The 71,314-nt window shown below is 48.4% G+C and overlaps 1 protein-coding gene and 1 long non-coding RNA gene across 2 annotated transcripts; both read left to right on the top strand.

Annotated features, from left to right (window-relative positions):
* The first annotated feature begins 1,142 nt into the window (after window positions 1–1,142).
* Window positions 1,143–11,077, top strand: LOC142847078 (uncharacterized). The gene is made up of 3 exons (XR_012910125.1): window positions 1,143–1,605; window positions 1,696–3,009; window positions 10,757–11,077. It is a non-coding gene; the product is annotated as an uncharacterized LOC142847078 (long non-coding RNA).
* Window positions 11,078–21,825: 10,748 nt separating this feature from the next.
* On the top strand, window positions 21,826–49,170 carry Tmprss13 (transmembrane serine protease 13). The gene is made up of 13 exons (XM_075967806.1): window positions 21,826–21,846; window positions 30,944–31,325; window positions 32,366–32,470; window positions 34,925–35,047; window positions 35,934–36,063; window positions 38,209–38,301; window positions 39,208–39,251; window positions 40,494–40,656; window positions 41,461–41,633; window positions 45,707–45,805; window positions 48,060–48,202; window positions 48,356–48,508; window positions 49,144–49,170. Exons 1-13 carry the CDS (start codon window positions 21,826–21,828, stop codon window positions 49,168–49,170), a joined length of 1,656 nt encoding a protein of 551 aa, XP_075823921.1.
* Window positions 49,171–71,314: the final 22,144 nt, after the last annotated feature.

The raw sequence follows: 71,314 nt of genomic DNA, 5'->3' as shown, positions 1-71,314 counted from the left end.
ACCTCTGCACTTCTGTTTCTAAGCAGTGTTCTCTACTCTGCTCCCTGGGTGGCAATCTCAGTTCTTCCTTTAATTCCCACCCAAAACCAAGAGAGGAACCAAATGAAAAAGGAAAAACTCCCTTGCGTAAAGTAATTTTTGTGTGTGATCCGTTCACCGAATATAAAGGGCTAAGGAGAAGCTGCCACGTGACTGCTGGGAATCAAACCTGGGTCTTCTGCAAGAGAAATGCCTGTTCTCACCCGCTAAGCCATCTCTCCCACCTCCTCTTTAATGTCTCCCTCTGAATCCTTCTTATCACTAAGGTCTGACTTGGACCACCAACTAGTTTCTTCTGCCTTTGACCAGCCACTTTATTTTCCTTTCTGGCTTTATTATTACAGAAATCATCTATTAATTAACTTGCCAGTTGTCCCCTGCCTCCCTCCACCAGACTTCTCCTGAGAGTAAGACTCTTAGCAGTCTGCGCAGCCCAGGGATCCCAAACCCTGAACAACCCTGAGCCACCAGAACACTGGTCATCCTGTCATAAGGCCAGGGCTACAAATATCATGTTCACCTAAGTGCCCCATCTCTGGGCAGTTCAATAGATCTCCATTCCTTTGCTTCAGGTTATTTGACAATGACAGCCCCCCCACCACCACCTTAGCCCTTCCCTTCTGATGGTAAAGTGAGCGACATGTGCAGCCTTGAGCTGGAGGCACTTGAGGGAGTGAGGACTCAAGAATTTGGTATAGTGTGGCACTCAGTGCAGAGGAAGGGAAGCTCGAAAAGGACACAGATCCACAGGCCACACTGGAGACGTAGACCCCGGCTCATAAGCCCCGGCCCAGCATCTCAGGGACTTGAAGCCCGGCACTGGTTTCCTCTGCACCTAACCTGCAAGGCGCAGGCTAACTTTAGAAAGGATGCCTTAGAGAAGTCCAAGAAATCCCGGAAGCTGGCAGGATGATTTGTTTCTTCAAGGAGATGCTCAGGGCAAGGGTCACAATGAAGATACCATAGAGGAAGGGGACTGCAAAGAGGGGTGTCTTACTGTACTGGGAGCTGGATCCTTGTGGTTACAGTGGGGTGGACGGTGGGGGCGCGTGTAGGTAAATGAGGTAAGCAGGACGTGGGAGGCACGGACAGCTTTTCCGAATGATGTCACTAGGTGGCACCCTAAGACAGATGCTGCAAAGTGGGACATCAGAAAGAGCAGGCGGATTCTTAAAGCCGCTTCCCCGGAAATGACTCAGCAGGGATGACTTCAGTAGTTGGGTGTTCTTTGGCGTGAGAATCAGGCAGGACCACATCACCTCCGTACAGCCGGCGCGGGGTGCAGATGAGATCGTCTCTTGGTTCATTCACGTGTTGTCATCCTCAGAGTCCGGTCCAGTTTCTGGCGTACCTGGGCAAGTACAGTGAGGGTGCCTGAGACTGACGCCTGCCCATGAAACATGAAGGAAACGGTGACACAGTGGAGAACACCGTGACCCAGCCCAGTCCCACCCACAGTTCTAGCTCATTTTCTCCCTCCTCTGAAACGAGGCACCCCTTACCAACTTCGCCGTGTGCCTGGCATTTATTACAACTGCACTACAGTTTGAGGAGCTTCTTTGGAAAGTACTTATCTTATCTCCCCAGCTGTGGAATGTAACACATGTTGGTCATGTCTGAGTAGTGACTTTTATCTTATCCCCTCTTCCCCCGCAGCACTTGGCATATTCCCTGGACCGATGGTGTGTTTGGTAACGATCTGATGGTGACGATGATGAGGGTGAGGATGATGGTGGCGATGGCGGTGAGGATGACGAAAAATCCACAGGCCTTCTGCAATGAGTTTGTGTATCCTGCCTGGCGAGTCCTACACATCACAGATGTTAACAATGACGACTGACGCAGTTGGATACGAGGCTAATCAGTAGTTCTACTTCCAGAAGGAGCCATGTCTTGGGCAGTAAGTGGCCCAAAGAGGCCTTGAAGCAGGGCTTTTACTACCCTCGTCACTATGCCTGTGCTTCTGTCTGGAGGATTTTATCAGAGCGGTTTGGACCTTGCTAGACAAAGACTCAATCCTCACCTCTTGCTGGACTGAAATCGGAAGGATGCAAGGCTTACAAATTAGTAATGATACTCCCTGATTCTTTCATACCAGGAAGCAGTCCTGGTATGAAAGTCATTTGTGGGACACCTCTGCATGTCGCTTACTTTACTATTAGCCGACAATGAGACCATAAACAGCTAAAGAGAACCTGGCCTCTGTCCTTGTTTAAAATCTTTGCATCAGCAATCAGATTATCACACACACCAGACAAGGTGGTATATAACTATAATCCCATTGCTCAGAAGGTGGGGGCAGGAAGATCACTAGTTCATGGTCATCCTTGGCTATATAATTAGGGGCAGTCTGAGCTACAGTGCTCTGTCTCACACTGAGACATTGAGGTACAAAGTTATGGCTGTGGTAAGTACTCCATGGGAGAGGTATATGAAAGTATGTTGTAGGAAGAAGATTTAGACAAGAAGGAAGCCCTGTGCACTCCACAGAAGCAGGAAACTATGGAAACAGATGTCTGAACCAAACCATATATGGCCTCAATGGAGCACCCCCACTCCCATCCCCACCCTGCCTCTATGCTGTTTACTGTATACGCCTCCTGCAGAGGAGATTCACCAACCACCTTGTTGCTGATCCTTAAAGATGTCCTGCCCAGAAGGAAGTTAGCAGAAGGGTTCTACACACTAAAAACTTAATAGCTAGACACCCACTGGCCGTCCACAACTCACTGGTCACCTGGTCTGTCACCTTAACTGGGAAAGACACTGGGCAGTGTATATGAGACCAGCCATTTGTTCCGGTTCCTGGGACCTTCCCAGTTTCAGCATCGAAAGCCCCATCTTCTCGGACTGTTCTGCCTTAAACCTGAAACTTCTCACTGGCTGGGACCTCCTCAGTTCTGGGCAAGCGAGGACAGTCAGTCACCTGAGTGTCTGCCCAACATTGCTCCTGACTTCCACCTCTCTCAGGTGAACACGGGTTCTCAGAACTAACAGCACCCTCGTCCAGGTGGCACCTGCCTGGTGGGGAAAGGGCCAAATAACAGTGAGTTCCTTTGATCTTTGTGAGACAGGTCTCACTTTGTAACTCAAGCTGGTTTGAAACTTACTATTTAGCACAGGTTAGGCTCAAACTTGAGATCCTCCAGACTCAACCTTCCAAGTTCTAGGATAGTGGTCAGGTACCACCATACCTGGCCACTGGCGAATTGATGAATGTTGACAGATGATATTTTCTGAGGCCAGGACTAAGAACCATTGTGCTAAATAATCTAAGTGCTTTGTGCCGCCTTCACGTACAGACTCCTAGTTCATTGACTGCCAGTTCTGGGGCTAGTCTGGGTTGGACTTCCTGTGAGTGACGCAACATAGCATTCTCTCTCTCTCTCTCTCTCTCTCTCTCTCTCTCTCTCTCTCTCTCTCTCCCCCTCCCTCCCTCCTCCTCTCTTCTCTTCTCTTTTGTTCTTTCTACCTAGGAATGCAGGTATGCCTGACTCTGACCCATGCATCAGTGCTTTTGGCCCAGTTCAGTCAGTGATGTCTCTCCTTCTGTCCCACCTCTGACCAGGGCAGCCCCCTGACAGCCCCTCTGACACCTCACAAGAAAAACTAGAAGAGGTCTCTGGGGTGGTGTCTGTGACAGAGGATAGCTTAGAGAGGTGGCTCAGCAGTTAAGAGCACCTGCTCCTCTTCCAGAGGACTGAGTCCCAGCACTTATCAGGGGCCAGTGAATGTGCAAATAGCACAACTGCTTTACCTAACAGTTTAATGGGTGGATGAGTTGCCTGTAACTTCAGCTTCAGGGGATTCTGTACTACCTTCTGGCCTCTGCAAGCACCTGACCACACTCATATATATATGCAAACATATATACATATATATGTGTGTAGTAGTGTGTATGTATGCATGTATGTATACACATACACTTTTTTTTTAAGTTCTTCCAAGACAGAGCCCAGTGTTGTGTTTGGAGTTCCTCCTTACTCTCTTCAGTGAGACATTTCTCAGTTGACCTCCTGGGTGTCAGTCCTGGGATAATATGTGTGGTTGCTCGAAGACCCTCCTTTCATTCTTGTCTAGGGGTTGGCGGTTTGGGGGTTTGCCGTGTTCCACACCAGACATCTACTGCCTACTATATCCTACTGTATAGGATATTATTTCTAAACCATCTCAGTGCTGCTGAGGAGTTGACTCTAATGTAGAAGAATGCCCCAGATTCTTCTAGGGCTCCCGCCACCAAGAGCTCCAAGCCTGCTTCAGTCAGCCCCTGCTTGGCAGCATAGGTAAGGCACTTTAGTGGAACAAAGTCTTTCTGACAGAGGATAACTCAGCAGTTAGATGCTGACAGCGAAAACCAAACGATCCTCACCTCATGCCGCGTATAAGCAGTAACCTGAAATAGTTGTGTGTTTAGTACTGACTGTGAGCTTGCCTGGATCTAGAATGGCCTGGGGGACAAGCTTTGGGGCAAGCTGGTAGAAGACTGCCCAGGTTATTAGTTCAGCTTCTCGTTTCTGGGAGGATTCTCTAGAGGCTAATTGAGGTGGCAGACTCCCCCACAGGAGGTAGCATCATTCCATGGGTCCTTAGCTGAGGAAAAGGAGGAAAGTGACCTGGGCAGTTACCATTTTTGTCTTGACAGGAGATGTGTTGGACTCGCTGCCCAGGGCTCCTGTGCCGTGATGGACTTCACCCTTGAACTGTGGCTCTGTTCTTGACTATGCAGGCGCAGAAAAAGCGACTAAACATTCCCCGGGGTTTGTTGTTGCTCTTGTTTGTTTGCTTTTGAGACAGGGTTTTTTTTGTGTGTGTGTGTGTGTAGCCATGATTATCCTGGAACTCTCTATGTAGAGGGTTGGCCTTGAACTCAAAATCTGCCTTGGCCTCTCAAGAGCGGGGATTAGAGGTGCACTCCACCGCCGCTGGTGTAAAAGGTGAAATTATAAAATTCTAGGGGACAGCAGCAGGAAACACTCTTCCATTAAGCAATGACTTTTAGATAACTCATGCGGAATACAACTTTTAAAAAGGAATAAGTGACTGGGCAGTGGTGGCACATGCCTTTATTTTTAGCACTCTGGAGGCAGAAGCCTCTGAGGAGATCTCTGAGTTCAAGACCAGCTTGGTCTACAGTGTGAGTTCCAGGACAGCCAGGGATACACAGAAAAACCTTGATCAAAAGAGAGAGAAAGAGAGAGAGAAATATGTAAAGAAAAATTTTCTTTTAAAAGGCATTTCTAAAGAAAAGAAAAAGTCACAGGCTGAAAGAAAACATTAGCAAAATATATTTCCAGATATTGAGATTGTGCTAAAGATATCACTACATGTAAAGTTATTATTTGATAATAGATAAAAACAGGTGAGAAGGCAAAATTCTTAATGAGACTTCACCAAAGAGTTGAGGTCATGCTCAGTGAAAGGGATCCCTGCACAACAGGGGCTCCCTCCCAGACCCCAGATTAGACACAGCCTCCATCCAAACACCTGTTTTCACAGATTCTTTATTAAGCAGGGAAGAAAGCTAAAATGGCTTCTTTCTGACCCTTGCAGAAAAACAACAGCAAATGACCTTGCAGGTGTAATTTTAAGAGAAAAAGGGAGGTCTGTGTTAAAATGGTCTAGGATGTGGTGGCCAAGGAGATAGGGGGTGAGGGAGAAAGGAAAGAGGACAAGGGAAAGGGGGCAGGAGTATTTGTCCTGGAGACAGACATGACACATAGGAAAATGGAGGTTTATAAAGGTAAAGGGAGAAACCCGGTGTTAGGATGAGGTGTTTAATTTTAATTGGCAAGTTAATTGGGTGAATCAAAGGGGGCTTCTCATTGCTGAACCTCAATATTTCAATAGCCGGATCTTGATAGACAGCCTCAGGAGGAGAAAGTAGCCAAGTAAGGAAAGAGACCTTCTTGGTGGCTAGCTTTAAGAATGCAACCTATCACAAACAATGCTGCTATGAACATTGTAGAGCATATACTTTTGTTGTATGATAAGGCCTTTCTTGGGTATATTCCCAAGAGTGGTATTGCTGGGTCCAGGGGTAAGTTGATCCCGAATTTCCTGAGAAACCGCCATACTGCCTTCCAAAGTGGTTGCACAAGTTTGCATTCCCACCAGCAATGGATGAGTGTACCCCTTTCTCCACAACCTCTCCAACAAAGGCTATCATTGGTATTTTTGATTTTAGCCATTCTGACAGGTGTAAGATGGTATCTTAAAGTTGTCTTGATTTGCATTTCCCTGATCGCTAAGGAAGTTGAGCATGACCTTAAGTGTCTTTTGGCCATTTGAAGTTCTTCTGTTGAGAATTCTCTGTTCAGCTCAATGCCCCATTTTATAATTGGGTTGATTAGCCTTTTACGGTCTAGTTTCTTGAGTTCTTTATATATTTTGGAGATCAGACCTTTGTCAGTTGCGGGGTTGGTGAAGATCTTCTCCCAGAATGGAAGAATGGATGAAGAAAGTATGGAATTTATACATATTAGAGTACTACTCAGCAATAAAAAACAAGGACTTCATGAATTTTGCATACAAATGGATGGAAATAGAAAACACTATCCTGAGTGAGGTAAGCCAGACCCAAAAAGAGGAACATGGGATGTACTCACTCATATTTGGTTTCTAGCCATAAACCAAGGACATTGAGCTTATAATTAGTGATCCTAGAGAAGCTAAATAAGGAGAACCCAAAGAAAAACATATAGGCATCCTCCTGAATATTAACCTTCAGCAAGCGATGAAAGGAGACAGAGACAGAGACCCAAATTGGAGCACAGGACTGAAATCTCAAGGTCCAAATCAGGAGCAGAAGGAGAGAGAGCACGAGCATGGAACTCAGGACCGCGAGGGGTGCACCCACACACTGAGACAATGGGGATGTTCTATCGGGAACTCACCAAGGCCAGCTGGCCTGGGTCTGGAAAAGCCTGGGATAAAACCAGACTCTCTGAACATAGCGGACAATGAGGACTACTGAGAACTCAAGAACAATGGCAATGGGTTTCTGATCCTACTGCACGCACTGGCTTTGTGGGAGCCTAGGCAGTTTGGATGCTCACCTTACTAAACCTGGATGGAGGTGGGGGTTCCTTGGACTTCCCACAGGACAGGGAACCCTGATTGCTTTTCGGGCTGGGGGGAGACTTAATTGGGGGAGGGGGAGGGAAATGGGAGGCGGTGGCGGGGAAGAGACAGAAATCTTTAATAAATAAATAAATTAAAAAAAAAACAAGAAAAAAAAACAAAAAAAAAACAAAAAAAAAAAAAAAAACAAAAGAAAAAAAAAAAAAAGAATGCAACCTAACAGTTTAGTAAGATAGAGGAATCCGGGAAGGCCTGCCAGATCCATGCTCGCCACACTCAAGCTGGTCAGAGTCCCTTCACTTAGCAAATACAGAAATCAGAAAGCTGCAGCTAGAAACCATACCAAAGGCAATGCACGCCCAGTGCGGGCAGGAAAGAGAATGACACAGTAGCAGGCTTTTGTGAGAGCGTCCAGCCACTAGGGCTCTCCTCATGTTGATGTCTAAGTAAATAGCACAACCGCTTTACAAAAACAGTTCAGTGGGTCAGTGAGATGACTTGCCGCCAGGCCTGACAATCGGACCTGGATCCCCAGAACCCTGATGGTGGATGGAGAGCATCAACTCCCTCAAGTTGTCCCCTGACTTCCACAAGTGCCACAGCATGTGTGTGCCCCTACACATACATGCCAAATAAACACATAAATGCAATAAAAATGAAAGCCATGGCTTAGTATTTCTTATAAAGTTGAACAAAACACCATATGGCCGAATAATTCCACTTCCAGGTATTTGTATAAGAGAAATGAAAAAAATCATTTATGCAACAAGGTATGTGTTTCCAGAAGCCTGATAGCCCCGCATAGGACATAACAGAATCTCAACCACCTGGTAAAGGGCAAACAAACTGTGACATTGACACATAGTAGTGCGCCACCAGCTGTGAAAAGGCAGCTGCTCCGTGCCAGCAGCAGGAGTGCAGGGACAATTTATGCTGGAGAGGATGTGGGGTGAAGGGAACACTTCTCCGTTGCTGGTGGGAGTGAGAACTGGTATAGCCGTTTTGGAAATCAGTATGGCGATATCTCAGAAAATTAGGAAACAACCTATTGAAAATGAATTTCTTTTAAGAATACGGATCTCTCCTCCACGCCCTGTTTTCTTATCTGTGAGGGGGAAGGGCCCTCGTGTTTGGATGGCTAAAGTTACTGAGAACTAGTTTTTATTGTTGCTGTTTGTTTATTTGTTTGTTCCAGACTTAAGCAGAATCTCAGCACCTAGCTCAGGTCTGGCACTCGAGACTTCGAAATTATTTGTGAGAAAGAAAAATGAAAGTAGGTTTCAGTGGGAGGAGAAGAAGATGAGACATGGCACTGAGTGAAAAGCTAAAGTTCATTGTACTTCAGCGAGAAACTGCTAACAAAGAAACCAAACAACCGATCCTGCTTCCCTCTTCGCTGGATTAGAGTTCCCCAGAGGCAGAAGAGAGGCCGCTGCCGCCACACATGGAAGCATGGTTCTGAGTATTTAAGATTAAGGAAAATGAACTATGGTAGAGAGATTTAGGCATATCACTGTCTTTCAAAGGACCTAGGGAAGCTACCTCTGGAGCCATATTCCTATTTCTTGTTTACTGTTGCATCCAATAAAGACTGTATCCTTTAAAAAAATCACTGGATTTAAAAACAAAACCTTATTTATGGACAATTTTGTCCAAAAGGTAAGCAGAGTTACCATACAACTCAGCAAGTCCACTCCTAGGTGTATACACCTAAAAGAGCTGGACACATATAACCACATAAGCGCTTGCCCGCAGGTGTTCCTGACAGCCTCACTCATAACTGCCCCACAGGAATGAAAGCAGTCAAAGGACCAGCGGATGATGCATGGATAAATTAAATACAGCGTATCCACAAAGTGGAATATTATTCCACAATAACAATGGGGGATGACTCAGTGGTTAAGACGCCTGGGGTGCACATGTGAGAGCCTGAGTTGGGAGCCCCAACACACATAAAAAGCTGGACAAAGTAGTTTGTGACTGTGAGCCCAGTCTTGGCAGGGGAGGAGGCAGGAAGGTGCCTGAGACTCGCTGGTCAGTCTCAGCCAAATCGAGGAGTTCCAGGTTCAGGGAGAGACCCTGTCTCAAAAAATTAAAGTGGAGAACAATTGAGGAAAGATCCCTAATACTGACCTCCACATTCACACACGTGCATGCATACTCCTGCACGTGTGCACCCCCCAACATACTCACACATAAACAGATTAACAGGAATGGGCTTTGAGCACTCTATGACAAACAAAACATCCAAACATGGGAGGCCACATGATCTATAGATTTATTCATAAGAAATGTGTAGGTTAGTCATAGCTACAAATACAGAAAGCAGATTCGACATCACTTAATGGCTGTGGGAGGGACATGGGGCCAAGTGGGGACTGACCACCAATGAGAAACACATTTATTTGGGGGGGGGGGGATGGTGAAGATGAAATTAAGTATGATAATTGTTTATAGTTGCACAACTCTGTGGATATAAAAACCATTTGACTGTACACTCTCCACGACTGACTTATACTATACCTGAATTGAGTTGTTAGAACCATTTTATGGGATGAGTAGACAAAGCTCTTCCTCTGCTCCCCAGTTTGGGGGGAGGTTGGTTTTTTGAGACAAGTTTTCAATACTGTGATGCAGGCTGCTCTCAAACTCCTGATGATCCTCCTGACTCTGCGTCCCTAATGTTTGGATTATTGGTTGCCGCTACACTGGTTGGGCTACACTGGTTAAGTTTCTGATTGTCCCCTGGCCCTTAGGTGGATAAGTCAGGCAGGATGAGCTCGAGGGGCTGGTCACTAGGCCTGGAGATGGAGAGCTGATGGAGCACAGCTCCTGCAGTCTGTGCACACCCAGCCTTCTCTCTCCTGCATCTGGCTGGTGAATGAGGCAAGACACCTTGTGTGAAGGGACCCATGGAGGGTCACATACGGGAGAGCCCTTGAGAACTTTGCCCCCAGTGCTCCAAAGCCAAAGTGACACACTCTTTCCATCAGCCGGGCTCACCCCACCCCTTTTAATTACATCACTAGACCCCCTCTGTGTGTGTCATGTGGTGATGACTGGACCACATGGCATCAGGCCAGTCCTAGAGCAGACTGGGAGAACTGGCTCATCCAGGCCCTGGGGTGAGTGGAAAGTCAGGGCACCCAGCACTGAGAGCCGGGGGAGGGTGGCAAGACAGGAGGGTTCTCGGCCGTTCTTCAGTACTTACCTCCAAACTGGAGCCTGCAGCTGGTAGGGACAGGCAGTTCCAGGCAGGCTGAGAACATCTGGTTGACTTAAGCTTGTGTTAGCCTGGAGATTTTGAACTCTATGTCAAGATCTGTGGTTTGGTGCTGGCCCCAGGATTCTTCTTGGGCAGCCCCCAGCCCCAGGCATGGGCTGAGACAGGGAAGAAAGACAAAGCGCAGGATGTGCTGGAAAATTCAAGCTGCCCATGCCCTCTGTATAGGGAGACGGGGTTAGAAGCCCAAGGGAACCATGGAACGTTCAGAAAAGATGGCTTAGGATTCTTCCCCCACATCCTGTTTGTGCGTTTGTTACCAACCACCGTGCACTTACTTTGAAGGACAGTTCGACCCAACTAGAGTCCTCTCCTTTCGTGCAGAACCTAACAGAGTCCATTCTCCTCTGTCAGGTTCCACGGGATACTGAAGTTCAGAGGAGTCAACCCATTATCTGCCGCACGTCACAGACCTCCCACTCAGTAGAGCCTGCATTCAAATCCTGGTCTGCCTGATTCAGACTTCAAGATCTCATCCAACCCCTGCTGCATCCAGAGTTTCGTGATCCTGAGGAACCAGGCTCTGGCTTGTGTTGGGAATGCTGGAGTGATGCATGGGCCGGCTGAAGAAGGGAGAGGTGTGACTCAGCCACTGAGGTTGTTTTGTGGGAGGACCCAGCAATTTTTCTTTGTGATGGGAGCTTGCTGGAAGCAATTTAGATATGAAGCAACTTCTGTTTGGTGCATAGTAGAGATTCAATAAAGACTTGCTGATTGACTAACTGGTTGCTTAGATTTTTGTTAGGTGGTGTAAGGGGAAGTAAAAAATTTGCTAACAGCCATTCATCGAATATTGATTAAGTGCACATTATGATCAATGTCGATAGGAAAGTCAGGCATCTTTGGATTATTAATTATATTTTTAAAGGTTGGTAATGAATTCATATAAACTAGTATATTCTGAATGGGGTGAAATACATCTATGAATCCAGCTTGATACAGTGTATAACTGTTTAGATTTTTTCAGAATGTTGTATCCAAAACCATTAAAAAATATTGTGAGCAAGAAGAGCTATCTAAGACCAAATATGAGGATGTGCTCATAATCTCAGCAGAGGGGAGGCTGAGGCAGGAAGATCATGAATTCAAGCCCTACCTGGGCTACATAGTGAGTTCATTTTTTTCTTTTTGGTTTGGTTGTTGTTTCTTTAATCTGACTGAGCAGGGTTGTGCAAAACTTCCTGAACTCTTTGGAGAAAGAAGGACCAGTAGCTTCCTCATTTGAGGTTGTTGTAAATGGAGAGGCACAGAGTACTCACTATTAATAGTTTCAAAAGTCTGGGTAGAATGCTGCATGCTTGTGATTCTAACACTCAGGAGGGTCAGGCAAGATGATCTTAGATTCAAGGCCAACCTGAGCTGCTCGGTAAGAGCCTAGCTCATAAAGACCATCAATTGTGCTAGCCAAACAGTTTTGTTCAAATCCCTTTCTAGTATCTACCAACTATAAAATTTGGAGCAACCACCTTACGCTTTGTGAAGCTCAGTTACTTTTTCAATCTGTAAAATGGGTAAAACATAGTTATATATATATATATGTGTGTGTGTGTGTGTGTGTGTATCTTGCATATATATATGTTGCAGTTAATAATATATTATATAATATATATAATATATTATATTGCAGTTAAGAGGGCCCAAGGGCCCAATAGTATTAACTATTGTGTTTTGGTAGCAAAGTCCCAACGTGGTGATGGCAAGGAGAGAGGTGATTGAAGCATCTCATTCACAAGGATGTCCATGAGACTATGTAGAGAAGGCTACCTCTGCATCATTTGAGTATGCCACTTCCCCTGGAACAGGAAGTCGCACAGCTAGACGTGATATCTGATACATTAAAACGAAGTGAGATTCAGGGCTTGGGCAAGCGCTCTTCGATTTGCTATCAGAAACTGAAGCGTGCCCATGAGCTGGCTTGGCAGGTCAAGGTGCTTGCGTCCAAACCTGACGACCCGAGTTTGAGCCGTGAAACCCACATGAGGGATGGAAAGAGGGAACCAGTTCCTGCTAACTGCCCTCTGACCTCCGTGCACATGCTGTGGTAGTGAATAAATGAACAAATAAATGTAATAAATACTTCAATGGAAGGAAGCCTGTCTCAACAACACAATCCAAGCTCTGCCCGTGGCTCATGGCTCCCCATCTCTTATGTTGACTGGAACTGCTGTCTGAGTTAGGACATATGGTACAACTAGTGGCTGCTCCTAGCTCTCCCCACAACCATGGACTCTCCATGTTTTGAGGCAGGGTTTTTGCTTTATGCAATGTCTCTCAGATTTGATACTTCCCTGACTAGGGGATTACCAGAAGCTACTAAAAATATCACAGCCCCTCTCTATGGGTAGACCTAGGCTGAATCTACACACTCTCAAAGGCTGACCTGTGGTCAGATGTGTTGAAAGAAGGAGCCTCTTAGAACTCAAAAGCACCGGGTGAAGCCATGATAGGAAGAGTTGTTTGTCAAGAATTAAAACCAGCAGTGACAACGTCCCATGTCCTGCCAGCACTTCAGAGCTCTCCTAGGGTCAGTCCAGACATCTTGTGACCTCTAAGCAGGCAGAACAGGCTCTCCTAGGGTCATGACATCTTGTGACCTCTGAGCAGGCAGAACAGACTTACCACTTCAGGGTCACTGTGGAGAGGATTAAAGCTGAGTTATTGACACAGACGGCACTTCTAGGAAGTGACCATCACACCAGGACTGAACCAAGGTCATGATGTACTTTCCTACAAAGTTCTATAGGTTGGAACCAGAGAAGGGTTTAGGGGAAGTGTTTGTATCTTGATAAGTTTTGTGTTGTTATTGTTATTAATAGGATTCTGAGATTGTCTGAAATGTTCCACTAACGTGAAGAGCTTGATACCCACACAAACCACAGATAGGTTCAGTCAAGCTGGTGGCTCTGGGATTGAAACAAGGTGTTGAGTTCCTCTCGTAGGGGAGAGAATGACTCCTGTCCTGTCCACCTTGGGGGAATATTCGAAGGGTCAGATGAGATCAGGAAAGAGAAAACACCTGCAAAAGTGACATTCAGAATCTTAGCATCAAGCTGGAGAGCCATGTCCCTTGTTAGGGACAGTGCCCCACCTGTGCCTGCCTACGGGCCCGACCTGGCATATACTATCAACTTCTCCTCCCAGCTGGAGTTGGATTAAGGCAAGCCAATGGAAGCTGATCTCACAGGCTCCTTCAGAATCCCAGAGTAAGAATGGAAACTCATGTTAGCAATCAGCCCCAGGCTTCATTAACTGTGTTGTGTGTGCCGAAGTCCTTTGAGAGTGGAAAAGCAGAAAGCTTCGAGCTCACTCCCAAATAACCTGAGAGAGGACTGGAATGTCTGCTCAGGTATCAGGACTGTCTTGTTAACTGGGTTTAAAGTCTGGCTAATTTAACCTATTTTTAATAATTCATACTCAAAAAGCAAATAATTTTTTAAAATGCATAACATTTTCCTTATACTGAACCAACAAAGGAAATGTCTGGTGACAGTGGACAAAGCACAATATGGTTCATCCGGGGACACGCCGGAGGTCACCTTCAATGACTTCACGCTTACCACCTGCTCTGATGACAACCCGTCTGGAGCAGCTGACAAAGAAACTCAGAATGGTGTCGACATGAAGTGTTCCTTCTCAGGGGCTCTGAGCTGTAAAGAGTGAAGATAAAGCTTTGAATGCGCTTGTGCAGATTTAACATGGGAAAATGTATTATCCAGATTTATTATTGACATTAAGGAAAAATCTGAAAGCACAATGACCTATTGTATTGCTTTGTCACGGTAAGGGCCCAGGTGAAGAGGCGCAAACACCGGTTGGAGATTCAGTCTTTTACAAGCTGTTGGCGTTGGAAATTATTTCTTAGAATTCTCATTTCCTTGTTGCAAAATGGGTTGGGTAATGTTAAACACGTGCAATAATGTTCTGAAGACACGATAACATGTGGCCAGTGCCTTGCAGATGTGAGCCATGGAGAAAGCACAGGCACAACACAGTCTCTCCCCCTGGTTTCTGTTGCACAAAGTCGCTTTTCCTCTTCCCTCTGATTCCTGATCACCTTTCTGTCCCGAGTTCTGACCAATCCCTGGCTACATTTGCTGTCAGAACGTGACTTAGTTTCTCCCTTTCAGATTCTCTGCCTCATAGCTCTTTAGTGAGGACCTCTGAGCCACCCAATTGCTTCTGCATGTGTGTGTCAGGGGTTCACATGCAAGCGCTTGCACACACGTGTGGTGACCTGAGGTCATTGCTGAGCGTCTTTCTCGGTTGCTCTTCCCCTTATTTTTTGAGGCAGAGTCTCTCACTGAACTTGGAGGTCACTGATACAGCTAGACATGTCCCAGAGATCCTTCATCTCCACCTTGCCTGGCTTTTTACAGGAGATCTGAGCTCAAGCCCTCAAACTTGTATGGCAGGCCCCTTGCCCACGGAACCATCTCCCCAGCTGCTCACCCAATTCCTTTTTTTAGTCTCCTTTACTATCTCTCTATAGAGACATGTGTTTTCTTTGAGGGTGGGGTTGGAGATGAGAAAGCTGATGTCCAGGGACCACCATCACATTGCTTGAGGTAACTAGAGACACACCAAGATCCCATTTTTAAAGCCTAGACCAAGGTTTTCTCCACCAAATCTTTCAGTAAAAGATACTGTTTGGGCTTAAGATTTAAACAACACAGCTTAATATTTCCTGCTCAGCACACTGTGGTGTGTGTATGTGTGTTTATGTGTGTGTATGTGTGTGAACATATGCATTATAATGGCTACTATTTACTGTTGAACACTGTGGTGTGTGTATGTGTGTTTATGTGTGTGTATGTGTGTGAACATATGTATTATAATGGCTACTATTTACTGTTGAACACTGTGGTGTGTGTATGTGTGTTTATGTGTGTGTATGTGTGTGAACATATGCATTATAATGGCTACTATTTACTGTTGAACACTGTGGTGTGTGTATGTGTGTTTATGTGTGTGTATGTGTGTGAACATATGTATTATAATGGCTACTATTTACTGTTGAACACTGTATGCCTTTGCTTGTGTCAAATTGTGTAATGCAAGTGATTTAGCTGACTGGACACCTACACCCTCTTTGTGAAGAATTATTATCCTTATGTTATAGGTGAGGAAACCGAGGTTCTGAAATGCAAAGTACCTTGTCCAAGGACACAAAGGTATCTAAAATCTGAAATGGTACCTAAAATCTGAAACGTTCTGAGCGCTGACATACTACCTCACCTGGAATTCTGCACCTGACCTCACCCAGTATGTCGCAGTCAAAACACAGGCACATTGGAAGCCTTGTATAAAATTCTCCTCGGGCCATGTGGACAAAATTTATATGCCTGGGTTAGGCAGAAACCTGTCCCCAGTAGCTCGCTAGACATGTGAGACCCTTCCAGAATCCAGAACTCAAAACCCAAACGGTTGGTGATCTCCCATACTGGGTAAGAGACTCAGTGAAGGGGCAGCAGGGTGTGGCACAGCCGTGGTTCCGTACCGCCTGGCCTCATTCATTGTTCTGAGCGTTTCCTTCCCAGCCTATGATGTTCCCTCTGGCAGCTGGAGGGCTTCAGCCCACCTTCCTGTCTCTCATAGCCTCTGGACTCTCACTTCTTCCTCCAGAAATCTCTCCCAGTGAATCAGTTAGATGTTAAAAATGCTCGCATCTGAATGGGGGGTTCAGGCAGTCACAACACAAACTGCTCAGTTCTCTTCTATACTGGGTGACTGTTACACCCAGCTGTAGGCTGTTGGCCACAGCTGGCTAAGGCCACACCTGGCTGTTAGCCACTCTGGTCTGTCCACAGCTGCTTTGTTTCTGTGGGTAGCAGTTCTTCGAGAATCTGAGGAACAACTGGTGAATGTTATCTACCGTCAGGGGTCCTGGGGAAGTATGGCCCTGGAAGACTACTTTGGAAGACCAGGATGACTGTGGAGAAATCCACAGAAGGCCTTGACACCCCTGTCAAAGGAAGGGTCTTGACACCACCTCTTTTCGGGAACAGATAAAGGAACTGGCTGTGTTCAGCTGGGAAAGGTGACCCACTCTGTGGGCCACCAAACTGTGGCCCTCAAGCTTGAGAATGGATGTTATGGGGAAGTGGGATCTGACTTCTGCTGTGTGTTCCCATAGAGGTGACTAGGAACCAGGGACACTCTAGTGAATCATACGGGCAGCTGAGTCAGGCTCTTCTCCGGAAAGACGTGACACCTTCCCAGTCAGGTCTCTGTCCAGATGTGACCATAGTATTTTCCATTCCCTGGAACCACTGAACTGAGTCCCCGAGCATCAGGGCTAGGGTCCTAAAAGGTGTCCCCCGGTTTGTGCCCTCTGACTGCAGAAATCTGGTAGTACTTGGGCAACAAGGGCCAAGACAAGGAGAGGGGGCTTTGTTTTTGTTGTCCTGGCTAAGACCTGGAAGGTCAAGAGCAGCTCTTGCCCCCTGGGATGAGGGCTCCAGGCTCTCTGAGCCACAGATGTGCTGGGAAAGGGGGTCACTGGGTGGTCCTTTGGTCACATTTGCTTTCTGGTTTCTTCTTGTGTGTGTGTCTTTCCTTACTCCCTCCTCAGTCCTGCTCTCCAGTGAGAGGCCCAGTTTCTACTGACAATGGAAACCACAAGGGTAGTCCACCATAGAGCCCCTGTGAACCTCTGAAGGGTTAAGAAAGCAGCAGGGGACTGGGACTACGTTGATGTTTGTGGGTTGTCACTTAGGAGTCCCCACACTTCCTGACCACCTTGTACAGTAACCCCCATGAGGTTCCGCTAGAGCACCTGCTGAGGGCCACACTGTGGTCCTGCCAGCTTATGCTTCCACCATCTGTCTTAGGGCAGATTTATGGGAGAGTCTAGGAAAGGGAGAGTTAACCCCGAGGCAGGAGATAGATTGATGATTGCCTGAAACTGTGGAGAAGAAATTTTTGAGGTGATGGGGATATTCTAGATCTTGGTTGTCACGGGTGTCTATCTTTTCTTTCGGTTAGAAGTTGACTATATACTTCCTCTGGTTTTGTAGTTGCTGGTTTATTTTTGAGATAGAGTCTTTCTTAGTCCGTATCCTAGGCTAGCCTGGGACACTACGTTCTCACTTTGTTGAGTTGTCTGTTCTCCAACCCAAAATCTTCCTGCTTCTACCTCCTTCGTCCTGGAATTACAGTTATGTGTCCCACGACACCTGGCTTATGCGTCTTCTTTACGAAACCAACCTTGGCCCTGGAGATAAAGCTCAGTTGATAGGGTGTTTGCCTACTGGGCATGCAGCCCTGGCTTCAGTCCCTAGAACCACACAAAACTGGGAGTGTAATTCCTTACCTAGGAGGTAGAGGCAGGAGAATCAGAAGTTCAAGGTCATTCTTGGCTCCATAACTAGTTCAAAGTCAGTCTGGGCTACATGAGACCTTGTATAAAACAAGAAAAAGAAAGTCTTAGAACATATTAGCAGCAATAGCTGCCCCTGGCAATGGTCAGACGGACACTAGGTGCTGATTCTGAGGTAGGTAGGCTCATGGAGACACAAGGTGAAACAACACTTCCAGGAAGATTCAGTGGGCATTCACAGTAAGGATAGCAGCTCCCTAGAGCTGGGCTCTGCTCTGTACAGAGAGGGCACTTCCTTCTTAGGATTTAGGTCCCTGGGTATTGGTTGCCTTAAGATGCTTCTCTTTCACTGAAGACCCATAGGCTGTCAGCTTGCAAAGATAGAAGGATCAGTTACCAGGGAAACCGAGGCCCTGAGAACCTGTAAGGGAGAAAAATAGAAGGTGAAATCTGGGCAGAATTCTGATCCTGTTTTCACCTAAATTTTTGACATTCTGTTCAGAGATAGACTTGTGTTAATGTTGATGGTTTTTAAACACTAAACTATGATAGATCTTGGTTACTGGGAACCCTTTTATATTGTACAGCCTGGGTGATTATCTCTCTTGCTTACGCTCATCCAGCCCTGAGGGCAGAAAAAGAAGAAAGAACCAGTCTTTTGTTTCTAAATGCAGGCAGCAGCTATATCATCAAGCTGCTTCAGTCCTGGGGCGGGGGTGAAAGGGTTGGCCTCATAGCTTCCGGAGTTAGTGGGTTAGAAGACACTTGCCCTCCACTGGGGCTGGTCATAGAGCAAATGGGTGGGAGATGTCCTGGGCCTCAGGGGTAACTCCCAGTGACCCACTCCCATAGGTGTCTCCTCCCTGTCCTGCTTGGCTCAGGCCTGGAAGTAATCCCATTGTGTTGTAGAGAACAAAAGTGGGGTGCAAAGAGGAAAGGGTACTCAGGGGTCCCAAAGAAGTTCTGAGGAGTAGACTCCAGAGTGAGGCTCATCAAGAAGAGCTTTGCCCAAAGTGGGACCAGGAGGGAGTCAAGGTTAAGATCAGAGAGTGACAAAGAGTGCCGTGTCCCCTCCCACAGCACCGGATGGAACCCTGAAACTCCCAGAGTTGGGAGCACAGTTTCCAAACAGCCCTGAGTTTTCCTCCATTCCCCATGCCAGAAGCCTTGAGTTCTTTGCCTGGCTGTCATGGTTTTTATGTAAAACTTCCCTCTAACCCCAAAGGAAATGAGCCAGAGATAGGAAATGTTTAAGATGGGCTGGGTATGGCTCAGGTCCCCATCATAGCCCCCACCATTGTCTAGGATCCGCCTCCCACACCAGGGAATGAAAGTGCTGTGTGAGCCCCCAGTAGAGAGAGGTCAGGCCTGCCCAGCATCCCCCCGAAAGCAGTTAGGGAGCTTAAGGTGGGAGAGGTAAAGGCCAGGCAGAGATAGACAGGATTGGACAGCCAGGTAGGAGGGTGCAGAGCCTGGAAGAAGGGCTCTAGGAAAGAGATCCCGACCAGGGTCATGGGTGGAAGTCAAAGCCTCGGCTGCAGCTTCAAGGCCGGCTCTGCAGAAGGAAGGGCCTGAGTTTTATCCAGGCAGCCCAGTCTTCCTCTAAAAAGAGAAAACTCCCAGTGAAGTCTTACTGCCTGGGTGTGCCGAGCCCAGAGAGGCACCGTGTTCTCCCCGGCAGCGGCCTGCTCCTCCCGTACCTGTCCCAGCCAGACCCCAGGAGCCGGAGGATCAGGATTCTGTGCTTCCTAAATCCACTCTGATGAGGACTCTGTATGGGCCACATAGCTTGATTAGCAAAGACTTTGGGGCAGGAAACCAAGAAAAAGCTGACTCTGCTACAAAGCTGTGTTCTTGGGTCCTATGCGTCATCATCACTGATTTCCAGACGGCACATCCGCAAGCAGACTTCCAAACTGCCTTTGACTTCAGTTGCTGCCCCTGAGTCGCTCAGAACCGCCATTGTCTGAGCGCTTTCCAGAGGCTGGGAAGACCCAGATCGAAAAAGGCAAGGACCTTCCTGACAGACTCAGTGGAGACCTCTAGGCCAGGCCTCTGGATGCCAAGAGGCTGAAGCATACACAGCCTTGTGGTTCAGTGGTGCCCAGAAGGGGTCTCCTTAGGCGAGGGGAGAAGGAGGATCCGGGACACAACATCAGCCTGTGCCCAGACCTGGATGACCAGAGAGTGGACAGTAAGAGAGAGTGGACCAAGGCTAAGTTCTGCTCTCTTGGAGTGCAGCCAGCGAAGCAGCACACACAAATCAGAGGCTCCTTGGCTCTCTTCCTGGACCTTCCAGGATTTTTCCCATGAGCCTCTGTGTCTTAAGTTCCCTGACCATCCTAAACTGGAGCAGTTTCCACATCCACTCATGTAAATGAGGGCAAGAGCCAGCCTCAGACTTCACCCTAGCTGCCATCCCCGATCTCTGGTCCTAACTGTCAGGGCAACTCCAGTCTCCTTCATCCTTTCCCGCCTTGCTTTCCTCTGACTTCCCTGCCTGATGACCGATGGCTCCATTGATTTGCTGAATTTCGTCAACGCCCCCCCCCCGCCCCGCCCCCATGTCATTGCTGGTACTACAGGTCCAGGGGTCTAGCCCTTGTGGACTCCCAGGACTTTGTGTAAACCAAGAATTCATAAAGGAGGCAAAAATAAAAACGTAAGAGTCGTATTCAGTTTCAGAGTCATTGCATGGGGGAACACAGACCCAATTGGGGAATCCATGGTGCTCCTCAGAACTCAGGGAAGCCTGGGACTATGCCGCAGAAGGAGCATGCCTAGCAGAATTAAGTGGGACTGCGGCAAATTTCGTGGTTAGACACTGGAGCAGACTAGAGTGGCCACAATTTTAATTTTTATTCTCGAGGGACCAGGTTGAGGCAAATTGATCAATCTAATATTTCTCACCCCTTGCCAGGTATTGTTAGATTTCGGAAATCAGTTTCTCTATCAGATTCAATTCCTGCTCTGGTATCTCTGACGTAATTTGCTGACACAAAAATCCCCAAAACGTAGGAAAGGATTTTGGTTTAGTTTTGACCATTCCGCGACCACGCACTTGTTGGAGCCGGGCCAGGCATGTCACGGACACTCTGTAAACACTTGTCGAGTGAATGGTGATGGATAGGGAAGCTTGTCACGGGTGCTGGCATCTCCCAGTTGCGCTGCATCTGCCTGTGGCTGTTCGCTCCCTGTGAGTTCTGCCGATGCCCTAGTCATTCTGGTCACCAGGCTTTCATCTGTGGAGTGAGGTGGAAGAAATTGTCAGAACAGTGCTGAGCTCTCTAAATGCTCGGAACCTAGAACATCCTTCCCAAAGTCCACCTGACGCCTCTTCCCCCACAATTCTTAGCACAGCTACTCTAGGTTAAGGACACACGTCTCTTCCTGTTTCTTTTGCCTCTGACGATCAGAACGGAGTGCAGGGTAGGAGGCTGTGAGTCACCTCAATATTCCCTGGACCGGTTTCCATTCACATACCTACATGTTTTATACTAACTGACTTCGGTATAGTTCATAATGGTTTATTGCTGTCAATGGATGTAATTTGTTATGTGTGTAATTCAAAACCACACGATTTCATTTTTTTTTGTTAAGTGTTTTCATAAAAATAAACAGGATTCAGAAAAACCTAGAAGTCCATCTCAGGTGCCCAGATTTGGGATTTGGACATGAGAGCACTTGGGAATGAACACACTACGGGGACAGGGCTGTCCCTGGTGTGCTCGGGTGCACATATTTTGAGTGCTTCAGAGAGCTTCCTACAATCCCAGAATCTATCTGATGCCTTCTGGGAGGGACAGTGAAGGGGACCCCACACACAGAGGCTCCACATAAACTCCCGTGGTGGAAGTTTCAAGAGCCCAGGTATTAGCTGAGTAACAGGGATGGCCTGGGATGGGGCTGAAGGACAGGTCTGGCAAGTTCCAGGCTGTTTATACCTGAGATTACCTCACACATCCGACCAGTTTCCCCGCCCCATCTGCTGGGGGCCGGCCCTCAGCCCTCAGTCTCCTTTTCCCCACATGCTGGAGGACCTGGGGGTCAACATGGATCTTCCCCTTGACATCAGCTGAGCCTGGAAGACGCATCCTCTTAGACCATGGACAGAGGCAGCCACCGGGTGAGTACGCCAACATCTCCCAGGCTCTTCCAGACTTGAACAGGGACAGGCTGGAGACAGGCGGGGCACTGCCAAGGCCTGCCCTGGGTTTAGGGACAATAGAATGCCTCTTCTAACTGGACGCTGCCTGGGACCCGGAGATCTCAACCTCCTTTTATCTTCATCCCTAGAAGGAGCCCTAGGAGGAGAAAACCATAAAAAAGGGGGTCTGGTCACTAGGCACCCCAGGACTGTGTGGCTGAGGCCTGGACAGGACTTGGTCTGTGCCTGGCAAGGACATCGCTGCTGTTACATGGTCAACTTGGCTGGTTGAGAATCTGATTTAATCTAAGTTATTTTTTTGCTAGTTTGAGAACCAAGAACCTCCTAAACCTTCCCAGAAAAAAATATGACTTTTCTATCTACATTTAAGATTTTCAAGGAGGTTTTTATCTACTCTTGGTCACTTACTAGGGGACTTAATGCACATGGAAAGTTCTTACTTATGTCTCACCATAGTATCCTCTGCTACAACTCATGCTTCTTTCTTCTGCTGCTTTTTAGGGGTGATAGAGAGCAGTGGGGGTGTCCTGTGTGAAAAGCAAGTCATGTGTGTACATCAGGTATCCCTGAAGCTTTGTTCGATGTGCCACTTTCTCCTTAACTTTCCCTTGGCTCCTGTTTTCTGTTCCTGTCCACCCTTTTGCACTTCATTGATATTGTGAGATCTGAGACTCTGGGAAGGATTAACAAGCCCTGGGTTTGAGGACGTTCAACCCATCCTCTGTTCCAGGCTGCGGTCAGCTTGTGGTCCATTCTGATCCTGGGTATGTGTCTGCTGAGGGTTCTGTCTTTTTCTCCTCCTTTCCCAGACCCCTCTAGATTCTTCCTTTCCTCGGCTGCCTCCCTTGGTCTTTCTCCCCTCTGGTCCTTTTGGCTCATGTCTTTAAGCTCAGCAGAAAGGGGCCATACAGGGAAGAATGATGTATTGTAGGAGGCATGGGACCCCTCGGCCACAGTCATAGATTGCCCTCCTTGGAAATTTACTAGTCCCCAGATTCAAAGAAGGGGCCTGAGTTGTCTAAAAGGTGGTGAGTTTGAGCTGGGCACAAGCAGAGAGCTTACCCCTCCTCCTGAGCTGGGTTTCAGAGGTGATGTCCAGCTGAGGAACTTACCTCAGGAGCAAGGAGCAAGGAGCCTATAGTTGTCCCCTATCTTGTTTCATAGGATTTTTTAAGTTAAATAAGAGCAGATGGAGCAGCTAGGTGTGGTGGTGCATGTCTTTAATCCCAGCAATAGGGAGGCAGAAACAGGTGGGTCTTTGTGAGTTCAGGCCAGTCTGGTCTACATACTGAGTTCCAGTGGTGGTCAGTGGGCTTCAGTTGCTGGTGCTCCTGCAGCATGTGCTGACCTTCAGGAGGCTCATAGGAAGGGGTGGAGAAGGCAATGCTGCTGCTCCGTATTCTAATGGAAAGCAGAGCTGGATGAATTGGGTGGTACCCGTCTGCTATCCCCACTATGCTGGAGGTTGAGGCAGAAGGATAAAGAATTAGTCCCAGGCCTTCCTGGGCTACATAGCAAGACTGAGGTTGCAAAATAACCCAAGAAAGAACCACTCATTATGGTGGGCAGAAGTGACAGAACACATTCACTTCAGCTTCCTGTCCCTTGGTGTCTTCACCTGTAAAATGGAGCACCTGTCTCAAGGACTCCCAGAAGTCTTCTGTATAGTCAGGCTCCTTTTGAATGACATCTGGTCTACCACAGCTGCAGACACAGTCATGACATGTAGCTTTTTCATCTCCATCTCCATCTGGAGTCTAGTGTTGGCCCCTCTAAACTGGGACAGACTCTTCTCTCCATACCCCAGTCTCCTCTCCTGATGAAGAGAAAGGCTGAACTAATGGTCCCGAAGATCTCTTTCTGCTTCCACTGGAAGTTGCTGGAATGATGCAGTGGGATTGCAAGCATGTCCTACTGGGTGTACGTGCTATTCTTGTGCGTTTGCCAAGTGGGTCATGTTTTTCAATGCTTGGAGGAGCTGAGTGCCTTCTAAGGAAGACTTCCTGCAGTGCTGCTGGCTATATATGAGGCCCAGATTGAGCCAAGACATATACCCTTCCCAGGAGGCTGGCCATGTTCCCAAGATGGAGGACCAGTACTCTCAGGACCCCTTGACATCCCACTGCTGCAACCTGGAGGCACTGCCAACAGCTTGCCTTTGTCCTGTAGGGCCACATCCCTCTCTGGAACACCTGTTTTGTGCTGTCACTGGTGCTGATCAGCATGCACCTGGCACACCCCACCGAGTCTCATTCTGTCTTGTCCCCTGTGACTTGGTGTGACTATGTGGGAGTGAACACTGGGCTCCAGGTTCAGCATTGGGCGGGAAGGCTGGCTGATGTAACAGTGGCCACTTAGCTTAAGTGTCTTGTTTTGGCAACACAGCTTCCTCCTGTCTAGCAACAATGGGGGTGGACCGTACCCTGGCAGGTGGACAGGTGGGAAAACACAACAGGACATCAGCTTGTCCTCCAAGCGAAGGTCTTGGCACTCATGGGTGGAGGCTTCTCTGCTGGAGACAGACCAAAGTACCCACTAGGCCCTAGTTCCGTACATCACTACCTTTGTGTGTAGACAGGAGAGGCTTAGCAAGGAAACAGAGGCAGACAATACCATTTGCTTGGCAACATTTTGAGCACTCAGTGTTTTGTTTTTATTTTTAATCTTTATGTATTTATATGATGTATGGGTGTCATATACATTCTTTCTCTCTGTGTGTCTCTATCTCTCTGTACCTCTTTCTCTCCAGGGCTTGTGTGGCAGTCAGAGGACATCCTTGAGAGTTGGCCCTTTCTTGAGATGGACTCTCTGGTTTTCACTGTTGCATACATACTTCAGGCTAGCTGGCCCATTGCCTTAGAGGAATCCTGTCTCTGCCTTCCATCTCACCACAGGAGCACTGGGATTGCAGATGTGCACTGCCATGTTCGACTTTACATGGGTTCTGGGGATTTGAACTCAGATCTTCACACCTTCATGACAAGTACTGTACCCCTGAGCCATCTCCCTGGGTTCACACACCATGTTCTTTAAAGTCATTGGTAAATGAACAGATGGATGAATGAATGAAATGAATGAATGAATGCACGGATGAATGAGTGAATGAATGAATGAATGAATGAACGAATGAATGATCCATCAAGTGAAGAGTGAGGTATGATCTCATGGTTCCTCCTTTCGGTCTCTTTCATGTGCCAAGAGGCATTCTAATCTGAAAGACCGGGGTGCTCGCCCAAGGCAGTCATTTTCACGTTCTTGCAGCAGTTGCCCCTTCTATTCAAATGAAATACTGGGTAGAGGTCACTGCAGGAAAAAATGTGAATTTCTGTCTGGCTTGGGGAAGGGCTCAAGCCCTACCATGAGGGCCCATGACCGAGCTCCATGGTAACTCTATGAGACCTTAATGTTATGGAAGTCTCTGGGAAACAGCTGCCAATCCCTTCATTTTAGGCATTAAGGAGCCAAGAGCCTGCAGGGACGCGCTGCCTAGGCTTGAAGCAAGCTCTTGTACTTCACACAGGGTTTGCTGGTCAGGCTGACGGGGTCCCTGAGCTCATATTGCATGCATATGCCTGGGAAAGCTGGTCCTGTGTTTGGGAAGAGGCAATGGAGGACATCCTGCCTTCTGAGGGGGCTTGTGTCTGTGGGGTTCTCTAGAGGAGGAGTGTGGGGGAGAGCCATGCCCCAAGGGGCACCGTGAAGCCTGACTTTGCGCTGGACCAGTCTGGTCTACGGTCCTCACTCCAGTAGTCAGGACCTTCTAGGCCTTATCAAAGGCAGTTCCTGGACTAGACAGGGGAAGCGTACCTATCATTCCCGCTCTTGAAAGGCAGAGGATTGGGAGTTCCAGGCCATCCTGGGCTATATTGAAAACACAACAACAGAAAAAAAAAATAAGTTTCCAGTAAGGACTAGGACTCCAGAGTGCTGGGCTCTGACCATGGTCTAGCTCATGCGCCTCTTCCTTTGACAGCCCCTAAAACTCAGGGTCACTGGTAAAGAGGGGTGCCCCAGAGCCCAAGTCTGGGCCTGCTCACTGGAGGTGCAGGAAGAAGGCAATGGCGCGTACAGCATTAGATAGCAGCAACCCAAGGAAGGGACCAGATGACCTGTGGCCCTACCAGTGCCTTCACATGGCCTCTTGGGGTCGTCAGAGCCTCTCTGGACCTTGGCCACCATCTTAGAAAGAGAGCTGCAATTAGTGGGGTTTCAGGGTCCTTCCATCCCTTGACGGCTCTATGAGGGAGTGGCCCTGGAAGGGAGCCCCCACAGGCCTGTCTGAGGCGAGGCTGATGGTCTGTCTCTGCTGAGGCCACTGCACATTTTCTGGGTCCAGCAGAAAAGCCTGTGTGGGGCTCTTCTCATGGGGCGAGTGGGGCTGAGGAGCCAGGGAGCTCAGCCTGCAGCAATCGCTAGCTATCTGATTAACCTACAGGAAACTCAGGGGAGGTCAATCAAGACACACTCAGCTGTTAACTAGCCCCACCACCTAAGAGAACAAAAGAATGCCCCATTCACCTGGGGGTGAGGAATCCATCCTGGGAGCTGAGGTAGAAGGGAGACAGGACTAGAAATGGGGGCTTGGAGGGGGTGCTTTAGCTCCTGTTCTGCTATATGGGACTTGGGAAAAAATATACATATGTGAGTGCATGTGTGTGTGTATGCGTGTGTGTGTATGCATGTGTGTGTATGCGTGAGCGTACACACATGCATGCTCACCTACATGCATGCGCTCATGTGTGTGGTGCGTGCATGTGAGTGCACAGGTGTATGAGCGTGTGGCAGTCAGAGCAGGGTGACTACTGGCTTCCTTTACTGACATCCTCCTTATTGCCTTGAGACAAGGTCTCTCCTTCAACTGGAAGTGTACTGACTCTGTTAGTCTGTGGCTGGTGAGCTCCAAAGGTCGGAGTCTCCGTGTCCCCACAGCCACACACAGCCATGTCCAGCTTTCTGCCTTCCTTCATGGTATATGTCCTTCCTGCCCTCTTGGTCTCCAGTGACGCACCAGGACCTCTAGACAGCCCAACAAACTGTGAACAGGTTCCCCGAAGCTCCTCAGGCAAAGCCAGGAGCATCAGAGGTGACAGCGTGCAGCATGTTTGACGCCTGATTGTTATGAAAAAGGATGACCTTTGAGACCGTGGGGTGGGGTCAGAAGGAATTAATGGTAGTGGTAGGAAATGTCCCGAGTTACCCAGGTGCTAACTCGGTCATCAACACCTGTCCATGCAGCTTGAACGGCCTCTGGTCTGTAGGAGGCTGTGCACAGGGCAGGGCCCTGCAAGGACTCCATCACAAGTTCTTTTCCGGGAAGCTGTGCTCACTGGCAAAGGCTGGGATTGGGAGGCCTGAGTTCTGGTCCCCTGGTTCTACCTTAGTACCTAAGGACCTTGGGCAAGAAGCAGCCTCCCTTTCTGGGGCCCCATCTGTTGTCAGGGCGAAGTCAAGCCTCCATAGGGGAGGGTGACATCTCTGCCATTGCTTTCCGAGGATGGAGGGGGAGGAAATGAGTTAATGCTGTAGTAGGTTAGACATCAGGAAGCACTTCCAGAAGGGTGGAGTGGCAGGACAAGAAATGGGTACAGAGGGAGGCTGTGGGCTCTGGAATTCTTCTCATGGCTCTGAGGATGAGGGTGCTTCCTAATGACCTGTGAAGTCTGGGTCAAAGTTCAGCGACTCCCGTCTTCTTGTCTTAGGGCTGTCCTTCCATTTTGACACCCTCCTGGGACTCACAGTCCTCCAAGTGTCATTCTCATCCAGATTTTGGGGTTCTAAGTCTGTGCTCCTGCATAGGTCTGAGAGGCCCTACACTACCCAGTCCCCCCACCCCAGCCCTGATAACACAGGGCTGAGTCTGTCAAGGCTGGAGCTGAGTGCCCTCTGACCCAGGGCTCCCTACCCGCTTTCCAGCAGTACCTCCTCTAGCTTCTATCAAAGTCTCACCTTCCTGTTCCATCACCAGTTTCTTCTCCGTTCTCACTCTCGCTTACTCCAACTTCACAAATCTCCCCTCCCCTAATTTCCCTGTATTCCTTGCCCCGGACCTTCTTAACCCCCTCCCCTCAAGCCCTTTGTGGTGAGGTGCCAAGATCACAGGGTCAAGCTCAGTTGGAGACAGCTAGGGTCCTTGTCTGGGGACTCAGAATAATGGGCGTTCCTTTAACTGGGAAGCTGGGGCTATTTCCCGAGTCCCAGCTCCCCTGGATAGAGTGTGGATGACTGATCCGTAGCTGTGGCTAGGCAGGCAGAGTGCAAACCTAGGATGTGCAAAGCCCTGGATTTGATCTTCACCTTTGCCCAAACTGGGTGTGATGGCACATACCTGTAGGTAGATCAGAAGTTCAAGATCATCTCTGGCTACACCAGGAATTCAAGACTAGCCTGAGCTACATGAGACCCCCCCCCCATCTCAACAAACAGACAAGCAACTGGGTAAACAAACAAAACCAGAGAAGGAGAGCAGAGATGGCCATTCTGACCAGTTTGCTTACCAGCCCCTTGGGAGAAGCAGACTGGACAGTATGCGTGAAACTCTACAGATGGTGAGCCCAGGAGACACGAGGGAGACTGCTCTGATCATCTGTGACATCGTTGGTTACAAGTTGGTCTGTTGAGAACACAAGCCCTCTTCCTTACTCGACCTAGAAATTTGAAAATTGATCACCTTTTCATTATTAATTTTTTACATGTGTGTTGTGTGTGGTACACTCACAAGAAGGCCAGAAGATAACTTGCAACAGTCATTTCTCTCCTGCCATGCGAGTGACAGGAATCGAACTCTGGTTTCAGGACTGGCAGCAAGCGCTATTACCAGCCCTCAGTTCCAATATCTGTAAAGTGGAGCCAACACTGCCAACTACAAAAAGCGAGTAGGAGCTTGACATGGGACCAAGTAAGGTACTCATGGGCTGTTACCTTCATTATAGCTTGACCCTCGTGTATAGCCCAGGCTTGTTCACATAGATTCCCGGTTGTATGGGGAAGGAGATGAGATTAACCCTGTTTATGCAAGTCAAACAAGCTCTGGCTGGCTCTTGTCCTAGCAGGGAATGGGTGCAGCCCTGCTCAAGCAGATGAATCTCGAGCCAAGCATTCTCAAACATTAGGCAGACCCAACTGTCAACAGCCAGAGTCATCCCAGCCCTTACTATGGACAAGTGCTTTGCATGTCACATCTATGACTATTGGGATACGAAGCCAGGTGATTACCCCCACCTTGTAGATAAGGAAGCTGGCGTGGAAAGGCGTGAAGTCGCTTGCTCATATCACGAGGCTGAATTCGGGCATAGTCATGTAACCCTAGTGGCTGCAGTCCTGGGTCACAAGACTCCAATCAGGCCTGGAGGGCAGGGGGAATGGGGACAGGGAGGCAACCATAGTTCACAACAAAAAGTACCACAAGGTCAAGATCCTACCAAGAAATCCCTGGGCTCCGCCTCAGCCCCCAGTGGAACTCCTGCCTTATAAGGCCCCAGACACCAATTCTTTGGTCAGGCTTCAAATGCTCAGAGGGCCCGGTGTCAGTGTTCAGAAAATGGCACCAACAGTTTTTCATGCATGAAGACGGAAGTAAGGAGCCCCCGGTGGGATCCTGACTCTGTGGTTTTGGTAATCCAACTTTAGAAAATTATCTTCTAGATGAAGCCACTCTCAGGATGAGTTGAGAACCCCACAAGGATACAGACGTGAAAGTTCATTGTAGATTCTAAAGTGTGCTTTGTTATATCTAACCATAGGAAGTTCCCCAGTGGTGGGTGGGGAAGAGTGGAGCGGGTTTGCAAGGACGGGCACCAGTGGAGGTGCTGTCACACAGGCCCCTGCCAGGAGCCAAGGTTCAGGCCACCACTGCTGGGAAGTTGGCTCAGGACATCACATCACTGAGGCCTGTCCCTCTAAATAAAGGACCACAGTCTGGCTTTTTCCCAACACTCTTTTCTCCCCTCACTCACCTGATCTCCATGGCCACTGAATCTCGGTTCTCTTGACCCTCTGCATGGAGAGACAAGGGGGAGAAGAAACCGTTATTTACCAGGTGACTTCTGCATCCTGGACCCCGGCGAGGACTCCCCCGATTAGTGCCAGACTATTTCCCAGATGAACAGAAAGCTTTAAGTGACTCGGGCTCGTTCCAGTCCTTCTGCTTTGCAAGGACGGGCCCAGGATTGGGCCCCAGGGCTGCCTGACTCTGTCGTCAAGTGCATTCTCAGCCGAGGGCGTTTCTCAGGGGCAGAGTAGTTGCCTAGTATACCCAAAGCCGAGTTTGGGCAAGGAGTGTAGCTCAGCAATGGAGCATTTGTCTGCCATACACAGTGTCCTGGGTTCACCTCTCGGCACCCGTAGAAACAAGTATGTCTTCTCTAGTTCTGCCTTTTTTGTTCCCATCCTCCTTGTAGGGGCCAAAAAAGTCAGCTTATTTTGGAAATCTATTATCTAGACAGCAACGGTAAGAGGGTGACCTTGGTGTTGGAACAGCTGGGGCAGCAGAAGCAGGAGCCTGAATGTCCCTAAACACAGTCAGATACATCCCGTGCTGCCAGCTGGGATAAGGGCACTCAGCACTCATGTGTAACTACCCCTGTCCATGGATGGACCCCAGCAGCTCTCTACGGGAGACTCTCTGGGTCCTGCCTTGAGTGTGGTCAAAATCTTCCTTGAACACAGCACACGGGCCCCAGTAAAGTGAAGATGTGGCCAATCCAATCACCTCTGAATCCTGGAGGAGAGGACTTGAAAATTATATTTGCGGTGTCTACTCAGTAGTGACAATGATCCCAGCTTGTGTCAGATGTTCTCAAGAGGAGAACTCTGGACTGCTCTGCTCAGGACTTGTGTTGAGTATGTTCAAGCACAGGCCTTTCTCTGACCCCTGCCACTTGCCCCAGAGTGTTCACCTCCCATTCAGTAGGGCCCATATCTGGAATGGACTGGCTGGGAGCAGACACAGGGATGTCCTTCATTCTATTTGCAGGATGTTTCTCCAGCAAGGACACCTCCTCAGGCTTCTCCAGCAAGGACACCTCCTCAGGCTTCTCCAGCAAGGACACCTCCTCAGGCTTCTCCAGCAAGGACACCACCTCAGGCTTCTCCAGCAAGGACACCTCCTCAGGCTTCTCCAGCAAGGACACCTCCTCAGGCTTCTCCAGCAAGGACACCTCCTCAGGCTTCTCCAGCAAGGACACCACCTCAGGCTTCTCCAGCAAGGACATCTCCAGTCTGGGCATCTCCATCCCGGGCTTCTCCTCCTCAGGCTTCTCCAGCAAGGTCGTCTCCAGTTGGGGTATCACCTACCAGGTCATCGTCGGCCAGGTCAGCCTCCACGACATCCTCCCCAACGAGAGTGTACCTTGTTAGAGCAACACCATTGGGGGCTGTCCCCATCCGGGCATCTCCTGCCAGGTCAGCAGCAGCCACCAGGGCCACCGGGGAGAGCCCAGGTAAGGGGGACATCGCAGGGAGGGCAGAGAACCAGGGCAGTGTCTTTGGGCAGAGGGATGCTCTCAGAAATCACTCTGCTCCTCATGACCCTGGGATAATGACACGGGAGGCAGCCAGAGTGGGACATGGGGTAGACAGGGACCATAACATGAGAGCCTTAGACAGTGGAAAATTAGACAAAAGGAGGGGGATCCCAAAGCCAGGAGCTAGGAAGCTGTAACATTGAAGACTGCTCTGCCTATCGGAGAGCTCTGATCCCAAGAGCAAGGTCTCCTGGCTCGAGGAGGGGCTGATCTGCGTGTGTGCCGGGGAAGCTAGGGTCTGCAGTAGTGTAAGGTCATGATCAGTGTCTGTTTCTATGTGGAAGAAGAATGAGAGGAACTCTGACACTCTCCAAGCTTCTAAACTTGTGTGGTGCGTGTATGTTTGTGTGTATGTTTGTGTATGGCAGGGAGGCGGTGAGGGGGGATGGAGGTTCAGCAGTTCAGTTGCTGGAAGGTCAAAGAGCCCGGTGGGCCTCCAGCCTTGGCTCTTCCCCTCAGGAGACTGCTCTCTGCCTGACCTCCTTGCCTTACACCCATTTACGCAAGCCTGGCTGCTATTTGACTGTGAAGAAACACTCAAGGTTTAGGGCCCATCCTCGCTTGTCCCTGTCCAGGGTAGGAGAGGCACTTTGGTGGGATGGATTCTGAAAAGAGACACTGCATTGGAACCTCTGACCAAATCGTCACTAGCTTAGCGACTTTGGGTAACTAATTGCATTTCAATGAGCGCCAGTTTCCCCATCTAAAGAAATGGACCTAATAAGACTCAGCTTATGGGATGCCGTGAAGATCAAATAGCAGGACACACGCACAGTGCCTCGCCAAGGGGAGGGGCTGCATAAGAGAGATGGAGATGGGTAGGTAGGGGTGAAGATACTTTGCAAGGCGCAAGGGTCCTAGCAAGATCCACAGGGGCCAATTTTGCTTCCTTCTCTGTCTTCCACCATGCTGGACTCCTCCCCAGCAGTTTTCCTTTCCTGCCACCCTGTTCTTAGGTCCCAGCTCGTCCAAGTTCTCCTGGCAGGAGACCCAGAGACAGCTGCCGCTCATCGGGTGTATCATCCTTCTCATCAGCCTGGTGATCTCACTCATTCTTCTCTGTGAGTTGAACAGAGGGGGCAGGGTGGGTTTGGGTCATCTCAGAATGAAATGGGCTCATGGAGCCATTCCGCAGGGACTAACTGAGGGACTCATATCTGCATAAGGACCTTGGATTATGGGTTCTTTGAGACGACTGGGCTAAGAGTGTGGAGTACCATGGGATTCTGGGTTAGGGCCCATCATTGCAGCTGAATTCTGAGGATTCACCGGAACAATTGCACGAACTCTATTGGGCTGCGTTTCAGTAACATTAAATGGGATCCAGTTCATCATTAATCATTCAATTCAGCCCATACTTCATAAGATTCCACTTTACCTGGACCAGGAGAACTATATAAGGGAAGTGTACAACTTTTGGCGTAAAATCTCACTATGAAAACATATAGCTGTCTATGAAAACCAACATGCCATTAAAATAACGGAAAAGCCTCCGAAGGTCAAGGGGTCAAGGTGTGCTGTCTGGGATCCAGGCACTTCATGTTGTCCTTTGGAAAAAGGTACTCAGAACATGCCCTAAGCTCCTTGATCAGCAATCAATTAGAAGCCAGCCCAAAAGGGGGAGCCTAGGAGGGAGCAAGGATGAGCGCATCTCATGCTATTCTGTCCCAGGAAGGGTCATCCACTCCTGAGGAACAGAGCTAAAAGTAAATCAGGCTAAGTGACCTCAGTGTGACTGTCAGGAACAAGAGAGAGTGGCGCCGGGTAGGGTGCATGCAATTCCTAGTGAGGACCTAGAAAGTGTGAGAGCAGAGGTGCCTCTCTTGAAGGTCAGAGGTGTGTGTGCGTATGGGGGCAAGTGGTCGAGGTCTGCATTGGGTGGAGGGGAGGAATGCATCCACCCAACGAGGAGATGCATATCGGGAGCCTGGAGCCCATCTGTTTAGTTACACGAGGCAGGAAAGCTTTAACCATAGACTGAGGATTCTGTGGAAGAGGCAGCATGAGATGGTACACAGAGAGACGGATGGGTGCATGGATACTTCCAGTGGCGCGGCTGTTAGGGGAAGAGGGTAGCATGCTGTTAGAGCATAGCTTTGCAACCACACATTCCTGCTCCAGTATCCCGCCTGTGTTCCTCATGAGCCGTATGATGTCAGCAAGTTAGTTGCCATTTCGAGTCTGTTTCCCACCTGCTGACCCTGTGGTGTGGTCATATAATGGCTTCCAGGTCGCCTTGAGCTGGTACCTTGTATCTGCTCCTCTCGCTTTGCCAGTAGAGTGCATTGCTTCTGAGAACAATGGGAATGACCCATGGAGGGACATGAGGCACTCAAGGGCAAGCTCACCGAGTAGCCTTAACACTCTAATCTGGTTCTACAGCATTTCCCCAAGTCCCCACCGCTCCTTCATGGAGCCAGAGAGGTAGTATGATCTATAGTCAAGCCCGGCCTCCTGGTTCTTCTCCCATCATCACTCCTTTCAAAACACTTCCCAGGGGTCCTAGGCTGTGCAATTTCCCAAGCCCTGAGAGGGACGCCCAAGACTCCTTAGAGCTTCAGCATCTGGGGTGTGGGAGGAGGAGAGAAAGCCGCTGAGAGGAGAGCATACAGCCCTGAGGGAATAGGACGCTGTGGGTCTGCACTGGGAAGAGACTGCCTCAGCAGGGGGCCTTCTCCTGAGTGACCACAACCATGGTGGAGCTGGGGGGACAACATGGGGTCAGAGCTGAGGAGATGCAGAGACTGGGATTTGACATTAGATGACAGGCCTGGGGGGTGGGGAGCTGCATAGAGAGCTCTCTTGGGCAGTAGAGTGATAAATCAGGCTTAGAGGCAGAGGAATACTTGGAACTGGTTCCCAAGAAGTTGTGAGAAGCTTCCTTGCACATTTGGAAAGGAACCAAATGTTGCTTGTGGAATAAGAAAACACAGAAAGGCATAAAGAGAGGCAGGGAAGCAAGGGCCAAATACAAGAGACACACACGTTTAGGGGTGAGGGAGGAGGATGCAAACTTAGAAACTGCCGTCTGGTAAGAAGACAGGCCAGGTAGCGGTGTGCTCTCTCTCTCTCTCTTCCTTCCTCCCCCTTCTCTCTGTATGTTTGTGTGTATGTAGCACAGAGAAGAGGAGTTGCCAGAGGGGTTCCAGTAGGGAACTCTGGGATACTGAAGGAGAAAGTTCCTCTGACTACTGTCCTTTCTAACACATAGGGCAAGGAAGCTTCCAAAGTACGATTCATGGCCATCTCTGGTTATTTCTCTTGGTCTCTTCCTTTCCTTCTCTGGGTAGCTGGCTGTTCAAGTCTGTCTGGGGCTGCTCTGATTGTGGGAGCTTTCTAGAACACTCCTGAGCAGCCTTTCTCTCCATACAGATGGGGGACGAGAGCCCCAGAGTCCAAGAGGGATTGCAGGTCGGTGTCTGAGAATCCCCAGGGCCTTGGGCTGCTGAGCGTGCTGCCCCTCAGTTGCTGGTAATGACCAGCTGTCTGCTTTGTCGATTGTTCTGTTTTTTCAGTCTACTTCTGGCGAGGCCACACAGGGATCAAACACAAAGAACCGGTAGAGAGCTGTTCCAACCACGCTGTTCGCTGTGATGGAGTAGCAGACTGCAAAATGAAAACTGACGAGCTGGGCTGTGGTAAGAAGGCTGAGCAGGGGGAAGCATGCATGTGCATGCATGCGTGTGTGCGTGCATGTGTGTGTGTGTGCATGTGTAGGCACCTGTTTGTACACTCTGGGGACTGCACACAATATAAAATGTAGTAGCTCGGGCAAAGGCAATGGACAGAGAATTAGAAGATCTTGGTTTGAGTCACAGCAGACAAAGATTTGAACTTGATTTTGAACATTATATGACATGGATGTATTACCTGCATCTTAAAGCTTCTGATGCTAACTTTTAAAATGAACGGGCTGAATGAGATTGGTGACAGTGACGTAAACTCTGTCAGACAGAGAAAAACAGGAAATCTGACTAGAGAACAGGCTGAAGGTGCTTTGAGCCCAATTTCTATGTTCAGACTTGCGACCCCTTTGGTTTCTTCAAGTCCTAGCCAAGCACAAAGACCTGTTGGGCTCTAGCCCTCTGTGGTTGTGCTTGCGTGGTCTCACACACCCTTGCTGAGGGTTTGGCTGTCCTATCCTTTCTCTTCTCCATTTATTGATGCACACACCTTTGCCCATAACTGCACCTATCCATGAGCAAGGCTGTCCCACGAGCACACACTCGGGTCATCAATGCCGTGCTCCTTGTCATATTCTCTTTTGAGCATGTCATTGCCTTCTAAGGGTGAGATGCTTGTCTGTCTCCCAACAACGGCCTCCTGAGTCCTGATGGATGAACCGCTGCCCAGCCACAGCCCTTGGCCTTAACTCTGTGCTTATGAAGGCCTTGGGCCTCCAGACATCACTGCTTGGCCAGCCCAGCCTTCCCACACCTCTCTCAGAGCCTCCCACAACTTGTTCCCAAGAGCCTGGTGTTTCCTGGGTGCTGAGACCCTGCTCTGCCCTTCTCTGTCCTGCAGTCAGGTTCGACTGGGACAGGTCTCTGCTGAAGGTCTACTCTGGGTCCTCTGGCGAGTGGCTCCCTGTCTGCAGCAGCAGCTGGAGTGACAGCGACTCTGACAGGACCTGCCAGCAGCTGGGTTTTAACAGGTAAGCGTGGAATTAGAGTCCGGCAAGAGCTGGACAGAGAGAACCTGCCTCAAAAACTAAAGGAAGAGGACGGAAGAGAGGAGAGGGAGGAGGAGGAAAAGAGAAAGAGTAAGGAGGGGAGGGAAGAAGGGAGAAGGAAAGAGGCTCTGAAAGACCCTTGCTGATCCCATCAAGCCAGGACACCCTAGGACACCGCCTTTTCCCCATTGTGATTTGGGGAAGCTGTGATTGCATTGTTCTCCCGAGGGCTCTTTTTGTGAAAACACCTTCTGGGCCATCACCAACTGAGTGGTTCTGGGATGGCTCTGTGAGGAGGGTGTGTTTGTACAGATCTCATTTCTTACACTGGGCACTAAGAGCTCGGACATGCAAAACTTTCAGCGCGCATTGAACCGCAGCAGTTGTGGCTTATTTATGAAGCTCACCGAATGAGAAGCAGAATAGGACAGGTGCCGTTTGGCCAGTCTGGTGAGGCTTCGGCTTTAAACGTTTACACTAAGGAACCAGTGTTGGGAGCCTTCCTACCTGAAGGCTCCTCTCACCTGAAGGCCAGATAGGCACCTCCAAGATTCACCATCGTGGTCTGACTTGTATGTGTGTGTGTGGTTGCACAAGTATGTATGTATGTATGTAGGCCAGAGGGTCAGCCTCGGGTGTTTCTCAGGAGTCAGTCACCTTATTTTTTGAGAGAGGGTCTCTTATCAGCCAGAAGCTTGTGAGGCAAGCTATTCTGGCTGGCCATCAAGCCCCGGGGATTGGCCTGTCTGTACTTCACAGTGAACTTCACAGTACCTGCCTTTACGTAGGCCTTCGCGCTTTTGTGACGAGCACTTTCCCAGCTGAGATCATCCTCAGTCCTTTCTCTGAGTTCTTCAGCTGAGTGGTTTAGGGTTGAATGGGTGAGTGCGAGATTGTGAGCTCCCCTAGAAGAAACACCTAGAAAGATACGGTTGGAGCTAGGACTCGGAGCGTGTTCTCTGCCACTACCTCAGTCTCAGAGTCCTGGTGCATAAAGGAGGGACTGACTATTCCAGGCTTAAGTCCTAGCTGTCTTTGTTCATGTGATCTCGTACAAGCGGAAAGTCCTCAGCATTCTCTTTGATTGCCATCTATGCAACTAGCATCCACAGAGCTTCTAGGAAATTATGGGACTCGTAGGCATGAAAGAACAAAATCAGACCCTCTAGTGTGATGTGTGAAAGGGTTATCCCAGCAGTCCCACACCAAGGGTATGTGGGGGGCTCTGTTGGGACACAATGGAGAAGATTCTTAACTGTGCTTGGGTAGAGGAATGGGGCATATTCTCAGGCCCAGTTCACGAAAGGATATAGAATGTTCTAGAAATGTACGTAAGTTCCAGGCAGAGTAGAACATACTGCAATCACCGGGGTGCTTGTGAAAATGGACCTCACATCTGAATCTCTAGAATAAGGACTTAGAACTTTCTTAGCAAATGCCCACAATAATTCAGCGGCAAGCTGTTCTGAGAGTCACTATCAAATATACTGATCACTCTCCGGGTGACCGTGAGTGAGCTATCGGCTTGCTCAGCTTGCTCAGCTTGACTTTTTACACAACTTAGTACACCTGCCCAGGAATGGTACCACTCTTAGTGAGCTGGGCCCTCCCAGGTCATTAAGGAAGAAAATACCCTACAGAATTGCCTACAGGCCAGTCCTATGGAGGCATTTCCTCAATTAAGATTTTTTTTTCCTTCCTAGATGACCCTAGGTTGTGTCAAGTTGATGTAAAAGCCAGCCAGTCCTGATATAAAGGGCTAGCTGGGTGTTCTCACAGTCAAGAATGCACCAGACTGCCTGGAGCTGTTAAGACATAGGTGGCTGGGTGCCCCTCAGAGTGGTTTCGGTCCGTTTGAGGTGGAGCCACGAACGTGCCTTTCTAACCAGGAGCTGGTGCTGTGGCCAGACCTACACCATACTGGAGAGCTATTGGGCTAGCTGTAGGGCTGGCGCCAGGGAGCGGCGGAGCATGTGGCAGAACCAGGCTTTGAACGTTGTGCAGGCGTGGCCACCACACGGGCCATTCTGTCCTGCCTCTGTCTGCCAGGCCTAGGGCTCTGATGCTGCTGGAGGGCTTAGGGTCAGCTGACTGCAGGTACTCATTCTCCCTCCCTCTTCTTTGCAGTGCTTACAGAACATCCGCGGTGGCCCACAGGGACGTCACCAGCAGCTTTCTCCTGTCCAAATACAACTCCACCATCCAGGAGAGCCTGTACAGGTGCAGTGTAACAACCGACCATGCAGAGGGCTGAGGTGGGGCCGTGCTTAGTGTCAGGGAGCCCCTCTCTCATGCTCTCCTGGAACCCAGACTCCCGGGCTTCATTGCAAAATGCTGTGGACACCTAGGACTTCAAAGATCTTATCTGAGATCTGGGGCTGAGATCACTCCAAGGTCAGAGGCCCCTGCCTCCTAATCTCAAACAGTTTACCGGATCTAAAAGATGACTAAGAAACCATGGGGCCACAGAGATCTAGTCCACAAGGCTCCACCTGGTGGTGTTAGAATGGAAAGATGCATCACTGGGGACAGGAGCAGGGGACTGACAGGCACAAGTGGCCTGGGCCCAGGAGGTCCATCTGCGAAGCTTCGGCCCCTCCTGTCATCTTTGTACACAGCAGTTCCTCTTCATCCCAGTCACCCCCCTTCCCCTAAAGATGGAAGTCTTCCATGGATTGCTTACCTAATGTGAGGGTGAGAGAAGAAACAAGCCTCCAGTTGAGAAATGGTCCCTCGGTGCCTGTTTTGGGCTAGGCCCCCTGCGTGCTACATTGAGGAGCAGGAAGCTATAGAAGAGGAACATTAGGGTCTGCTTAGCTGTAGAAAGAGTTTGGGACCGTGGAGGCTCTCTGGGGCTCAAAGAACATGGAACTAGACTATATGTGTGGTTCACCAAGGGAAAGCTGGGAGGGCAAGGAGATGATGATAGAGATAGCTTCCTCGCATCCATATTCCTGGAGAAAGCACTATAAGGAGAATCACTCACTGGGGGAGGGAGGGTCTGAGTCCCCACCTCCTTTGTTAAAGGTAGCTTCCTTGGAAATGGGACAGGATCTGAGCAGGCGCCAGTCTGGAAAAGGAAGCAGCTATTGATCCCTTTCTCACATTTTGTGTCCCGTGCTGCAGGTCTGAGTGTCCCTCCCAGCAGTATGTCTCCCTCCAGTGTTCCCGTAAGCTGTTTTTCTTCTTGGAGTGTGGCCTTTGAGGATGGGAGTGAGGGGGCTTTCTAGGGCAAAGGGATGGAACCTTTCTAGGGGAGATGGTTGCTCTTGGGATCCAGGCCAGTGAGTCTGCTTCAGGGCCAGAGAGTCTAAGAATTGCGGTGCCTCAGTAATATTTCCCTCCTGGTCCTTCTGACCTTGGGAAGTCCAGCCCTGACATCTCTGTCATTCCAAGGGAGTCATATGAGTCCCCTGGACTTTTGGTAAGGGCTGAGAACTGAGGGAGGACAGCGGGTGTGGGCTAGCTGGGAGCTTTGTGTCAACACTCGTGCTTGTTCATGGAGGGTACCACGCCTCTCTGTACAGATATGGCTGTAGTTACTGACATTGAGAGCCCTACAGGGCAACTGCCACTACTACCCAATGTCCCTCACCTAAGATCAGAACCCAGGCAGGTGACGAGCTCCACAAGTTCTATGTTTTTGGTGAAACCAGGGTGCAGGCTGGCCCAGTACTGTGCTCAGACAGCATGCTGCTCTCTCTCCTCTGCAAGCCCCATGTCTGAGCACACCCATCAGGCTGCCCCTCCTTGTCCTGCGCAAGTCACCCCCTTTGCAAACCCAGATATGCGTCGTAAGAAATGTATTCATTCTCCTCATCTGAAATGAGAGATTGCTCTACTAATTCTCACCGCCTCAGGGTTATAGTAGCATCTTTTGATTCTTTTTTTTAATATTTATTTATTTATTATGTATACAATATTCTGTCTGTGTGTATGTCTGCTGGCCAGAAGAGGGCACCAGATCTCACTACAGATGGTTGTGAGCCACCATGTGGTTGCTGGGAATTGAACTCAGGACCTTTGGAAGAGCAGGCAATGCTCTTAACCTCTGAGCCATCTCTCCAGCCCCCACATCTTTTGATTCTTGAGCCCTTGGTGACCCCTGGGACTCACCCTCGTAACCAAGCCAGATTCAGTGCCAAAGCATTGGGTATGAAGTAAACATTTGGCAGGTTAATGAAGGAACAAATGAATGGGAAGAAGATAGATGGTCCCAACTAGATGACCCCAGAAGGTTAAGATCACTTTGTACTTGTGCTTGGACAGGGAATAGGTGTGCCACATTAGACTGTATGACCAAAGGGTGGCCTTCAGGACAGGACTGCCCAAGCCTGCCCCTGGGCCCGAGAAGAGTAGCAGAGGTTCTAAAAGAAGCACATGTCATGTTTTGTCCTCTCCATTACCCCCAGACTGTGGTCTGCGAGCTATGACCGGGCGGATCGTGGGAGGGGCCGTGACCTCAGAGAGCAAGTGGCCTTGGCAAGTCAGCCTGCACTTTCGCACGACCCACATCTGTGGGGGCACACTCATCGATGCCCAGTGGGTGCTCACCGCTGCCCACTGCTTCTTTGCGTAAGTGCCTGGGGGTAGGGGGTTTTGATTAGATGCTCCTGGGGACTTGGAGCCGCTAGGAAGGACTTCAGTACAAGCCTAGCCCTCAGGATCAGCTACTGCCCCGAAGATCAAATGTGAGTGAAGGTTTGGCCTTGAACTTGAGCTAAGGATGAGAAATGAGGCCCCTAAGGCAGACCAGAAGAGCTTCAGACCCTTTCCCAGAGAGCAGACGAAATGAAGCCCAGGCTTGTTGTTACCACCTCCTGCAGCAACAGCTGAAGACCTAACAGCACAAGAGTGACGACTGGGAATGCTGCCTCAGGACATGAGGGGCAGGGACAGCTGGAGGGTGGCACAGCTGGCTTCTGAGGGTCCCTAGCAGCCTTTGGGGACCCATAGCACAGATCTTGTGGAAACTGGCTCCCCGCGTAAATAATCTTCATTACGTTGTCCTGTCTAAATCTCCGTGGCTGGTGACATCTGTCCCACTCCCCGGGTTCCATCCTTAGTGGCATACAGATGGGGTAGTGGGAATGCATGACACACAGAGGAGTTAGTCATTCATTCATTCATTCATTCATTCATTCATTCATTCGGTTTCCCCCACTCTAAGGCTCAGGGCAGCCAGTTCAGAACAATTTTGAGGAGAGTGAGAGGCCATTATTAGGTTTCACAAGAGAGAGGACTCCTTCAGAGGTCATTTTATCCATCCCCCTGTCTCCAGCCTAGTGCTCCTGCTTTGACTGCCCGTGTGTAGCAGGTCTTGCCAGTGAACTGTGCCAGGTGTATAACTGCAGCCCTCATACTCTGTGGCTCTTGTAGGACCCAGGAGATGGTTCTGGAGGGTTGGAAGGTGTATGCAGGCACCAGTAACCTGCACCAGCTACCTGAAGCTGCCTCTATCTCCCAGATCATCATCAATGGCAACTACACCGATAAGCAGGATGACTATGACATCGCCCTCGTGAGGCTTTCCAAGCCTCTGACCCTGTCACGTGAGTGAATGGGTCCCCAATTCCCAGCACCTGCACTTGCAGCCCCTGTTCACCCAGCTTAAGGCTCCAGGGTGTCATCGTAGCAAAAGCCAAAGAAACTTAGAGATTACATGAAGTATTGTTTTACAAGTCAGAAAACTGGGGGTTTAGAGATGAGTCAGTGCATACAGTGCTGACCACTCAAGAATGAGGACTTGAGTTCAGATCCCCAGAACTAGAGCAAAAAGCTGGGCATGGTGGCATGTGCCTGCAATGCCAGCACTGGGGAGCAGAGACAAGAGGATCCCAGGGGCTTGATGCCAGTCAAAGCTTCTAGTTCAATGAGATAACTTGTCTCAAAATACAAGGTGTGGAAATGATTGAGGAAAGACATCTTGACATTAGTCCTTGACTGCATACATTTGTATGGGCAACAGCATCTACACATGTCTGCATGTGCATGTGTGTGTGCATGCATGCACATATACATATGAATAACACATAGGGAAAGGAAGAAAGAAAATATGAATTGGGGAGACTTAGGCCCAAGATTTAGAAATGTGTGTGCCCCAAATGGCACATCTCACATTATAAATTGGCCAAAGGGATAGGGCTTGTATACTGGCCTTAATAAATGTAAATGGATTGAATTGACACACTGCTAGTAACTATGCACATAGTAGCTGCCAGACAGTATGCATCAGCTACTCATCGCATGGCTGTGACAGGACACCTAGGAGGAACATTCTAAGGTCAGAAGGATTTATTTGGTTCACAGCTGGAAGGGATGCAGTCCATGGAGGAGAGGCACAGGAGAAAGCATGTCGTTTCAAGGCAGCAGGAGTGTGTATCTGCTTGTTCCAAGTGAGATCAGGAAGTGGGGATGGGACATGAATCTTTAGGTCCATCCCTGCAATCTACTTCCTCTGGCAAAGACCACCTTCTAAAGGTTCCATGATCTCCCAAAGCAGAGCCACCAGCCAGGATCCAGTGCTCAATCATGTAGGAAGCTTGTGTAGGGGCATTTTACATCTCAGCCATAACACATTGGGAGATACTTAATATGTATGACTGTGTGAACTCTTCCCCACCAGCCCAGGAGAGCTGAGCCCCTGGGCTCCTTCTGACTTATGGGGAAGAAGAGCTTTAGAGAGAGATGTTAACCGAGGGTGTGAGTGACAGGCAGTAGTAGCTCCTGGATGCTATCCAGAAGGATCTGACTCCAAGTCAAGGTCCTCGCTACCTGACTCTGGTGGAGAACACGAGATGAGCCCAGGTTTGAGGGGCTCACTGATCCAACTTGGGAGCAAAGCTACATGACAGAAAGGCTACAGATATTCTCAGATCACTGGGGACACTGATGGTCAAAGGAGCCTTTTTTCATTCGGTCGCTCATGTGCTCACTCCTTCCTATATGTCTGCCACACCGGCAATGGCACTTAGAACAGGTGCACTGAGACCACCAGAGAGGGACCACGGTGTCACGTGAGGGAATCAGAAGGAGAGGAGAAGGCAGTCAGGCGTGGCAGGCTGGGGACAGTGCAGAGGACAGCTAAGGTGACTTCCTAACGAACTGATGGGACTGGAGGGAAGACTCGGTGGCTAAGTACAGATACTGCTTTACCGGGGGGGGGGGGGGGGGGGACCCAAGGCCCCAGCACCCTGTGTCCAGCGGCTCATAAACTCCAGCTCCAGGGGACCTGATGCTCTCTGCTGGCCTCCATAGACACCTGAACTCTTGTGTACATAGCCATACATAGACACGCATATATACGTAACTAAAAATTAAAGTCTTTAAAGAGATTGGTGAAGACAGGTTAAGGAAGCTTAGAAGAGAGTCTGAAGAATGGAGTGTAAGAAAAGCCCAAGAAAAGTCTCATGAAAGTGAAGCAGGTACTCTCCTTGGGAAGCTCTGATTAGTCCAGGCATTCTGAAGCCTTGCGTCTATGAACTGGTGTTTCCTTGCACATCCATAGGAAACAGTTTCTGCCACCCATCAGAGCAGCTAGTTCATCAGAATGGCGTGTGGAGAAAGAGCGCTAGGCAGAACTCTGATGTGCAGTCTTGTCTCTGAACTGCGCCTCTATGGCCACACCCACCCAGGCTCTCCTATGGAGCCTAGGGCTATGACCACACCCACCCAGGCTCTGCTTTGGAGCCTAGGGCTATGGATCACACCCACCCAGGCTCTGCTTTGGAGCCTAAGGCTGTGGATCACACCCACCCAGGCTCTGCTATGGAGCCTAGGGCTATGGATCACACCCACCCAGGCTCAGCTTTGGGCCCTAAGCTGGGAGCTCAAGCAGCATTTTCCCCTGCAACTCGCACAATCAAAACATGAACCTGGACAGAGATTCTCAACTTTGTACAACTCTGAAACCACCTGGCTGAAACACCTACCTGTGTTTAACCCAGTTTCCCTCCTGGTGTGGACACGTCCTAGGGCATGAAGCCGACCTGAAGTCTAAGAACCACAGTTCAGATTTATGTAACCCTATGATTAGACCATATGATTGGATTTTTGGTTTACAAATCAGGGCAGGATTTTCCTGAATTACAGTTTTTTTCTGTGAAAACTCAATAGTTTAAACTCCCCCCCAAACAAGAGCAATCTACAGCTACAGAACATTTACAACCATGTTACATGTTAAGACACATTTCAACAGTGAGCATAAAGAGGAAATCATGATTTGATTTTTTAAATTAATGGTCGATATTACCTTTTCATTTTCATTACGTGTGTGTGTGTGTGTGTGTGTGTGTGTGTGTGTGTGTGTAGATACCAATGTTTGGTGTAGTAGACAAAATGTATAGATACTAATGTTTAAGACCCAGTTCATGAAAGAATTTAGCATGTGTTCCAATCTCATTTATGTTGCTGTGATAAAGGGCCCTGACCAAAAGGTACACAGGGCGGGGTGTGTGTGTGTGTGTGTGTGTGTGTGTGTGTTAGGTTTTATTTGGCTTGCAATTCCAGGTTATGGTTCATCCTTTCAGGGAAGTCAAGGCAGGAGCTCCTGCAGCTTAGTCACATCACATCCACAGTCAAGAGCAGAGAGAGGGAACAGAGGCATCCTTGCTGCTTTCTCCTCTCTTAGACAGTCCAGGGCTCAGCCTGTGCACTGGAGCTGATCACAACGGGCTGGATCTTCTTCCATCAATTAACATCAAGATAATCCCCCACAGACATGCCCACAGGCCAACCTGATCTAGATAACTCCTCAATTGAGAGTCCCTTCCCAAGGGATGCCAGATATTGCAAGCCGGCATCTAAAACCAACAATCACAACCCAAATTCGCCTCTCCCTCCCTCCTCAAATGTTCATGGATCCCTGAGCCTGGGTCAGGCCTAGAAATGGGTGCAGAATGCAGTAGTGACCCTAACAAATGACTGAGCATACTGCAAGATTCTACCAGCGAGTATTTTCCTCCTATGCTTCGGAGCTGAGTGGTCAGTATCACAGACCACCTAAGGGGATCCCACGCTGAGGGAGCTTGCGGAGTGATGGGCGGTAACGCTTGGTAGATGGTGCCCAGCATGGGAGCTGGTTATCAGGGGTTTGTGGTCTTGGCTTTCAGGTGTGTACTCTTTCTGTGCGGAAGGTTTACTTGCCCTATGTCGGATGACTGTTCAGACAGAGAGCCCCAAGTGATAGCCAGCCAACAGGTGCCCGCCTGGGTCAGGTGGCATGCAGCATAGCCCTAACATCAGAAACGTAACTTTCATTCTCCACGCTTTAAGAGAAAGGCCTGGGAGAGCCTTAGCCAGAACTGCTGTTGCTGGGGAGAGACTTTCCTCCCCTTGCCAGCCTGGCTTCAGCAAGCCCCCAAAGCTATACACCAAAGCTGTCTGTCGAGTGTACACAATGACACTGGAGCCAGAATGGCTTCATGAATGCCGGCAGCACACTGAGGGCTGCAAGGGTCAGTTGAAATGACTTTCAGGTCTGGTCAGTCCAAAACCTTAGAGGATTCAAAGCTACGGAGAGAGCAAGGATCACACACTCCTACAAATCATTTGCTCCGCCTCACCCCGACCTCTACCCAAATCCCCAGCCTTGCTCTTTTACTGACACCTAAATGTCTTGTTACAGCTCACATCCACCCTGCCTGCCTCCCTATGCACGGACAAACCTTCGGCCTCAATGAGACCTGCTGGATCACTGGCTTCGGCAAAACCAAGGAGACAGATGGTGAGAGGAAGAGATGCAAGGCTGTGTGTGTGCACGTTTGTACATTGTGTGTATGTGTGCGCCTGTTGTAGGCCATGTGTATGCTGATGAAGGCCTATTCAGATGAGAGTTTGAATGTACAGACTCGTGGTTAATATAGAACCTAGACACCTGTGATTCTATCGGCACAGTCTGTGTGAGAACACCTTCTAGGCAAGATGGCTAGGAAGTCCCCTAGCTGAACAACGTGGGTTTACTGTTCACGACAGTAAGGGGAAACACACTTTTCAGTAAGAGGCTGTTAGAAGAACTGGAGAGATGGCTCAGTTGTTAAGAGTTCTTCCTACGCTTTCAGAGGACCTGGGCTTCATTCTCAGCACCCATATAGTGGCTCACAATAGCCTGTAACTCCAGTTCCAGGGACCCAAGGCTCTCTTCTGGCCTCCAGGGGGACCAGGTAACATAGACATATGTAGACAGAAGTTTCTGTCCCACCCAGTCCCCCGTCATTCAGTCTCAAAGAAATACACAGAGGCTTATATTCATTATAAACTGTTTAACTTACTAGTTCAGGTTTATTATTAGCTAGTTCTTACAACTTAAATTAACTCATAATTCTTGTCTATGTTTAACCACGCGGCTTGGTGACTTTTTTCAGTGCAGCATTCTTATCTTGCTTCCTCTGCACTTGGCTGGTGACTGACTCTCTGCCTTTCCTCTCCCCGGGATTCTTTTAATCTGGTTGCCCCATCTATACTTCCTAACTGGCTACTGGCCAATAAGTGTTTTATTAAGCTAATGCTAGTGATAAATTTTTATAGTGTTCAATAGCATTATCCCACAGCAGCATAGACAAGAAAATTCACACACATAAAATGAATATTTTTTTAAAAAAAACTATTAAAAGAGCTTATTGTAGGAGTGGGAAGCTGGGGAGAGTTCAAGAAAGTGGTACTTTCCTCTAGGTTGGATGCTGTTGATGAACAGTGGCTGGAAAACTTAATAATCTCATCCAGCAGGAAGGCAGAGTCTATGACTATGATGGAGGAGAAGCAACGAGCCCTGGACTGACTGGGAGAGAGGATTTCGTGTCTGTGGTTTACATAAGGACTTTTTATTTGCAGTACTGGGTCTTGAACCCAGAGCCTCTTGCTCATGTTAAAAAGAAGTGCTCTATTACTGAATGGCATGGCTAGGCCTTTGTACTCAGTAGGCTGCCCAAGCTGAGGCTGCGCTCATTTTGCAGCCTAGGCTTGCCTTCAGCTGATCCTCCTGCCTTAGCCTCCGGGTATTGAGATTACAGATCTGCACCGCTAGGCCTGGCTGGGGCAGCAAAGGGAGAACGGTGGAGTAGTTTTTCTTGGACTCATTCAGTCTGAGCACTTTGTCTGGGGTCAGCTATAGATGACTGTCCACGACACAGTGGCCTATCCAGCCTGGTCCTTACATTCAGGCCACCTTCACCAGTCAGGTCACTATTTCCTGCTCCCTGTAGCGGAAACCTCACCGACTAGCTAAAAAGAGGTGGGCAAATCATTTCTTCAGTCCTATGAGTCCAGACATATAAGTGGGAGATCAAGACCTGCCCTAAAGTCTCGAGGCTTCTGGAAACAAATGGCATATGAGGTGGTACTTTGAATTTAAACGAATGTGCCAACTCAGTGTGTTTATTACCCTGCCCATGGCTGCCACAAAACACCTGGCAGAATAGCTTAAGGAAGAAAGGGTTTATTAGCTCACAGTTCCAGGATACAATCCCTATGGCAGGGATGTCATGGCAGCTGGTCACACTGTGTCTGTAGTCAGGAAGCAGAGAGGCTACTATTAGGTAGTATTATTAGTATTACTTTTATTGGTACTGCTACTCAGTTCTCTGTCTTGTTTTTATTCAGCCCATGAAATGGTGCTGCCCAGATTTAGGGAGGGTCTCCCTGCCTCAGTTAACTAGTCAAGAAAATCCTTCCCAGACATTCCCTGAGGTTTCTTTCGTAGGTGATGAGGCCCTGTCAAGTCTGTACAAACCATTGCAGGCAGGTAGCCCACAGGCTTGTGAGTTCACATGGGAACAAGCCTCTGTTTCAGTGAGCTGTGTATGGTGTGAGAATGTGTGTTCCACCATTAATGGCCTCCTTGGGGTGGGTTTGGGCACAGACATGGTGCTCTCTACTCCCAGAAGACTCAGAGTCTGGGTCCCGAGGGAGCAACTGATGGCTGTGAAGCTTCTCACGGTCTCATTGGTTTCTTATCCTCTCTCCCCACGTTCACCTCACTGAAGAGAAGACATCTATCTATCTTCGAGAGGTTCAGGTCAACCTCATCGACTTCAAGAAGTGCAATGGCTACTCAGTCTATGACAGTTACCTTACCCCGAGGATGATGTGTGCTGGGGACCTTCGAGGAGGGAGGGACTCCTGCCAGGTGAGGTCCTTGTGGGTGGGGCTCAGGTCTCAGGACCCTGGAGATGGGAGACACAGGAGTGCTAGGATGACATGGGGATCGGAGATCCATTCTTTCCTGGTTTTGACCCCCGTTCTGCACCAGGCTGATTCACTCTCTGGCTCTTCCTCGCAGGGAGATAGCGGAGGACCTCTTGTCTGTGAACAGAACAACCGCTGGTACCTGGCAGGTGTCACCAGCTGGGGCACAGGCTGTGGCCAGAGGAACAAGCCTGGTGTGTACACCAAAGTGACAGAAGTACTCCCCTGGATTTATAGCAAGATGGAGGTGAGCTCAGCACAGGGATGAGCCTGGAGGAGGGTGGGATGTGTTTAGAGAGAGGCCACCTGAGCCCTGGACCTTTGGGAATGTCCAAGTCGGGGTTAGATGTCAGGCTTGGGACCAGACCAAGATGTCTGGGTTAGATGTCAGGCTTGGGACACGACCAGTATGTCTGTTTTCCTTCCTTCCTTTCCCTTGGAACAGTGCCCAGAAGGTTATTAAAAGGGTGAATCTAGGCTTGGCTCCAGCACCAATATTGTTCTCTTCCCCCAGCGAGAACTAAAGGTATACAAATTGGCCACTAGAGGGCGCCAGGAGGCTACCTTCCATGGCAGGAAGGTGACCATCAGGACACAAGGATCTACTGGCCCTGCCTCCTTGCCAGTCTCCTGTCTATAACCATAAAGCTGGGGCTATGGCCAACCCCCCGCCCCATTCTTTGGGCAGGGGAAGACAATGCAGAATGCAGAGGGAGACTGTACCAGAACCCCTGCCATGGGCCCCAGAGTGCAACTCCTTTTTCCCAGAGAATGTGCCTGCTGGCATGCAGTCCTAGGGAATGGTAGGCTCTGGACTTTCTAGTCTTTGGGCTTCTATGTTTCATGCCCACCCTTACTCTGATTTTCTGGTCTCTTCCTCAGAGTGAGGTACGCTTCCAGAAATCTTAACCAATTCCACGTACAACGCCGACTGCTATGAAGATCCTGGCTAAAGGGACTGGCTGTTTGCTGGACCTGGGCCAGTGGTCACCAGGCACATTTCACCTTCCACCACTGTATGCTGCCTCCGTGAGAGTTCATATGTAGTGTACGTGTGCTTGTATCATGCGTGCTTCTGTGTGTGTGTGTGTGTGTTTCAAGTTCTTCAGCAAACAGGAAAACTTGGCTCTTCCCAGAATCCCAGGCTGGAAATCTGGAGTTAAGAGTTTGGGCACCAGGTGTGTTCCTAAGAGTCTATAAGTGGAGGTGGAGCCAAAACTGAGCCCAGGAAGGGCCTGGGAGATGACAGCAGCAGATGTCACTCTTCTTACGCTGATTTGGCGGCCAGCCCAGATTGCACAGACACCCAACAGCCAGTGTCCATTGCTGCGCTTGAACAGCAGCAAGTTTTGCCAGAGTCTGCCTTCTCAGTGCCTGGACCATCTGTCCTCGGTGGAAAGCCAAACCCATTGGTGTTGCAGGCCCTCTCGGCCTCTTGGGACTGCCGTGGACCCCAGAGCTGGACTCTGCCGTACCCATTCTTCTCTGGGTGATGATTGCAGAGCTGGGCTCCACTGTGGTTGCCTGTCTGTGGGTGCTGCTGTGGGTCCCAGAGCTGGCCTCTGCTGTGGCTCTCCATCTCTGGGTGATGACTGTGACCCAGGCTTGCTGTACTTTTGGTCACAAGCTATTGGGATGGATTTTATTTTATTTTTATATTTAAAATATAGAAATCTATGTAATTTTAAGGAGTCTCAAAATCCTCGGGACCTTGGGAAGTTTGGCATAAATCATTTCATGAGCTCCAGGGGTCTCGTGGAAGTTGTACTGCTGAAACATCCTGTGATATGTTACTGACTTCATGAAATCCTCAGGACGAACAAGTATGGCAACTAGGGCCCTTTGAGATACTCAGGGAGGAAAATCGTCATTTTTGCCAAAAGATAAATGCTGCTCTAGCCTCCAAGAACTACGGCTAGTCCGAAGAACTGAAGGCGTGTGTGCTGCCCTGCTTAACCTCCCAGGGCCCCTGGCAACCCTGGCAAAGTCTAGGCACTTTGCATTGTTTACACCCAAGGGACTGAGCCGAGACTATGCCGTTTGTTTCTGGCTTCCTTCATCTTTCAGTTTTGTACTGACTCACATGGCCATGAGGAGAAAGCAAGAACTGTTCCCAGAAGCTCTGAGGAGCACTTCAAGGAGGCCTAAGTTGTTCTGGTCTTCCTCGAGGCCTTTTCTCTTGGTCGCCTGCTTCTCTTCAGCTCCACTCCCCTCACCTTCCTTGGCCTTACCAGACCCCTTGTGAGACTCAGTCTCAGAGGCAAGTTCAAGGAAGATTAGAGCAGCTCGGGACAGCACACACAAGCTGGAGGTAGCCAGAGTGGTTGGGCAGCATCATCAGAGCTGGAACATTCGGGAATGTCTTCCAGGCTGGGAAGGGGGACAGTCTTCACATCTGCAGAAGTTCCCAGAGATGAGCTTCAGTAATAAAAGTGTGTGACACGAAGAAGCTGTTGCATGTTTCATTGATGATGGAGGTAGAGAATCAAGATGGCCTGCGTTCTGCCCCAGTGCCAGGCGTCACAGAGATGCTTCTTGCTGAGTTTCTCACCTTTGGCTTCTGTCCACCCAGTCCCACAAATGTTCGTTGATTCCTTCCCCAGTGATATCAGAGCTCAGTGATACCAGGTACTCACACCAAGCCCAGGAGATCCCAGAGCAACCTGGCACCCTCTACCCTGTGTGATGCAAGTGATGAGGAAGTGTGGATGCCACGCTTGGAACGCGGACATATGAGCCAGCCATGTCTCCAGAGGTCGGCAAAAGCCTGGCTGGGAGAGGAGGTTTGAAGCGAGTTTGAAAGAGAAGAACATTCCTGAAGTAGACATGTCACAGAACCAGCCCTCTACTGTCAATCTTCCCCCTCTTCCTCTCCCTCCGCCTTTATTACCTCAGTCAGAACTGTGTTCATAAGCCCCAGTCATTACCCCCTTCTTTACAAAAGGTCTGGGTGGGTGACCTTTGGCCTCGTCTGTCATATTTACCCCTCCATGCTGCTCCCTCACTTTTTTTTTTAGCATTTACTGCATTAACCCTAACAATTACGACTCCACTAGTGATTGTCTTGCACCACTGCCACACATGCGCATGTCTGGCCACAGACAGCTTTTTCCCAGTCTGTATGTGCCCAGACTGTGATACTTCTATTTACTTTGTATCTCTTATTTGTGCCCAGACTATCCCTCCTCTGGCTCTTTTCTTGCTTTGTCTGCCCGAGAAGGCATAAGGAAGGTGGTGGGGGTGGTGGCAACTGTACTCCTCGTCTCGGTATCAGGACTCTAATAGTGCCTCTATTTTCCACGGCTTAACTGAATCAAAGACTAGGGCTCATCCATTAACAGTCCCTTGAGGGTGTTCCAGTAGCTGGAGACTTTCTTCCACGTGGGGTTTCCAGGACCTGTGACTTTCCATCGTGTGACTGTCGCAGCCATATTGTCTGCTTTTGGCCAGAAGGAAAACGTGTGGACGACACACCCATTTCTTAAATGGCTGGCTCAGATGTGATAGCACTTGGTGTCCCTGAGAGGCTGTGGGGCCAGGAATTAGAGACAACAGCCAGGTATCTCTGTCCACCAGAAGAAGCTGGCTATGACTCTGGAAGCCAAACCTGGGGCAGAGTAGCAGGGCTTTGGCCACTTCTGTTCACCTTTCTTCACTTAGCCAGCTCTTTCCAAGGTAGGTCAGTCAGACTTTTCAAATTATAAGCTGATTGGCAGGTAGGAAAGGGTAAGGTAAGAGAATATTTAAAAAATCAGATTCTGCAAAGGATATGGAAAATACATTTCTTTAACCTGGGACATCTATAAAGGCTAAAAATCTTACAGAAAGGGGGTGGTAACTTCCCAAATTAGTCCAGAATCTTTGGGGAGGTATGCAGTGGCAGGAAGGGGCAAATATGGAATACTGTCCCAGGTTCTCAGATCCCAAACATCTCCACCTAGCAATCAAACCCTTTGGCATCTCTGTTAGCTGTTGAGTTTCCATGGAATTTCTCTGGGATACAAATGAGAACCTTGCGAGCTGTTGGGAGCAGGGCAGGTGACAGCTCTGTGCAGAAGAGCCACTTCCAGCTTGGCTGCAGATCTGGTTGCCTCTGGGGTTTGATTAGATTCCCAGGGGCCATTGTTTCTCATAATTGCTCGCCCTTGTTCTGATGCAATTGGGAGAACATGAGGAGATGCACATGGAGAGCTCCTGGCAATGACAATGAGGAAGAGAGGGACAATAATTCAGCAGATGCCACGCTGATCACCTGCCTCCATTATTCCTGCGCGCCTGCCATTCCACAGAGCACACACGGAAGCTATCTCCTTCTCCGTAAACAAGGAGACAAAGGCTTGGCTGAGCCAAGTGTGCCTCCCAAACCACAGGGCACTCAAGCGCCAGAGCTGGACTTTGAGTCTGGACTGTGGTTGTTAAAGCTGTTTCCCTGCACTCTGCACACGGCATATTCCTAAAGCCAGGGAAGCCCCTCCTACTTGCGACCTCAGTAGAGTCTGCCATCTGGTTCTGTGTATCTTTCCAGGATAGGAGGAGGGGAACAACTCCCCAGAGACTGCTGGGAACAACCCTTGGAGTGTCACATGACCAGAAGCTTAGACTTGGCAGTTTTCAGCTCCTTGGAGGAGGCCCCTCCCTCACCTACAAACGGATGGTTCCCAGGACTCCACGACAAGGCTGTCACTCAGTACACCTCCATGGCTCCTTGATCTGGGTCAATGGCTTTGAAAGGCACATGCCATTCATTCCCTACCTGCTTTGCACTGGTCCTCACTTCCTGTCATTTGAGAAAGCTGCGGCTTAGCACAGAAGTAAACAACATTGCGATCTTACAGCACATCTGTCCAGACAACTGGGAGGATCATATACTAGATGTCCAGTCCTGGGCCACCCAGAAAGAAAACTGCTAAAGAAGACCCCCGAAAAAGGAGAAGGCTAAACCTGATCTTTGGGCCTCCCCAGCGCGGCTCCTTCTAGAAAGACAAGGAATGTGGCTGTCACCAATGGCTTCTCTACCCAAGTCTTAGAAGAGGTGGCCACGCCTGTGCCTTGAGGAGCTCCTAATTACCCTGTTGTAGTAGAGTGAGGTTGGACCAGGAGGATGTGAAGGTACAAATTCCGGCTCTGCCGCTCACTTAGCTGTGTGATCCTGGGCAAGCCAATCCCTCTGTTTCCTCGTATGTATAGTGTGTGTGTGTCTCCTGTGTGCTGTAGAATTAAATGGAGCAATAGACATAAGCAAGAGACACAAAGAGATTACCCAGTTCCTCCGTCACTGCATCACTTGAGAGGGCATGTGAGCAAATCTTCAAGTTCTAGTAAACTTACCGTTTCTCTGAGTAAATTTCCCCCTTGTTCTTTAGTACCCAGGGGACTGATCTTTCAGGAGGCGACACTATTACCTAGGGCAGGTGGGTATCCAGTTGGCTGTTTCTCTAAAACCACAAAACCCCAATTTGAGTTCATCTTCCCCCTTTGTTGTTGATGGGCTAGTTGCCTGCCCACCGAAGAATTCTCCTCTAGAACTTGGAATCGTGTCCAGTGGCCTCTAACTCTTCAGCTAATGGAGTTGGCACGTTCAGAACTGTGAGGGTCACATGTCCTCAAGCCTCATCCTCGTCCATCAGCCATCTGCATACTGCCCATCGTGTCGTCATATCCGGTAGAAACTTGCAAGTTCTCATCTTACAGAAATTTCCGTGGCTTATAACTGCTGAGCATTCCCTCTTGACAAAATTAACTCAACTAAAATGTCACCAACTCTGTCCCTTCCTCCTCTGGACCTCTGGTGGGCTCTTTTCAGTGGTCCACAAACTCTGTGAAGACGCTGCCGGGAGATTACCTCGGGCTCTCTTCTCCTCTGTGGTACATGATTATGTTGGGGTTGTTTCTCTTCTCATGGTGGTAAAACACCTCACCAAGGCAGCATGAGAGAGGAAGACTTTGTTCTGGTTCATGATTTGGGAGAGTTTCTGCCGCTGCTGATGGGGAAGGCACAGTGGACCAAGACTGCAGAGAGGCTAGTTACATCTTGGCAGTAGACTAGAGGCAAAGAGCACTCTGTCAGAACTCTGTGTTGTCTGCTCCTCAAACTCTGCCTCAGGCAACATCCATCCAAAGCCAGATTCATTTCCTCCAGCTAGGCTCCAACTCTGTGTTAGTCACTGTTCCGTTGCTGTGAAGAGAACACCATGACCATGGCAACTCTTGTAAAGGAAAGCATTTCATTGGGGCTGGCTTACAGTTCAGAGGTTTAGTCCATTATCATCATGCAGGAAGTATAGTGACGTGGAGGCAGACACGGTGCTGGAGAAGTAGCCAAGAGTTCTGCATCTGGATCTGCAGGCAACAGGAAGAGAAAGCTACTGAGCCTAGTTAGGGTTTTTAACACTTCAAAGCCTACCCAGTGATGTGCTTCCTCCAACGAACCTATGGATATCATTCTCATTCAAACCACCACAGCCTCCTAAAGGTTCCACAATTGCGTGCATGTGCACACACACACACACACACACATACACACACACCATCCAAAAAACATCACTATCAGCTATCAACAGCATGCGACCAAATGTGAGGGACATTTCTTATGAAATGCTCACTGTTCCAGGGCCCACATCATCCTCTTCCTGGGCTTCCCAATAATTTCTGTAGAACCAGCAGGAATTTGCTTCATATCACTAAGGTGCAAGAAATGCCACAAATGCAAAAAAAAAAAAAACCAAACCTTCAACATTATAATCCGACTGAGCTGCTGCAGTCAGACGGAACGCTACCCACCTTCATGTTCTTCCCTCAGAAAGTACAGGGCAGACAGCTTTCCAGGTTGGGTGTCTTCACAGACACCACCTAGAAGGATGCCCAGGTGGAGGAAGCCTCAACTTGCTGAGCGTATGGTCTTGAAATTGCACACTCTGGTCAGGTTCAGGCTGCTCTCCTCTGCTTAACTCCCAGAGCCACTTCCCCAGCAGACACACCAACTTGCTTCTTTTAAGTTTTTGCCCAAAGATGCTTAAATAAAAATCAAGATGAGAGTAGGTTTCAATAATTATGCATAGGTTTTATGCAAATCTAAATTTTCGTTGCTCTGAAACAAATAAATACTGTAGGTGGGATTCTTGAACCATCTTGGTTTTGTTTCCTATGTATGGGTTTGTGTCTTTGTGTGCATATGAGCATGGCTTCCACTGCTGCCGTCGACTTCCCACCACTGTGGAGTGCATCTCAGACTGGGAGCCAACACAGACCTTTGTTGTTCTTGTTGGGTATTTGTCACAGCAATTAGAAAAGTAACCAGTACAGATCTTCAGAGTTCTACACACACACACACACACACACACACACACACACACACCACATTCACACCTACCACACACCACACATGCACACATCACACACACACACCACACACACCACCCATACCACACACACCACACACACACATACACACACCACACAAACCACACACACACATACACCACACATACCCCATACACCACACACACACACACACCACACACACACCACACAACAGGAGTCTTTGTTGGAAATGTGCTTTGCAAATACTTTCTCTGTGTAACTTGCCACGGTCTCTTAACTGTGTCCTTATCTAAACAAATTATTTTAACTTTGTAACTTCAGTTTATTAACTTTGTCGTTTAAGATTGTTTAACAGTCAGACTGCCAAATCCAAGTTCATGAGAATTTCATTTGATATGTTTAAAAAATTTTAATGTTTTATGTCTTACAATCAGGACAGTGATCCACTTTGATACTATTTAGATATAGATTAAGATTTGGTTTTGCTTGTTTGCAAATGGATGTCCTGGGGTCCCAGCATTCTGTGTTGAAAAGTCTATATTTTTCATCCGATTGTCTACATAATTCATCAATAACTAATTGACAATGTTATACTATCCATTCTGTTTCATTGAGCTATATGTCTGTTGTTATCATTTACTATTATTATTATTATTGTTATTATTCCATGGTAGGAATGAAATCTAGCACCTTAGACAACACTAGGCAAGTGCTCCATCACTGAGCTGAGCCACCTCAGTCCTGTCTTTGCTTTAACCAGTACCACCATGTGTTAATTATTGTATGATTCAAAACTGGGTGAAGTGAATCCTCCACATTCATATTATTATATAAATTTTTGCTTATATTTGATATATACATTCAGAATATAAATTTTAGAATTAATTAATTTGTATTTCTGAAGAATCCTGCTGGAATTTTGGGTAAAAGTGATGTAAAACTATACATCACTTTGAAGAGAATTAATCTGTCACTGATAATTGAATTTTATAATAAACAAACATGGCATGCTGTCATATTTAGATTATTTTATTTCCTTAAAAATGATTAGATTCTGTAGTTTTCAGTATGCATATCCTCCCTCTAGTTGGCTAGATTCCAGCTACGTATCCATGTGCTAACAAAACATTTTAAATAAAAATAACCATTAAAAAATGAGAGAATTATTGAATATTTTTGCAAAACTCTTTAATATATATCTTTTTGAAGATTCATTTTTATGTCTTATTAATGTGTGTCTGTGTAAGTATCATATGTGCAAGTGACTGTAGAGACTAGAAGATATCAGATCCACTGTAGCTGGATTCACAGGTGGTTGTGAGCCATCCTAAATGGGTGCTGGAGTCCTCTGGAAGAATAGCACTCTTAATTGCTGAGTTACCTCTCCAACCCTGTATATACCTTAATAAACAATAATTGGATTATAATACTTCCTTCTCTATTCAATATGTTGTGGTATATTATTTGGTTGAAATACATGAAGAAAAATCAACTTCATAAAGAACTGTAAAGAAGGTAATTGAAAACTTTTCCTGATAAATGTGGATATGTGGATGCTTTTATTTATGACTTCACCCAAACTTGACAACATAGCAGCTGAAATCATACCAAGGACCCTTCCCTAGTTATTTTAAATTGAGGTCTCTTGCTCTGTGTTATGCTCTGACTGAGTTTCATCCATGTTTAATTTTGTAGTATCATTTGAATGGCCATTTGGAAAATATCAGTTAACTGGATTTCGAATGCCTTTTAATGTCGGCCCACTTCATCATGCACTGTGGAAATTACATGTATTAACATCTGAGAAAAGCGTTAGAGACCAGACAACTGTCAAGTTTATGGCGAAAGAGACGTGCTTTCTTAAAAATTCTAATTTTCACCTGAAAAGCTCTCTGTGATTAGCGGTAAATATTATCAGCTTCTTTCCTCGGAGTGACAAGCCTATTTTGTTCATTGGGGAAAATGACTCCCAACTATCAGGTCTTAGTAATCACAGTTTGTCAATTTTCATTCAAGGAAAAATGATGTTTCCAGGAGAAAAGTGGCTAGTACAGCATATGGCTAAAAAAGTGCTTTTCCCTGAAATAAACATGATACTTGGACATGCTTCAGAAATGCTTTGTGAGCCCTCCCTTTTTGTCACAGCAAATATTAAAAAAACGTTTGCTCAGTGTCGGGACTTAATGATGGTATTAAGCTTATTGCTTCGCCGAGGATGTTCTCCAGTAAAACTGACAAGCGCGTGAATGCTGAGGACACAATAATTGCAGGTCTCCTTCGATGCCCCTGCCTTGATTCGTGGGAAGGAGCCAAGCGTTTCGTCTGTCATCACTTTTGTGCCATTAGTGCAAATGCTGATCCAGTGAAGAGGTCAAAGGACACTGGGGTATGATTAGGAAAACACGTTTGATCCCTGGAAAACGTCTGTGGACTCTAGTAGTACTCAGGTTCTAGTTTGAGGACTGCTACACTGAACACTGAACCCCACCACTGCTACACTTTACACTGAACCCCACCACTGCTACACTGACCCCACCACTGCTACACTGAGCCCCACCTCCTCTACACTGAACCCCACCTCCTCTACACTGACCCCATCCACCGCCACACTGACCCCACCACGGCTACACTGACCCCATCACTGCTACACTGAACCCCACCACCACTACACTGAACCCCACCTCCTCTACACTGAACCCCACCTCCTCTACACTGACCCCACCACCGCCACACTGACCCCACCACGGCTACACTGACCCCACCACCGCTACACTAAACCCCCATCACCGCTACCCTGAATCCCACCACAATGAAACTGGCTGAGACTGATTTCAGATACTTCCTGGAAATTCTCCTGGAACTGTGTCCTCTTTCCTTCAGTCTCCAGTGTTACAGGGAGAGGGGGAAAGTGGATAAACTAAGAGGTCAAAGGCTTTGTGCTAAGAGGCCAGGTCTAGTTGAAGAACAGAAACATTGATGTAATTGTAGCTTCAGGGAAAGCAGAGTGGACGGGGAAAAAAGAGTTGACTAGGATTTTGTTTGTTCTTAACTTTCTGCTCTTGATGCATTAGCACCCAGGCGAGTGTACTAATACTAGTAAGAAACACTTGAATCATTTTCCATAGACCTGGGGAAGGCAGGACTGATGTTCGCAAAATTCGTGGTAGGGTTGGGGTAATGTCTTAGTGATTGGAACAAGAGATCAGAAAAATACTGATCTCTGTTGCTGTTAGTGTTAACAATTACCATCTTGATAGGATCTAAAATCACCTAATTATCTTCTTGACGGGATCTAAAATCACCAGAGAGATAGATCTCTATGCAGACCCAGAAGCAGGGATTACCTTGATTATGTTAACTAAGACGAAAGAAAACCTACCTACTAAGGGTGGCGCCATTCCCTTGGCTAGTATCCTAGACTACGTAAGTGGGAAAGGGGAGCCAAGTAGCAACTTCCATTCACCCTTCTGTGTTTCCCAGTTGTGGGTGCAATGTGCCCAGCTGGTTCTGCTCCTACCTTGACTTCCTTGCTGTGATGAGGATCTAGCCTTGCCTGAACCAAGGACCAAAATAAAATTTTGTTTCTTTAAATTGCTTTTTTCAAAGAATTTTATCATAGCAACAAAAAACTAATACTGTCCCTCACTAATAATCCCTCTGAATAGTTAATTTTGATATCAGCATGTTGGAATTTAAAACCACATAGGCATGTCTTTAAAAGTATTTCAAGAGAGAATGAAGGTAAGATGACCTCCCTGAATGTGAGTGATACCATCCTATAGGGTCCTGTGCAGAATGAAAAGGAGGAAGTGAGCTGAGCAGTGTTCATCTCTCTCTGATTCCTTCTCTCTCTCTCTCTCTCTCTCTCTCTCTCTCTCTCTCTCTTGTATGCATGTGTGATATGTTTTCTAGGAACCAAGTGCAGGCCCTTACATAGGCAAGCTCCCTACCCCTGAGCCATCCTTCCAGCCCTATTGTATCGTTTCAAAGCCTGACTGTATCTGTCATGTAGATCTCATTACAGAAGCACCCAAAAGAGAGAGGCCCCAAACAATCCTGAAAAGTACAAAGAAAATATAAAAGTTACTATTTATTGTGCAATAAACTCACCATATTGTCCCATACTTTATTTCATTTAATCTCTTAACATTATGAAGTCGGTATTATTGAAGGAAGAAATTAAATTCCTTCCAAGTCTCACCACATAAAGGAAAATATTGTGAGCATTTGGGTGAAATATTCCAGGAACTCCTTCTACATAGTCACAGATAGAGGTACACTTTTATGTCTATAAGATCATATTATATAGATGGTTTGATACCATGATTGTTTTGTTTTTGCAACCGATGTCTCTATGTAGTCCACTAAACTGGCTTCGAACTCAGAGATCTTCCCCCTCTCTGCTTCCTGAGTGCTGGGATTAAAGGTGTGAGCCACTATGCCAAACTTTTTCTTAATAATAGGGATCAATGCTTTCTCCAGGAGTTAGGTATTGTCATCATTTCTAACGGTTTCAGAGTATCTTGGTGTGAGGCTAGATCCATTTACTTAATGTGTGAGTGGAGCGGTGTCAGGGTAGTAAGTAGGATGGCTCATAGGTGAAACTTTCCCCTTAAGAGCTCCTGATCAGAGCCTGGGTCTCTAGCTAGAGCAACCAGTCACAGACAGATAAGCAGGTCATGAGGGCTCAGATACACCAGTGGACCTGTCCATTGGGGGATTCATAATTCATAATAATTTTGACAGCATTATTGAGAAGCTGTGGCAATGTTAGGAGTTGGGGACTGGTTGTCAAAGGTGAGGTTATTAAAGGTGTGTCCTTGGGGTCTCTGTATGGTTTTTCCTGTTTGCTTCTTTGCTCCCTGGCTGCCACGGAATAAGCACATTCCCTCTACCAAGTCCCTTTTCCATGAAGTTTCTTCCTTGCCACGCACCTAAAATCCACAGAGCCAGCCAACTAGGAGCCAACAGCTCCAACTCCATGAGCCCGAACACACCTTTCCTTCAGGAAACTTAAGTCTGACACAGTGATGGGCATTTGAGTAATGCAGCAGGACAGCTTCTGGTTTGGAACAAAGTTTAACAAACTAGGTCTGAAACCGTGAGAAACCCAATGCATTCTCAGCAAACTCACATCTAGAAACATAATAACTAAACTCACTCTGCCTTTGACACATGAAGGAATGGAGAAGGGAGAATATCTGGGAAGAGTTCAGGGAGGGAAAAACCTAATCAAAATATATTGTATGAAAAAATATAAACATTTTAAAAATACACCAAGAAAAATTATGCAAACGTTCGATCGTCTACAGCAAGGTTCCTCCTTGTCTGGTGATGGTGATTAGGGCAGTAGGAGAGAGAAAAAAGGCTTCATTGGAAAGTAAATGTAGAGCTTAGAGTTGAAGCTGAGAAGACTTCACGAGACAGCAGGAGCCGTGCTCAGGGAAAATAAACAATATCCCTTGTCCCACATCCACTGGATTCTACTTGTCTCCTGGCTGCCAAAAAGCAAGCATCTTGCCTGGAATTCTGTTCACGCGGAGGGGTTCCTGCCTTTAGCCCAGGATGCATGCAACTAGAGGATGTGGAAGAGGCAGAGTGCCTCTGTCTGATTGTACACATATGAATGTGCACATGTGTGTGGGTCCGTGTTGAATACCCAAGTGATGTTGGGAAGTGTAAGAGTACACTGCCTCTCAAACTGAGATCACTTGGCCCAGCATCAGCCTCCTTTAGGGGTAGCTCTAGCAATGTGTGTCTCATCAAGCCTCCTTCATGATGGTGATACACACTCAAGCGTAGGAACCCTGGCTTGGAGGTTGTGTTTGAATGCACCTGTGTGGGCAAGGCTTGGGGCTAATTTGCCTTGCAGGTGGAGATTTGCATGTGTGTATCCTGTGACAGGAGATCCACGCCATCTCACTTGGCCTTATCCTCTCCAGAGCCCTCCTAGTCCAGGGCAGACACTCTGGGGGCACTTTGCAAATATAAATGCTGCTGCTAGCGAGAAGGGTCTCCAGCCAACCTAGGGCATCATCTGTGCCAGACATGAAGGAGAGTAGCCACATGGCTCCCCCCTTTTATCACAGACAGAAATCTAACCTAACAGTGTAGAAAGCAGGAACAAAAGAAATGACCTATTCAGAGTGGAAAAGCCCACTTGCTTGTTCTTCCCTTAAATTTTGCCGGGATGAAATAAATAGCTCCTATCCATCCTTGGTAAATAACTTGGTATGGAGGTAGGTGGGGGGAGTGGGCAGGATTTGGAATGGCTGGTGGATGTGGGAATATGTGTAGAAGAAGCCATACCTCCTTCCTCAAAGAAGGCCCTAAGCAAGCATTTCGTTGCACCCAGGTTTCTGTTCTAGCTCTAATGCTTGCCAGCTGACTGATCTTGTACACGTTTCTTTTCTTTTCTTTCTTTCTTTTTTTTTTGGTTTTTCGAGACAGGGTTTCCCTGTGGCTTTGGAGCCTGTCCTGGAACTAGCTCTGTAGACCAGGCTGGTCTCGAACTCACAGAGATCCGCCTGCCTCTGCCTCCCGAGTGCTGGGATTAAAGGCGTGCGCCACCATCGCCTGGCTTGTACACGTTTCTTTATCTCTTCTGTGCTCTTTGTCTCTTCTGTGTCTCCTTGTCTCTCGAGCACAGATGGCAATAGGATCCACATAGCAGGCTTGTTGTGCCAATTAAATAAGATGGGAAGTGTGAATTGATTGGCGTAAGATCCAGTTCAGCGGCCTGTTGTGTCTGTACTGTTTCCTTGTTGCCTCTCATACCCAGAAAACTACATCAGTTTCCTGAATCTACCACCTGAGCCAACTCAAAGAGTTGCCCAGGACTACCCAGACACTGGGTTGAAGACAATGGCTATTTCTTCCCTCTTGGAACACTCAGTTTCCAAGTATTGTGCAACAGTCTGGTCATATAGATTCCTGTCCTACAACTTGCACACCACCCCCCATGACTTAATGTTTAAACAGATGTACCTAGACAGAGTCATAGGAAAGAAACCTAGCTGCCAGTTTTCTGTGTGTGGTAAGGTGTGCCACAGACCTACTTGGTACCTGGCACATAGTAGGCATATAGTACATGAAGTTCTATCTTGGTTCTGGATTTGCTAGTATTGGAAAGTCAAGAACAATTATTGGGGCTGGTTAGATTGCTCAGTAAGTAAAGGGTTTGCCTTGAAAGCATGAGGTCATGAGTTCAATTCCCAGAACCCCCATAAAAAAAATTCCAGACACAGAGATGCGTGCTTATATTCCCAGCACTGGAGAGGTAGAGACAGGCAGATTTCAGGACCTTTTTCTGACCAACCAGCCAGCCTACTTGATGAGATTCAGGTTAGTGAAAGACTGTCTTAAAAATTCACAGCCAGTGCCTAACGAAAGACATGCAAGGTTGTCTTCTTCCCGCCACATACATGCACACATACCTACATGCACACCCACTCATATGTTTGCATGTATACCCACACACATACCCAAATGCACATAAACATGCACACATCTACAACCCCAGCCCCAAACACATTAGAGGAAACAAATGTTTATTGTGCAATCATCACCAGTGTCTGCCACTTCAGCAGCTATGTTATTCGTGCGAATCCATCTTTGTAAGTCCACGGAATAAGTAATACATACCATGAATATTATCGTAACACATGGAGAAGCTGATGCATAGAGAAGCTGAGTCACTTATTCAAGACTGACAGTAATGAATGAATTCCAAAGAATGGTCACGTGAGCTCATTCTCCGCCCCCCCCCCCATAGTCTCTGAAAGCACCGTGTTCTGTGGCATGAAGTCTGCAGACAAGATTATTGATCCCTTTACTGAATAAGAAGTATTTGCCAAGGAGGACTGGGGAGATGGCTTAGTGTTTGCTGCACAAGCTTGGGAACCTGAGTTCAGATCCTCAGCACCCACCTAAAACAGGACACAGCACACCTATGTAATCCCAGTAAAGACAGAAGAATTCCTAGGATCTACTAGTCCAGCTAGCCTGGTGCAGTGGAGAACAAGATATTCTCTCTGCAATGGACAAGGTGAAAGATGGAGACTGACAACCAAGACGGTCATCTGAACTCTAAACGTGTGCCACAACACACAGGTATGTGTATATACATAGAAAGAGAGAAGGAGGGGAGGAGGGAAGCAGGGAGGAGGGAGGCAGGGAGAGAGGGAGGAATGGAGGGAGGGAGGCAGGCAGGGATGGAGGGAGGCAGGGATGGAGGCAGGCAGGGATGGAGGGAGGCAGAGAGAGAAGAATTATTTTCTCGGTACCAGCCTTGTCTTTCCTGCTACAGGCAAAAATGCCGTCTCTCTTATCCAGCCTTCAGCAAAAAGCAGCCAAAACTGGTTAAATAGCTTGCTCCGTGACCAGTGTTTCTTAAAAGGATGAGGCACTAGAAACAATCTTGTCTGGGTCATGTCTAGAGTCCTCCTTTAAGGATAAAGGGAGTCTAGACTTTGAAGGGAGAGAGAAGCAGGGAGAAGCCCTGATAGACAAATGGTTCTGTCCCCCATACTGGCCACCTTCTTGGCCCTGCATGTCATTCTCATCAACACAATTGACCTGGAATGACAGGGAAGTCTGTATCAAGGACCTTACACCTGGGATAATGTTCCCAGGGAGGAATGTACAAATCCAGTTCCACACCAGGACTTTCTTGCCTGTTGTACAGTAACTCGCCTGTAGATCCACCTGCCTGGCTCCTACCCGGTACCTAAGAATGCCTGTCGCATCCCCAACCTTCCTCCAGGAAGGTGGCCCCGATGAGTCCTACAGCAGAGTCCTATCCTTCGGCTTTGGGTGCTATCGGTAGACACATGTTGACTGGGACAGCAATAAGAAGGCCTTTCATGCATGTAACTCATCAACAAATAGCTTGTGCATTTAGGAAAGCATCGTGTTTCCTAACTCCACAAAAATCCCAAGAAATGTGTGGATTAAGAGAACCAAGCTAGTTTCAGGAGACTTCAGTCTGGTCTTACTGCAGCCACTCACAAACTGTGTGACTCTGGGGAAGCCACTTGCTGTCATAGTTAACGTTAGTTGTCAGTTTGACACACCTGGGACACCTCGGGAAAGAGAACTTCCATTGAAGAGTCGCCATCGTTACATTGGTTTGTGACCATGTCTTAGGGCTCAGTGCACTGTGAGCCGTGTCTCTGGGCAGGTGGACCTGGGCTCTATAAGAAAGCTGGCTGAGAATTCGTGAAGAACACGCCAGTAAGCAGTGTCCTTCCAGGGCTTCTGCTTCAGTTCCTGCCTCCAGGTTCTTGCTGGAGTTCTTGCTCTGACTTCCCTCAGTGATGCAGTGAGCAGAAAGTTGTAAGATGTAACAAACCCTTTCCTCCCCAAGTTGATTTTGTCCTGGTGTTTATTACGTCAATAGAAAAGCAAACTAGAACAGGAGCCCCCTCTGGGCCTCAGACTCCTAGTTCTCAGGGTGTTCTCTAAGGCCAGATCCTATTGCAACATTTCTGGCTCTGCTTCTTTGTTTCTCTTCATTTTGTCCAGTTCTGAGCCCCAGACACAGAAGTCTCTTAAGCCTTCTTTTTTTCCGAAGCCGTTTTTCTAAAGCTGTCCAAATCTCCTGAACACACGCATCCCTGACGGGCTGCAGGTCAGGTCACTCTATTCCAGACACACAGTGTCATATGCAGAAGTCACCGGAACCTCACTTCTCAGTCACAGGGGGGTTGGGAAGATGCAGATGCCCAGGTCTTGCTCTGGTTCACAGGACTGAACCAGGTGCCGCTCACCCACATCAGCATCCCCTGCTGTCTCTCTCTCCCATGTCAGCATCTACTGCTGTCCCTCTCTCCCATGTCAGCATCCCCTGCTGTCCCTCTCTCCCATGTCAGCATCCCCTGTTGTCCCTCTCTCCCATGTCAGCATCCACTGTTGTCTCTCTCTCCCATGTCAGCATCTACTGCTGTCCCTCTCTCCCATGTCAGCATCCCCTGCTGTCCCTCTCTCCCATGTCAGCATCTACTGCTGTCCCTCTCTCCCATGTCAGCATCCCCTGCTGTCCCTCTCTCCCATGTCAGTATCCACTGTTGTCCCTCTCTCCCATGTCAGCATCCACTGTTGTCCCTCTCTCCCATGTCAGCATCTACTGCTGTCCCTCTCTCCCATGTCAGTATCCACTGTTGTCCCTCTCTCCCATGTCAGCATCCACTGTTGTCCCTCTCTCCCATGTCAGCATCTACTGTTGTCCCTCTCTCCCATGTCAGCATCTACTGCTGTCCCTCTCTCCCATGTCAGCATCCACTCTTGTCCCTCTCTCCCATGTCAGTCATTCATTCTTGTCCCTCTCATCCACTGTTTTTTTTTGTTTTTTTTTGTTTTTTTTTTTTTTTGGATTTTTTCGAGACAGGGTTTCTCCGTAGCTTTTGGTTCCTGTCCTGGAACTAGCTCTTGTAGACCAGACTGGCCTCGAACTCACAGAGATCCGGCTGCCTCTGCCTCCCAAGTGCTGAAATTAAAGGCGTGTGCCACCATCGCCCGGCTTCATCCACTGTTGTAGGACGAAGTGGCCCCTGTTGTTATATTTCAAACAATAGCTACTTTATTTGCTCACCATCCGTAGTTAAGGAATGGGGATAAAACCTCTGAATGGTTCAAAGTCATAGAAGGGACCTGGCTGAGAGCCTGGCTGGATGGGAACATTCTACATGGATGACATCAGGACTCTACCCTGCAGGGAATCCGTGTCTGACATCTTGCAAGGCAGGCAGCTGGTTTCCACCAGACAAGTCCACATTCCACACATGGAAGGGAGAAGTCGCACAGTTGTCCAAAGCTCAGTCTAGAAAGTGAGCAAGAGTTCTGTCTCTCTCTCTCTCTCTCTCTCTCTCTCTCTCTCTCTCTCTCTCTCTCTCTCTCTCTTGGCTCAAATTGAGTCACAGGCATGGGCATGGCAGTGAATGTTGGTAGCTCCAGCACTAGGGAGACAGAGATTCCGAGGGCTTGCTGGCCAACCAGCCTGGTCTAACCAGTGAGCTCCTAGCCAGTGACTGGCCAGTGACCAGTGGGGAAACTTTATGTAAAAAGAAGAAGGGGGGATGATGGGGTTAAGGAGAAGGAGGGAGAAGAGGAGGAGGAGGAAGAGTGATCAATTTCTAAGGAGTAGTACCTGAGGTTGTCCTTTGGCCTCCGCATACACATCCATACATACACACTCTCACAGTCAGGTACCCCACAAAATAATAATAAATCACAAGCCTAGGCTGAGGAATAGGCGGACCCCCCTCCCCCCTTTGAAGAGGGAATAGTGACAGCGTGTCATTACAGATGAGTCCGAGAGACAAGAAATGCTACTAAGGCCAGCTCTGGGCATCTAGATTGTCATCATTGTAAAACCACTTTCCCGGTGATTCTGATGTATCTGAAGTCTAGCAGCCATGTCCTGAGGACCTGCCTGTCATCTTCCCCTTTCTTCTCGCAGCCTCGGACAGCATCACAGTACTGACACTAATGGACCAGTGATGGATGTATCATGTGTTTTCCCGTGGTACCAGTCTTTGTATTCGGAAAGTGATCGTCATACACCAATGGTCTTGATGAAGGGGGAGGGGAGGAAGGAGGCTAAAACACACCAGCTGTCCTTCCCCTTCCTGTCCTCAATTTGCCCCTCATCCAGGAGCAGACAACTTCATCAACTAACTGTCTGGCTGAATCGCTGCAGCCCTCCCTTGGTTCTGAGTTAGGCTTAGGGAAGTAACTGTGAATCTCTTTGACAATGTACCTAGTGGGGAAATGTTTCAGGGGGCTATGTAAGTGTTTAATGGGGGAGAATACAGGGAGGAATCTGTTTTACACCCATCACTTCTCACCTACCACATCTAAGATCCTTAAAAGGTCCCAAAGAGAAAATTATTGGGGGGTGGTGTGGTGTGATATTTTAAATGGTGGTCCTAAAACAGGCCCTGTTCTGAGAAGTAATTACAGTATCATCCAAGAGATACTGATTACAGACAGCTGGGAGGTGGAGCGCACTCTAGACCCAAGTCCTTTCTACCCAAACAAAAGAGGCAGGACCACTATGGCCACAGTGTCTGCTGAACCCTTCCCCCACCTGCCCAAGTCCCTCTTGGATGTTCAACGCCACTCAGAGAAACAGGCTTGCCCTATAGGTCCTGATGTCCCACTGGGGGAGGGAAGCTCTACCCTGCCACCGTGGCAGTCACTCTCTAGATTCCCCATAAGTTCTTTAGAAACCACAGTCACCAACCGATTATTTCCCTTGCAGCTCAGACTTTTGGGGGTGGGGATGAAGTTGGGAGCAGAAGATGCCATAGAAAGCAGGCAGATTCAAATAGCCTTCCGTGCCCAGCAAACACGACTAGGCTGCCATGGTACAGACTCCGTGCACAGCTATTGGGCAGACCGAAAGGAGAGCCCTGCCGAGTCGCTAGCTTTCCTCCTAGTTCATGGACTCAGTTCAGGCTTCCATTCTGAGCCTTCATCCTGTGGGCCAGGAGCAAGTAGATGTTGATAAACAGGTGTGTCTCCCCATGAATGCTGGCGCCAGGCACTCTGGGTGAGGCGGGGAGTTCAGGCTCCTGCGTGTGTTCACAAGCTGTTTCTCTGTGCATGGAAAGGCAGGAATATGAAGCTATTCTAGTCTTGTCTAGGGAGCCATTATGCCTTGGGTTTCCAACGTCATAATCTCCAAAGAGCAACATTGTTTCTTGATGCTTCTGTTTGCATACACAGGAAGACAAATGGCTGAGGATTTGCAGTGTGGAAAGGGGTTGGAGCAGTGGCCATAGACACTCATTTAGATAAACCAGCCCTGCTCTCTGGGAGATGTGTGCTTCCAATTAGAGAACTTAGCGATCGGCACCTAGGGGTGATATTTCACACTTACAAGCAAGTTAAGTTAATCAGGCAGCAATGGGCCCTCCAGACTAATGGGATGGGGGTGGTTTTTTTCCACTCAGAGAAAATAATTTCATCCATATTTGGCTTGCCTGGTGTAGTGTTATTTTCTTGCTTCTTTAGCTCTCTTGAGTGAAGGGCAAGGCTTTATTAACAAAGTTGATGTGTGGCATAGATGTGGTCTAGGCTAAGGGCACCAAAGTTCAGGGCACCAGCTCCAGAGACCTTTAATGGCCTCTGGTAAGGACCTTTGGCTGAGCTTGGCAGTCACTGGCTGAAGAGACAGCAAGGAGGAAAGTGTCCAAGATGAAGATAAAAACTTTGTTTAGGGAGGAGATCACACAAGGGGAATCACGAGTCAATAGTTACAATTATTTACATCGAAAAGGCTGTCAATGGATCGCCCTGCTAGACACACTGCACACTGTGAGGGGACTAAGATGCAAATCTGACTGAAGAGGCCCCACTTCCATTAGAGCAGTCAACCTACTTCTTTGAACACACAGCTCAGACCGTGCTATATGTACAGTTACAGTAGAAGCACATTGTTACTCATGACGGCAGGGACAAGAGCCTTCATTCCAACAGGTCAGTATTTGCTTTAGCTTTGAGAGGTAGGTAGGAGTCTTGGATGAGGATGTTTCAAAGGAGAAAGCCGCATGAGCCAAGGTTAGAGGGCAGGAAAGCAGGCAATGAATATAGACGATGTGAACTCTAGGGTTGGCGCCCAGCACTTCCTTCAAGGGGATGACGAGAGTGACGGAGGGATTCAGAAGATGAAATAAGAGCAGTAGGTGGTCACTGGGCTATAAACTCTAATGTGATGCTCAGAGTGTGGATCACAGACTTACAGGAATTGAGGGAGTTAGGTCCACAACGATGGTTGGCCTTCATTGTCACCTTGGCTGGCTTTAGAGTTACTGTGGAAACAGACCCCTGGGAGTGTGTATGAGGGCATTTCCAGAGAGCCTTAACAAACAGGGGTCACTCACCCTGAATGTAGGCAGAGCCATCCATGAGCTGGGATCTGGATGGAATGAAAAGGAGAAAGTAACCTAAGAGCCGACTCTCTCTACTTTTTGGCTGCAGATGCGATCACCCTGCCACCGAATACTCCTGCTGCTGTACCGTCCCTGCCATGAGGGACTGCACCCTCAATCTGTGAGCCGAAACTACCCATATTTCCTTAAGTCACTTGTCAGGCCTTCTGCCACAACGATGATGGAAAAAGTAACTCTCACCTCCACCAAGCAGGAGTCAATGGAGGTAGAGGTGGGAAGAGTGAAGGATAGCCAGCAGCAGGAGGCTGTTGCTATGGAGACCTGACCTATCAGGAAGCAATGGCTACAAGAGAGTACACAGTCAAGAGAGGAACTGGGGGAGAAGGGAGGGTGTCACATGACTTTTTCTGGATAGTGAAGTGAGCTGAGGACAGGGCTGCTTAAACGAAGGAAGATGTAGGGCATTTGGTTTCTGACTTAGATATGGACCGTCTCACGATGACCCATGCTCTAAACAAAGACTTGATCTCCAGCCCATGGCACTATTGGGAGGTGGAAGAATCTTTAAGAGATGCAGCCTAGTGAGACTTCACTGAGCGTCTTTGAAGGAGCTAGTGAGAACCCACCTGTCCCCTCACCCCACCCCCAACATCTTTCCTGTTCCTCCCCCTCCTCCTCATTCTCTTCATTTTCCTTTACCTCAGATAGCAGGAGCTGAGATTCTCTCCTTTACCATACCCTGTGGCCTCATGCAATGTTCTGCCCCAACACAGGCTCAGATCAATGGGGTTGCTTTACCATAAACTAAACCCTCCAAAGTCGTGAGCCAAACAGCCCCTTTCTCTTTCTACCTGACTTGACTCAGGTATGTGTTACATAGGGGAATGCTGACTAACACACACAGGATGCCGGATTCAGTATGTGATGTTCCTGGATTCTTTGTCCACAGAAGAGGACTAAGTGTAAGCCAGTGCCAAAAACTTCGCTGTTGATCAGATTGCTTGGAACTGGGAAAGGTTGGGGAGGAGGACAAAGGAGTGGTTTGGAATGACCAGAGAATCTGGGAACTGCCCTCTTCTGGGGCGACAGCGTGCATAAGGAAGAAGGTGAATGGGTACACAGCAGCAGTTAGTGAGAACATCTCCCTTTTTGTAGTCTGCTCCCCAGGAAGAAACCACACCCAATGACTTCTGGGTCTTTCTTGGAGCACTGAAGGTTAGGAGGGGCAGGGTAACTAAGATTTCATGTCACCCCCCTACCCCTTTAATCGCCCATGTGAGCCCCCTAGTCCCTGGACAAGGCAGCCTTCCCACTGCCTCTGGAAGGGTTACTTCTGCCATAGCACAAGGACCTAGGTGACTGCTTTGAGGATGGGGGTCAGCTATGCGGCTTAGTATAAGCTTTGTAGCATGGTGTAGTCTGTGACCCACTCAACAGTGCATTGTCTTGAAAAGTCAGGTACCAGATCTTTCCATGGCTCCAGACCTGGGGCACTCTCATGTGCTTGCTCCCCCCATGCTCCGTGTATGTGTGTCTCTGTGTGTCTATGTGTGTGTGCACGCGCACACACACCTACTCCTACAGCTGTGATATTTAGAAACCCTTCTGTTCTTTCTTACCTGACTCCCACCCTGCCATGCAGTCCTGCCTTGGCTACCCCTTTTCCTCAGGCTTCAAGAAAAGCAATCGCTTAGCAGGGTTCCACGCTCATTTCTCCATACTCTTTCCACAGCCTTCTAAATTCTGATTGCAGAAACCTCAGGAACTCTTTGAGCAAGCCTCTCCCTAATTCTTGTTCACAGAGATTTTTTTTAGGCCCTCAGAGGCTTCCAGTTGCC

This window comes from Microtus pennsylvanicus, chromosome 3 (assembly GCF_037038515.1).
Source record: "Microtus pennsylvanicus isolate mMicPen1 chromosome 3, mMicPen1.hap1, whole genome shotgun sequence".
Taxonomy (NCBI): domain Eukaryota; kingdom Metazoa; phylum Chordata; class Mammalia; order Rodentia; family Cricetidae; genus Microtus; species Microtus pennsylvanicus.
This window is presented reverse-complemented; position numbering and strand designations above follow the sequence as displayed.

Excerpts from the sequence above, each read along its gene's own strand:
- Tmprss13 (XM_075967806.1), top strand. The coding sequence starts at position 21,826 with ATGGACAGAGGCAGCCACCGG. Across the intron at positions 21,847-30,943 it reads TGGACAGAGGCAGCCACCGG|GCTTCTCCAGCAAGGACACC; the intron begins GTGAGTACGCCA and ends ACACCTCCTCAG. Across the intron at positions 36,064-38,208 it reads CAGCAGCTGGGTTTTAACAG|TGCTTACAGAACATCCGCGG; the intron begins GTAAGCGTGGAA and ends TCTTCTTTGCAG.